At 32.1% G+C, this 50754-nt stretch overlaps 5 protein-coding genes and 1 long non-coding RNA gene across 8 annotated transcripts; 2 read left to right on the top strand and 4 right to left on the bottom strand.

The window, feature by feature from the left end:
* Nucleotides 1-8762: 8762 nt before the first annotated feature.
* Nucleotides 8763-10763, top strand: LOC101220357 (CBS domain-containing protein CBSX5). Its single transcript, XM_004141317.3, has 2 exons — nucleotides 8763-9279; nucleotides 9624-10763. The coding sequence occupies exons 1-2, from the start codon at nucleotides 8912-8914 to the stop codon at nucleotides 10459-10461; spliced, it is 1206 nt and encodes a 401-aa protein (XP_004141365.1). The 5' UTR covers nucleotides 8763-8911; the 3' UTR covers nucleotides 10462-10763.
* Nucleotides 10764-11931: 1168 nt separating this feature from the next.
* LOC101207584 (ultraviolet-B receptor UVR8) lies at nucleotides 11932-17197 on the bottom strand. The gene is made up of 7 exons (XM_004141181.3): nucleotides 16961-17197; nucleotides 15067-15756; nucleotides 14118-14327; nucleotides 13448-13558; nucleotides 12797-13165; nucleotides 12573-12680; nucleotides 11932-12440 (listed from the first exon to the last, which is right to left on the bottom strand). Exons 2-7 carry the CDS (start codon nucleotides 15403-15405, stop codon nucleotides 12102-12104), a joined length of 1476 nt encoding a protein of 491 aa, XP_004141229.1. The 5' UTR covers nucleotides 15406-15756; nucleotides 16961-17197; the 3' UTR covers nucleotides 11932-12101.
* Nucleotides 17198-20138: 2941 nt separating this feature from the next.
* Nucleotides 20139-25189, bottom strand: LOC101207414. 2 transcript variants are annotated; one of them, XR_969335.2, is made up of 5 exons: nucleotides 24557-25189; nucleotides 24350-24459; nucleotides 24189-24261; nucleotides 23691-23811; nucleotides 20139-20643 (listed from the first exon to the last, which is right to left on the bottom strand). It is a non-coding gene; the product is annotated as an uncharacterized LOC101207414 (long non-coding RNA). The 2 variants fall into 2 exon arrangements; XR_969334.2 differs by having other exon boundaries at nucleotides 20139-23811; nucleotides 24557-25168.
* A 345-nt stretch (nucleotides 25190-25534) lies between these two features.
* LOC101207170 (MLO-like protein 11) lies at nucleotides 25535-33599 on the top strand. Of its 2 annotated transcripts, XM_004141180.3 has the most exons (15): nucleotides 25535-26944; nucleotides 27198-27255; nucleotides 27367-27602; nucleotides 27715-27831; nucleotides 28466-28526; nucleotides 29199-29293; nucleotides 30134-30208; nucleotides 30520-30605; nucleotides 31023-31072; nucleotides 31299-31339; nucleotides 31430-31600; nucleotides 31750-31785; nucleotides 32045-32112; nucleotides 32220-32280; nucleotides 32909-33599. In XM_004141180.3, exons 1-15 carry the CDS (start codon nucleotides 26816-26818, stop codon nucleotides 33329-33331), a joined length of 1707 nt encoding a protein of 568 aa, XP_004141228.1. In that variant the 5' UTR covers nucleotides 25535-26815; the 3' UTR covers nucleotides 33332-33599. The 2 variants fall into 2 exon arrangements, with proteins under 2 accessions (XP_004141228.1, XP_031740322.1); XM_031884462.1 differs by lacking the exon at nucleotides 27715-27831.
* Nucleotides 33600-35071: 1472 nt separating this feature from the next.
* Nucleotides 35072-41551, bottom strand: LOC101206929 (choline transporter protein 1). The gene is made up of 10 exons (XM_004141179.3): nucleotides 41047-41551; nucleotides 39425-39783; nucleotides 38853-38998; nucleotides 38409-38592; nucleotides 38003-38076; nucleotides 37812-37925; nucleotides 37190-37546; nucleotides 36642-36902; nucleotides 36257-36484; nucleotides 35072-35585 (listed from the first exon to the last, which is right to left on the bottom strand). Exons 1-10 carry the CDS (start codon nucleotides 41229-41231, stop codon nucleotides 35385-35387), a joined length of 2109 nt encoding a protein of 702 aa, XP_004141227.1. The 5' UTR covers nucleotides 41232-41551; the 3' UTR covers nucleotides 35072-35384.
* Nucleotides 41552-44021: 2470 nt separating this feature from the next.
* On the bottom strand, nucleotides 44022-46829 carry LOC101206686 (E3 ubiquitin-protein ligase RMA3). Its single transcript, XM_004141178.3, has 2 exons — nucleotides 46676-46829; nucleotides 44022-45156 (listed from the first exon to the last, which is right to left on the bottom strand). The coding sequence occupies exon 2, from the start codon at nucleotides 45138-45140 to the stop codon at nucleotides 44355-44357; it is 786 nt and encodes a 261-aa protein (XP_004141226.1). The 5' UTR covers nucleotides 45141-45156; nucleotides 46676-46829; the 3' UTR covers nucleotides 44022-44354.
* Nucleotides 46830-50754: the final 3925 nt, after the last annotated feature.

Here is a 50754-nt window from a genome sequence, read left to right as displayed (position 1 = left end):
ACAATTTAATTCTTACTATTTCAAACTTGTAACAATTTAATCTCCAATATAAAAAAAAGTTTTTAATATTTAATGTTGATTTTTAGCATTTTCTAATATAGATATTCTATTTTATAGAATTACAAAATTATTTTATAACGTATAAGACGAAATTGCTATACGGTAAAATTCATAATTAAATTGCTATAAAATTGAAATTCCATGAACAAAACTATAACAAACTAAAGTTCATGTATTGAATGGTTATTTTCATGTGAAAATATAGAAACTAAAATTAATTTTAAACATATACATGTTTGATTAATAGATGATAGTATTTTTTATATTTTATGTATATTATTATTTTTATATAGAACATAAAGATATCAATTTGAATTCTTAAAATATATATATGGAAAGTATCAATTTACACAAGATTGTTGCACTTTAGACTTTAAACTAATAATTATATCAATTTAAAATTTAAATTTTAAAAGTTGTATCAATTTAAATCTCAAACTATCAAACCTCTCAATTATAATTTATTTAAATATATTTATCAAAATTGATAACTTAAATTAATAGCACTTTTAAATTTTAATATTGATATAAATTATTAATTGGCGATCTAGAATTAAAGTTGATATTTATAATATATATATGTAAAAGAAAAGGGTTGGTAGAAAGAGCCAAATTAGGGTTTATGAAAGGGAAGGGGAAGTTGTACTTATCTGTCAGCATGTGAAAGGTACGGACAATGCCTCACAGCTCAACACTCTTTTCCTCTTTTGTTTTTCTTTCTTCTTTCCTTTCGCCACCTTCCTTTTCCTTTTCATATTCATTCATTATAGTAACTAAATTTTTAAATTCAAATTATATACATTCTTTTAAGTTTAATTGAAATGATTTTATGTATCACGTAATATATATATATATATGTTCTTTTTAAATAAATGATAAAAAAAAATTAGATCTTAGTTGAATAAATAAATAAAAAGAAAATGGATTTGGATTCAAAATTGGTAAGTTTAGAATTGATTCTCTTCTCTGTCACACATACACATGCCCATAATGATCTCAATTGACTACAAAAGCAAAATTTGATTTTTTTTCTTCAAATTATTTATGGGCTCTCTTGTCTTCATTAGAAAAGAAAAAAAAACACAAAGGGATTCCAAAAGTCAGAGAACATGTGAGAATATTCCTTTTTCTTTTACCACAAACCAAATATGTTAGACTATGTATATATATTCAAATGAAGCCTTATTATATAACTTATAAGCAGCATTATCTTTTGGCATTGATAAGTAATAAGCACAACAAGCAGCACGGCTTTGATATCCTTAATACCATATATTTTTCTTATATATTATTTTTCATGAGAATATTATTATATATACCTATTTTTTTCTTTATTAAAGTTATCTCCATTGCTTTATTAAATCAAGTTTTTCCTTTTTAATATTGATATTTTAAATACTAACAAAGTTAAATAACTATGGCTAGTCTACTTTGGCCAAAATCTTACCTATTACTTCATTTAATACGATAATAAACAACCTAAGGTCATAGATCCAAGTAGATCAAAAGTTGACATATGTCAAGCGGATTACATTTATCAACACATTTCTCTCCAAATTATTTTACTAATATCAACATTTATTATATTATAAATTATTACAAAATATAAAATATAAAATCTACAATATTACGAACATCTAGTAAATCATTACGAAATAACTTTTATAAATAAAAATATATATATTATTTATCAATATATAATATGGTTTAGCTGGATAGTAACCAATAATAATTTTTCATCTTAGAGAGGAAAGGTTGAAAAAAATAAATATGTTTTTTTATAGAAATAATCAACATGAACGAAGTTAATTCATAATGATAACTTTATTAATACAAGAAGCTTTCCACCAACGTGAGTATCGATCTTTCACATTTTCCTTAAAAATATTTGTAAGATTTGTGCACATTTTGGACTTTGGAGATATGTTTTCACATTATGGATATTCCATCTTCTTTAGTCCTTTGGCATATTGCATGGTCCTTCCCTGTATTTATTTCAAACTTTATAGTTGATAATTAGCAGATGATTTTTCGCTTTGGATCATGATTCATAGCCTCGATCGTGTGTGTACATATATTATTTTTGTTGCAAGCATTATTTATATTACTCATTTTTGTCATATTTCTTGAAAGAAGAACAAATATACTAACTCTATTGCTACTTAACCTCGTCTTAAAGTTGCTTTTTGATTAGGAGAATATACATTTTTCTGGATTATGTTATTCTCATTTTTTCTCGAAGGGTGTTAAGGCGTAGTTTGATTATTGTTTTGTGCTGTTTGCTTGAAAGGAAAAGAAAATAATGAAAGAAAAAAAGAAGAAACTGAGTATTATACAAACGTTAATAACTTTTAATATTTAGAAAAAGACAATTGCAAATATAACAATCAGACATAAAATATTTGCAAATATAATAAAATTTAGATTCACTTTTAGAAATATGCAGTCGATAAACTATATCGTTAGTAGAAGTATATATCAACGATAAACTATATCACTAGTGGAAAAGTTATATGACCAGATAAAGCCTTTCAGTTGTGGGAAGTCTCGAATAAACTTAAAGAAAGAGGAAGAAAAAGATAAAGGTAAAGGAAGAAAAAGAAGACAAGACTCCATTTAATGTGGAAAACTATGATAGAAGAAAAGCAAACTAGAAAAAGCCCCACCCACTATGTGAAAAATTGTTACTATTACACAAAATAATTTTCTCTTCCAACCACAAATACAAGAGCATTCTTTCAAATTTTTTTGGACAATTCACACCGTGCTTTCACATTAACTAAAGAATACAAAAGAAATTTAACCACGGATAGAACACTAATTAAGCTTAAACTGTTTCTAATTGAAACAATTGAAAATAAAAGACATAAGCTCATTTTGTAGTTCATGACTAACTTTCCGCAACCTTCTTAATGTACGAAAAACTCATAACTTTCCTAGCTAAATTATCTTTCCAATGTAGTATAAACTCATGATTTCTCTTAAACTTTTTTTTTTTTTACGTTAGAGCAACCACCCTACACCTCACGAATTTACACTATAAATTTCTTCCATAACTAATAAGAAAGATACAAATAAATTTATATATACAACTTTGTTTCTAGTTTTACCTGGTTTAAACATCATGACATTAAAATTTCCTCATTTTAAACTTGAATTTATAAGTTTATTATGATTATTAATATCCTCACCTTTTGCAATTTTTTCTTGTTTATTTATTTTTCCATTTTCAACCTCCACTTTTGTTTCTTCCTCATTTGAGAGCTTCTACTTAGTTGTCCATTTTTCACTTCAACAATTCACCTAATCCTTTTTCTTTTTTAATTTCTTTTACTGTTATTATTATTATTGTTTAAATCTCACTTTAGTGCTGTTTCATGTGCATCTTAATAATAAATTAATAATTATTATAATGGTAGTAGACTAGCAGTAGAAAAGAAAAAAACAAACCACCTTTAACACATGGAAAAATAGTTTTATTTTAGTTATTTCTTTTATTGAAATTTAAAACTAGAAGCAATTAGGTATTATATAATAAGTCTATATTAACCTAAAAAAAATAAATTAAAATACAAATGAAATCTGAAAAGGAAAACATAAAATTTCACAGTCTAAACATAATTTGATTGCATTAAAAAGATATAATAGTTCTCAGTATTTCGTATATAATCAAGGCGATGAAAAGCCCAATTTTGTTAGTTTGAAGAGAGAAAAGGGTATAGAGAGGGGGATCGGTGGTGGATGATACGATAGGGGACTGAACGACGTGTGTCGGTCACTTTCCAACTCCCACGTGGTGGACCCACACGATCCGATTTATTTATTTGAACGAGTAAAGAAGTATGCTGACGTGTTCCTGAAAACAAGAAAAAACAAAAAAACAAACGTTTTTTTTTTATTATTATTATTAAATTTTGTTTTTTCCATAAAAACAAATTAAAATTCTGTTTTATTTTTTTCCAAATTTTAACTTTGTTTTTAAATAAATCGTAAATCTCTTTTATAAACATGGTTAACAAATACTCATTATTAAACAAAAACTTTTATAAAATATAACAAAATATTGAAACATTTACTATTAGTAATAAAATAAAAAAGTATTTCATATTTGTGTTTTTTTCCATTTTCTTTCTTCTCGAATTTTTTTTTAATTTAAGATCACCTATCAAATATAAAATATTTATTTTTATTTTATTTTTTTAAAACTTTTATTTAGTTGTTAGTGCATAAAAGATTTTAAAAAATGGTTGATATATATCAATTTTTTAAAAATTGTTTAAATTTGGTGTAAATCAAATCTAAATGATACCATCCTTGGTGTACAGATCTAAATATTTCATGGTTTTTTTTTTATATTTTTTTTAGAAAACTACATTATTTAATAAGTTTGTGTAGTAATTTTGTTTTGTGAAATTATTGTTATTATTATTATTCAATTGAATAAAAATTAGTTTGAATACCTAATATATAGATTAAAATGAAAGGAATTTTAAAGTATCAAAATTAAGATTATATTTTAATATTTATTTATTTATTTATAGAAAAAGAAAGGCAAAGATGTTTATTTGTTAGTTTGTGTAATTTGAAATTGATTGATTTGGGGTCCTTTTCTTCTGTTCAAAACAGATATTGAGGCTTCAATGCCCTTTCTAGAATGTTTATATGTACACCCTCCCTCTCTTCATTATTTGAATCTCAAAACCATCCTTTCTCACTACATACATGTGTTAAAATTGAACTAAATTATTGTTGACAGTAAAAGATAAAAATAATTCATATCTGTCAAATTTTAGGAGTTTATTAATTTAAAAAGTAAATAAATAAATTTAAATTATTGTTAACAGTAGAAGATAAAAATAATTCATATCTGTCAAATTTTAGGAGTTTATTAATTTAAAAAGTAAATAAATAAATTTAAATTATTGTTGACAGTAAAAGATAAAAATAATTCATATCTGTCAAATTTTAGGAGTTTATTAATTTAAAAAGTAAATAAATAATTATATCAATTTAAACTTAATTTTGTTGATGATTGATTTTCCCTTTTTACTCCTTTTGTTTGTATTTAACCTCTAAAAATTTATAATTAAATCTATTCAGACTCTCAATTAAATTTTTTTATTAATTAAATGGTGTATAAATTTTAATTGGACATCCTTAAAATAGAAAAATAAAATAAAATATTTACAAGCACAAAATTTTGAATTATATAGCATGTCAATAACGATTAATGATAGAATTTACTATAAGTTGTAAAATTTACTATTTTTAAAAAAAATTCAATTTTAATTGCCCATTTTATTAATTTGACATTTGAAAATGTTACACAAATGTAAATATTGAATGCTTGGATGGTTTTCAAATTTAATCCATATAAAAGGTTTATATCCACTACTTATAGTATTTTAGAAATTAATTCGAGTAATTACATGCTTTGCATAAAAATATTATGCGATAAGTACAAAGGATGATATAAATTGGTACACTCGTAAAAATTCAAAGTTTGAATTTATAACAACATTAGTTCAGTGTCTAAATTATAATTTTCTCAATATATATATAGTCAGTGTAAAATCAAATGTTTAACTAAGATATTAAATGAAAAATAGAGACGTAATCAATAATTTTTTTTTTGTAGTATGTTGTTTCATCTCAAAAGCAATTGATATCAGAAAGAAAGAGTTCGACTATCTTAAATGAGATGATGCCTCTTTGGGGTTTACTCCATTTGGACTTTACGAGGGTTTACTCCATTTGGACTTGATGAGTTTTGATGTTATGTTTGACAATACAGAGTATAAGAAATTCTCAATATGTCCCTTCCAGTTAGTAAGTCCATCAATCAAAATCGTATCTCAATTTGATTTTATTGATATTTGGTTTTATTTTTTATTTTAAAAAAATCAAGCTTATAAATACTATTCCCACTCATCAATTATTTTCTGTTTTTTTTCATATTTAATAAATATTTTCGAAAATTAAAAAAAGAAGTCTTATTAAAAAAAAAATCTAATTGAAGCTTAGATAATATAATTATGAACAGAAAAACGGTTTATTTCACAATCTACCAATATCTAAAGAGATTTGAAATTCATGATTTTTTTAGTTTGACATAGACTAAATTAATTCAAACTACAACTCTTGTTGTTATTAACACGAAAAGATATCATTTGTGTTACATTTATTAAAACAATAATATGTACGTTTGTTGGTAGATTGAATCTTTTGGTATCTTAATTGATTATAATTATTAAATGATGGATGGCTACTCCCAACTATCACAAGTACCTTACCCATCTTTCTTTCATTTAAGATTATTTAAAACCTACCCAACTTCTCTCTTATTGCCTTATATATATACACATAATACATAATTTATTTGTTGAGTAGGTGGTACTTTATTAACCACTACCTTTCTTTAAGAAAAAAAAACACCCAATTAAGTTACTTCTAAATTTCTCAGTATTAAAACCCATATATAATAGCTATTTTGTTTTTTCTTTACTGCTTTTAAAGAATATTAAAGTTTATAAATAATACTTTAGAAGAAATTAAAACAATTTTCGAGACTCTGTGTATGTTTTCTTTATTCATATTGGAGGGTGTGCTTTCTTTTGATATCTGCTTCCACATTTAAGGTGTGTTTTCTTTGTTATCGTTTTCTCATGTCTTTAATGGTTTTCTTTACTTGTAACTCCATGTTGCTATGTAGGCTCTTTTAGAGTTTTGGATCTTAACAAAGCAAACTTTAGTAATAGTGGATTTGATTGGTTTGATCCTATTCCTATAAATCTGACATTTATAGTCTTTCAAAAAAATTGAAGAAAAAAAAACGTGCAAATCATAATTTTTTTCACCAAAAGGTTCCAACCTTCTAACAACAGCATGCCAGACTAAAAATATTGATAGGGATTATGTTAGTTTAAAAACAAAATTCTTTAAAGAGAAAAAAAAAAGGGAGCAAGTAAATTTGGATCCAATTTTCGTACATTTTTACTGTTGAGTTTTGTTTTTCTTTTTTTGTTTTAATTTGGTTGTAAGGCCTTAAGTTTACTATTCTAACCCTAAAGAATCCAGTTTCAATTATGTGTATTAATTGTCTATTAATTAATTTAAAAGAATTAAATTAACTTTTAATATTTTCAAAATCAAATTTAATATATTTTGCATAATTTGTACTTTCATTATTATTTATATCCTGTAAGAACAATTTGTACCTGACTATCTCTCTTTTGGACTAGAGTACTGAAAAAAAGAAAAAACAAACAACATTTTAGGTTATTATAACTTACTTACGTAATAGATTGTATTTCAAATATACGCCATTTTAGTTTGGATAATAATAATATGTGTTTTTGTAAACCGTCGTAGTGGGTGGTAAAAAAAAAGATAAACGAGTTTAATTGACTTAATAGTCTTAATAACTAACCAATAAGTCATGAGTTCAATCCATGATGACTATCTAAGCTACCCAAAAACTCATAGATAGAAGAAACATAATATGTGTAGCAATGAATTAAAAAATAGTAAAATTTGTAGTAAATAGTAAATAATGTAGCAAATTGAGGTTTTGAAATAATGTTTAGTATTTGAAGATTTTTAAATAATATTTACATTTTTATAGTTTTGTATAATTTTCATCCAAATGGCCCCAAAGTGTTTAAATATATAAAATCTCAAGTACGATAGATCTAAATAGACTTTTATCACTTTAGTGATAGACATTAATTTCTATTTGAGTTTATTGCCATCTATAATAAACAAAAGGTAAACTTTGGGTATATTTACAAATATTTAATTTGAAGAGACATTTTTTTTAAAAATAGCAAATAAATTTAAATATTTACAAGCTACCAATAATAGAAACTGATAAGCTTTGTATCGTTGTTTATTAACGTCTATTATTGATAGCTTGTAACGTTTTATATTATAAAATTTGTTTATTAACGTCTATTATTTATAAAATTTAAAATTTTTGTTTTATATTATAAATATTTTATCAAAATTATTATTTTTGACAAATTTTCTTATTTAAAACTATATATTCAAAACAAATAAATAGATGTGGTTTAAAGATAATTAGCATCACAACTTTCTTGAATTTAGTAAGTCAAACCATTGTACTAGAAAAAAACTCACAAAAACACTTTTGAAATTTATTTTTTTTATCCATATATTGATATAAATTGAATGGTTCAACACCTATAGGTTCATAAATGATATAATTGGATGTTGGTATTGAATATACAAAAATACATAGAAAACATTTTTAAAAAAAACAATAAATAAGTCTATAACATAAATATAAAATTTAAACATAAATGCTCTTTTTAAAATTTCTTTGTTTTGAAAGAATTTAGGAAAATAATGATGTTTTATTTTTTTTAAATAGTGTATTAATATAGGTATTCTACTTTACATTTAATTAATGATTTTATAATTGAAGATATAATGACCATATGTTAAAGATTGTTTTTCGAAATTTGTCAAAACTAAGAACACGTTTCAAAATCTTATTGTAAATTATAATTTGAATATTAATAATTAGGAAAATAAAATAATGGGACAAAAAATATTTAATTAAAAATATAAAAAGAAAAAGAAAAAAAAGAGGGGGGGAGTAGGGCCCAGTTTGGGTACCCTTTTAGAGTACCGTACATCTCATAATGCCATTTTCAGTTTCTTTTTAAGTCTCTTATTATAAGTATTCCATAACTTCTCCCCTTTCCTTCTCCATCTTCTCCGATCTTCGCACCGTCGCCGGTCTCCGCCCACCTCTTTTTCTCCGCCCTTCTCCGTTTATTCCATTTCTCTTGGGGGTTTTTTCAAACTCTTCTCTCTTAGATTTTGTATGGCAGTGAGCTTGTTTTCGCATGACGTTTCTGATCTCTGTCTCGGCAAGCCTCCGCTGAGGCCGCTGTCCTTGTCCGCGACCCTCGCCGACGCCTTGCTTGCTCTTCAATTCTCCCACGATTACTTCGTCAGTGTCTGGGATTGTCGTTTACCCAAGAGAGGTTGCACCGGCGCTGTCGATGGTGGTGCTGCCGGTGGCGATTTTGAGTGCTGCCGGTGTGTTGGGAAGCTGTGTATGGTGGATGTCATTTGCTATCTATGTAAGGAGGAGAATTTGTTGTCTCCTTCGTCTGCATTGCAAGCTTCTGTCTCTGAGATTTTGCCTCAAATTCCGGGAATCGTGATGCATTTGGAGCCCTCTGCTAGGTATAACCGTCAATTTGATGAAAATTTTCTTCTTATTTTGTTATGTTTTAGGGATTGTTTCAACAGTAACTTTAATTGATTGGTTTTCTTGAGAAAATTGTTAGCTGCTGAGGTTCTGTTGATGTTTTAGTTCGATATTGAGATTCTTCAGTTGGGTGTCTAAAGATTTGTCAATTGCTTGCTATTCATGAGAAAAGTGTTTTCCCCCAATTGGTTTAGCTTGTACTTTTCGTCTGAAACTTTATATGATACTGAATTCAGAAAGAGAATAAAAGAGTTCTGTGATGTTCTTGAATTGAAGAACGAAGTTGATTGAAGTTAGTGTGTTCATATTCTTATTCCAGCTTGCTAGAAGCCATTGATTTGGTTCTCCAAGGTGCTCAAAATCTAGTTGTCCCGATCAAGACTAGACTAGGAAGTAATTCAAGAAGAAAACAGCTCAAGAACTCCACAAATGGCATCCATGGTGGCCATGAATTTTGCTGGTTGACTCAGGAAGATATAATCAGATATCTTCTTGGCTCAATTGGCCTTTTTTCCCCCATTGCTGCCCTCTCCCTTGACAGTCTTGGCATCATTTGCACCAATGCCTTATCAGTAAACTACCACTCCCCTGCCTCTTCTGCCATTGGAGCCATTTCCCACAGCATCACCAACCAAACCTCGGTCGCAGTCATCGATGGCGATGGAATTCTGATCGGTGAGATCTCGCCTTTTGCCCTTGCTGGTTGCGACAAGGCCGTTGCAGCTGCGATAATGACCTTGTCATCCGGAGACCTGATGGCCTACATTGACTGTGGGGGTCCTCCTGAAGATCTTGTTAAGGTTGTGAAAGCGAGGTTGAAAGATAGCAAGTTGGAAGGAATGTTGGAGGAATTCACTAACTCACCATCCTCAATTGGGTCTCCATCTTTCACTTCCTCATCATCGGATGAGGAGTTCTCGCCATCTCCAAGCTCGAGAAGGTATAGGAGATCATCAAGTTACTCGGCACGAATTACTCGTCGTGCTGAGGCCATAGTTTGTCATCCAAGAAGCTCCTTGGTAGCTGTTATGATCCAGGCAATCACGCATAGAGTGAACTATGTTTGGGTTATTGAAGATGACTGCAGTTTGATTGGAATGGTCACATTCCTTGATATGTTAAAAGTTTTTAGAGAACATCTAGAAACTAGTGAGTAGACTTTCAAGCCATTTGGCTTAGAAATTTTGCACCCCTCCCCCTTATCCCTTGTCTAAAGAATAAAAACAGTCAATAGTTGGAACCTGTGTTGCCAAATTGATACATATTTGGGGCACTAAAATCCATTAGTTACGTGTTGTTTGTGATGTTTTCTTTTTGTTTGTCTATAAACTTTTGGGATCTACATGTTTCAGCCCTTGTATTCTAAAAGCTTAAGAACAGAGAATGCAGATATGTAGAGCTTTCTGTGAAAGCACCTTTTGCCTTTTATAATATAATGCTTCTCTTTTTAAAGGTGTAACTAATGATGAAACTACCATGATTAATTAATTCAAACAAATCCTTGAGTATTGTGAAAGTGGATCATAGGAGATAAAAAGGTAACCATTTTCATGAGATGAGATGACAGCTCATGAATGATAAACAATTATAGAATGTGCTGCATGTCATTTGGCTATTGGTCAATTTTTGTCATTTGGACAATAAAGTACCAAGAGGCAAGATTAAGTTCTTTTGTTCGTATGTCATTCTCCCTCTCTACTCAACCTCTGCTGAAGCATATCAGATTTGGATCTTCCTTCAGATCACAAAATGATTTCCCAATGTGTAATGCAATATCAAAATCTTCTTTATTTTTATTTTTTACATATTTGATTGTATTTCTTGTTTGAATAATACGTGGGGTGAGAGCTAACTACTACGTATTAAACTATTTTTATCTTGTCTGAAGTTGAGTCTACGTGGGAACTACCTACTTATCTTGTTAAGCTTTGTATAAATGTCATGTACACTCCACTCCGAACTTTTCTTAGTTCTTTCACTTGTATTTATAACACTTTCGAATATTTTTCACATTTGCAGTGATTTTGAAAAGTGAAATCATTATACTTTTGAATATTTTTTAGACTCATGTGTTTGATTTTGAAATAGTTAAAATTTAACTATTTTATATTTAAAACCACTCAAAGGTACGAGTTACTATAAATCATTTTAAGATTTAGTTTTATACTTTTAAATTTTTTGTATGATTGATATTGATTTTTGTTAGACTATATAGTGTTATTGTATTTTATATTAGGTATGTTACCAGTATTTAATATTATGTAATAGCTTTTGATAATTAGTCTAGGTTTTTATCCTCACGTACAATGGAGCATTGGACCTAGGTCTTGTATTTAAGATATTCTTCCCTTGTTCTTCCCTTGCCTAAGTGCGCAGTTGGGCGGTTGAAACCCTAATGTATCCAATTCTATGTTACCTCTTTACGATTCTCTTTTATCTTTTAGATTCTAAAATCAATCAATTTTAAAAGATAACTATTTGAAAACTTTTAAACATCCTAATGTTTCATGCAAAATAAATAAAATTTAAAAATCTCAGTCACTACTAATTTCGTTCGCTTTTAACTTCACCTTATTGATTAGGAATTAACCTATTTTAACATTTTATTTCTTATCAGAACAAATAACTTTGGTTAAAAATAACCATAAAACTGAGATAGATTAGAATATTTTTAGTCTTTCACAGAGAAAATACTACAAATCAACTCGATGATGAATAAGTTGACAATAGTGATTGTAAATGTTAATATCAAACATAAAATTACAAATATCTAAAGTGAAGATAACTTCTAGGCTAACTACCCAGATTCTGAAACAATACTCTCATCATCCAAATCATGGATAAAGATTTCAGTGGGTTCGAGGCATCCTCTCAGAGATTCATGTCCCAGTTGTGCACGTTCATTGTCTCCAAAGCCGAATATTTTTCCTTTCTCGGTAACCACAACAGTGTGATATAGCCCGGTGCTGATTTGAGAAACACGGTGAACTCTTAAGCTGTCGAGGCTTCGAGGTCTCAAGACTTTGTCAGATACTCCTCTGTCTGGAAATCCAAGGCTACCAAACCCCATCCACCCAAAACCATAAACAATACCGGTGTCCACCAGCACAAAAGTTTTTCTCTTTCTTGCACATACCTGAAACAAAAACATTATCAGACGAGCCGTTAATAACACGATCCTATATATGTATGACATGCAACATCCAATATTTAATGCTTGTGCTATGAGCTACTTCATCAACGGTTTTAGTTTGGTGATGATCCAGACCTGCACTGCAAGGTGGTTCTTAAGGCTGTTCAGAGGTTGAGGAATAGTCTTATCAATCTCATCTCCATGGCCCAGAGCACCACAGTAGCCTTTTCCCCAAGTGTATACCTGTAATGAGAAATCAACAAAATCGATGTCATAACAGTTCTTACAATGATTCGCCTAGACTAAAACATAGGATGCTAATTTGGTTAATATGTTCGTCTTAAGTTGCAGGAACTAACAAGTCCATTGGAATCTAATGCAACGGCATGCTCGTCACCAGCAGATACAGAAACAACATGAATATTCTTCAATCGAAATGTCTGTAGGACACGAGGTTGGAACTCGTTGTGCTGCTCTCCGTGGCCAAGGCAAAAGTTAGATCCTGACCCAAAAGAGTATACTCTTCCATCATTAACTACGGCCAATACGTAGCTCGGACCAGCTGCAATCTGAATTACAGATCCAATTTCTACAAGCCGTTGAACAATCTTTGGAGTAGGTCCCTCTAGAGTATTGCCGTGGCCAAGCTGACCATAAGTGTTTGTTCCACATGTATAGACGTGGCCTTGTCTTGTTAAAAACACTGAAAAGTTATGCCCCACAGAGACCTGAAGAAAATAGACATACCATAGTTACCAAGTAATTTATCGTTTCAACCAAACATGAATGCATGTTTATGGAGGTATCCACGGCTTTAGTTCCCTTCTTTTGTAATGCTTCATTGCATCAATGAAATATGTGAATCCACTCAAAAAAAGAGTACATGTACATTAAGGCACGCTGTTGTCAAGTGGTTAACTACATCCAGTTCTATCTTCAGCCTGAATTCAAACAACTCACGGAAGGAAAATATATTTGACAAATTAAACAAAGATTAAAAGCATATTTACCTGCTTGCAAGGGATTCCGTTTAATGCTTCAACAAGTCTGGGTCTAAAGATTCGACAACTTGTATCTCTATGGCCACAACAAAATGATGAATTATCCCCGCAGGTGAAAACCTATTGGTGAAGAGAAGACAAGCCATAGGATTACCAAAAATTCAAAGACTGTAATTGAGAGTGACATCCATGAAAGCATGTACTACAGTGTCAACGAGAGACATGAAATAACTACTGCAAAAATAATCTAGTTAACAACGACCTGCCAACACCTGTTCCTTTGAATCCTTTCATGCACTAGTAAGGCATCAATATAAACACGATGACGTTCAAAAATTCCTTACAGCTATTTAAGGTGTGAGAATGGAAGATAATTGTCTTCAATTTCCAACATGGTACTTCTAATAATTCAAATTAGCAATAAGGCTATCAAAATTCTATAATACAGGAACTCATAGACATCAACTTTTCTTATACTCACCGATCAAATCAGTAGAGCAATACCAACAGTTAAAAGTGTACACTTTATTTGGGATTAGAAAGATACTAAAAAAACATCCATATACGGAGAGGGGAAGCACAAAATCTGTATCAAGCAGACATGCAAACAGTATATAGCAGATCAAACAGGTAACGGTTATAACATAGATCCAATCCAACATAAGATTGAACTGCTGACCTGTCCTGACTGTGTGACAAATGCAGCATGATTGTGAGAAGCAGAAACTTGCTCAACATATATAGAAGGTGGAAAATTAATTCTGGTAAATGTTACACATTGCGTAGTCTCAGAGCCATGTCCAAGAACACCACATAAGCTGGAACCACAAGAGTATACTGATCCATTGCTGATAAGAAGCGTATGATATCTTCCAGTTGCAATCTGCATCTGGTATAAAATAAATAGGAAAAAACTTCAAATTATCTTTCGCAAATCATAGGTTTAAAACAGAACCTCAGCAAACGTAATCTTAGAACTCAATGACACAAATGTACAACCTATAGAATAGATCCTATTCCAAGTAAAATCGTCTACAACATGACAGATCAATTTTTACACATCTTAAAAGTTGAAAAGACAATCATTGCCTCTGACTATAAAAGATATTTTTGGTTACTATACTCATTCAATACAACAATCTGAACTCTAATTGTACTACTTAGTAAGGTCTCATCAATAAAATTCTCCATTTTGTAAAATAAAAATGGACAAATAGGACAATTTGAAAATTTTAATTTAGCAGGAAAAGCCTTTGCGATATTTATTGTTTTATGATCTTGATTGAAAGGCATCAATGTAGCTACAGTGAATAATCAGTATAAGTGAAAATATTGGTGACAGAAGGAATGACTGCAAACAATAAACTAGTCACGTCATCTTTTTGTGAAACTGCAGAAGCTAGCCTAAACTATATTTCTCAAATATGTACTAATTTAATTTCTAAGTCCAATTTTCATCCAAATAAATTTCAAAGCCCAATAAATATCTGGATATTGAGAACGGAATTGTCCAGAATAATGTATTTTGATGCAGAAGATAGTAAATGATTCCTTCATGCAAATATGCAAAATGCAAGCACACTCGCTCAACTAAAAGAAAAGCAATATAATTCTAGAAGAAATAATACATTGCCTTCTGAGGTCTCAACGATGTTGGAAGATTTCTCCACCAATTGCAAGAACCGAAAAACCCGTTTCCACTTCCCTTGACAGCGATCAAAGAGTTGTCTTTGGGAATCCTCTCCCATTCCAGAATAAGTGCTGTGTGATATACATAATTGAAATGCTGCAAAATCAACTAACGATCGAAACTTGAGAGGGTACAGCTCATGGCTCCCTCCAAACAACTTGCAAGTCAACTCCAAGCAAACAAGATCATGAGCATTCAACCGACCAGACGTTAGAACTTCTAAGATCAAATGTGAAGGCAAATCCACAAATGTAGTTGAATGAAGCCATTTTGCCATGTTTTCAGCCAAATCTATGGGTTTCCAAGCTTGAATGAAATCTCAACTAAAAATCCCCCTGAAGTACAGGTAAAACTGATTCCCAGCTAATTACACAGATGCTGACAGATGTAACCAATTCCGGCCAACACGCAAAGGGTGGTCAAATTTTTAGGCGAAATCTCAAGCAGTTAAAGCAACATATAAAGAACACATCAGAAGGGAGGAAAATATGGGAAATAGAGTACAGAAAAGGCGTTCTTGAAAAGAATTTCAGCCTTAATGAGTACAATGATTGGAAACAAATCATCAGTTGGGACAAAGGACACCCGCACAAGTTATCCCAAATTTGAAGAAATACAAATTTCTTTCCTGCAAAAATCAATAAAGCCAGTAGAAAAAAATCAGAATGCTGTAAATTACCTCAAAGATAATGACAAAACAGCAGTAGCAAATTTCAAGTTGACCCAATAGCCAAAGATGGTTCATGCTTAAAAGTAGTTGAGATAACCATAATTAATTACATCTGGTAACCAATGTTACTAACGAAAAGAAAAGCAATGAATTTGAAAATGAACGATGATGTTGATGAAAGAAGAAAGAGACTTCATGATTGAAATGTCTAGAACAGGACCAAGCATGCAATAAATTGAGATTAATACTGGAAATCAGAGACAGGAGAGATTATTTCAAGGCTTTTTATAGTGCCGGTCACTTACTTTTCTGCAGAAAACTTAAAATTAAACACGTCAATGACAAACAAAAAGGGGGAAGAGTGGGAATGTTAATAAGCACAACTTTGGTTTCTCAACAACAGAAAGAGACAGAGAGAGCAGGCCAAAGTGATGATTGCAAAGCTTATAAGTGCCGGTCACTCACTTTTCTTCAGAAAAGTTAAGATTCAATTACCTTCACTGACAAATGGAACAGGAATGAGAAGGGAAGTGTATTGGGGACGAAATTGGACTTTAACCAAGCGAAAGAGAGAGACAGATGAACACAGAACTTTCCTTAAAGTTCTTTCTCTCTCCAAATAACATACTCTGTTTTTTCCATTTCAAGGAAGATCATTTCAAAACACAAATCTAAGGATTTAGACGATGTATCTGATAAAATAAAGAGTAATTCGCAGAAAACTGTTGTTTTAGGTCAAAGTTCTTCGTTCCATAAAAGAAGCTCGTGCGTTCAGAAAAATTGCTAAAAATGCATCAAATTCAGATTTCAGCAAAAAACCCAAATGTCAAATTGAATACCCAGTAAGAGTTGAATCATAATTCCTGAAAAAAAAAAAAAAAAAAAAAAACCCAAAATTCCTACTTCCATACACAGAATTTGGGCCTTCTCTCCGACAAATAAACTACCAGAGTCCATCCCAGATAATCAGTCAATAATTAATATACAGCATTTCAAACAAGATCTTCCGATTTTCAGCTAGACATTATGGATTTATAATCGATTTCATAACAATTCAGATCTTGCTTTAGGCTAATCACTACAAACAACAATTAAAATGAAGAAAACTATCTGCTGACTGAGTGTATACAGAATGAATTGGAAGAAAGGAAAGGAATGAAACCTGCGGATTGAGAATTGAGATGGTTGAGCTCTAACTTTCAGAAGAAAGTGCAAAATCCTCCTCGATTTCTGGAGAGAGTATGAAATGTATTGCCCCTTCAATATGCACACAAACACAAAAAGCTTCAGTTTTAAGAGAATATGCTTCCAAGTTTCTCCCTTTCCTCTCTCGTTAATAGTTTATATATATATATTGCTTTTCCAAAGTTCAAAGTTTTAATTTTTTTTTTTTTAGTACTTCAATTTCGCATCAAATATATTTTGTTTTTTTCTTCAAATCTTTGACATTCATTTTATAAAATCATTTATATATAAAAAGATTCTAATGATGCAACATTTTTTTTCCCCATTATTTAAGAACTAAGATTAGGAGAAGTGTTGGGAAAGGAATGAGATGGGAGACCAAATGAAAACGTTTTTCTTTTTTGTCTTTTGGTTATTTCATTTCTTCTTCTTCACTTGTTTTTTCGTCGTTTCTTCTTGTTTGTTTTCTTTCTTCTTTCACTAAGATATTCACCATACCAACCTCCTCCACTTATATATTTCTTTAGTTACTTCATTCATGTTCTTGATTTCCAATTTTGTTTGAAATAATCAATTTACATATGTGTTCTTCTTCTACGTTCTTCTCTATGATCAAGAAAATAGAACAAAACCAAAGAAGTAAGAGAGAATCTAAAGGGAGCGTGAAACATAATCGATAAGGGAAAAAAATCAACATGAGAAGTGAGAAGCAAGAGGAAGAAACGAGATCAACGTTCTCTCCTTAGTCTATCAAGCATTTTCATATTAAGTTGGACCAATCTTTCCATGATGAAAAGGGCAAGAGATTTAAGAAAAATGAGTTCATGAGAAGAAAATGGATCGTGGACAATTCATTAGATGGATCCTTCTACTTAAAATCGAGAAAATTGTATAAGAAAACTGAAAAAATAGTTTTGCGTTAGTTTTGTAAGAAAAGTTTTTTGCGTTAAAACAACAATTTTTCTTCCTAATATTTAGGAGTGATTCTAAAAATCACCTATTCTCGATTATAAATTCTATACTTTTAATGAATAATAATTTTGAATTATTAAAATATTATATATTTAATGCATTAATTTCAAATGGGTTCTCTCTTTCATAATGATTTGACTTTTGAATCAATAAATACTTTTAGCATCATTATTCATTTTCAAGTCTTTGAAATTATGTGTCATTATTCATTTTCATGAGTTTTTCAAACCAAAGTATTTGTCATATTCCTTAGTGGCTAAGCATTGTTTGAAGAGTTCAACGTCACTTTAGCTTAAGATACAAGAAAAATAAGAATTTCCTAAAAGTCCAACAATGGAATTTGGGCATTGATTTTCTTAACTAAATCTTGACGTTATGTTAGGTAAGGAATTTTGAATCAACATAGTGATTGGCACATCAAAATTTGCCAACAATTCAAAGAGGAAAAAACAAAAAGCTAATTTTACTTAATTATTTGTTTATGTCATTGTGAAGAACTGTTACATAAACTAACTATATACATATTAACCAATTGTCGTGCTTATAAACTAATTATAATATGTTGAAGTTAAAAGTCTTCTTTTAATTAATTATTTAATATAAATACAATTCAATTAATTAAGATATTCGATTCTCTCTAGAAAAAAAATTATAAAATTTGAATCTTCATCCTTATTTGAATAATGCAAATTATTACTTTACTAGTTTAAATATTATTTATTTTACAAAATAATAAACGGCAATAAAATGAATTGTGAGGTTGAAGCGCAATCAAAACACAAATGTAGTTGCATGGACAATACACCAAGTGACTCTCCATACCATTATGCTTCAAACGAATACCCGTATTAAAGTGATAAATTCAATTGAACTCTACATTCCAATGACCGATTTTGCGCAAGAGTACGTCCCTTAGATAACCACCAATTAAAGAAGAGATGATCCATTGTCATTAAATATATAAATTATATCAGAATTACTGAGTGAAACAGTCACATGTTTATACAGAGTTCCGAACAAGTTAAAAAATAAAAATATCTAGAAATATTATTACCCTCAAACCAAACATGGTTAGTCCAAGTTACACATGATGCTTAGAGTTGGGTCACACTATCATCCCTACCAAACCTAAGCCACGGTCTCTTGAGTTAGAATATCAATTTCAAGTCTCATTAATGTGCATGGAAGTCATGAAAAAAAAACTATTCGACATAAATAAAGATAACAAGGATCAAACACGCAAGGGACAATGACAACCATCTCTATGGGAGAAAGGAACCAAAGAATGTAACCCGTTTCGAACACGAAGAATAGTCTACCAACACTAAGACGAATGTAAATGTAAATACTATTCTAAATTTTTTTGTTGCTATTACATTTCGATATTGATGGACATCCACATTTCTACCCCCGTTAACATTTTAAACGTCGTTTAGAGGGGAAACGCGGAACGCGGAGTGAGGCATGGGGATGAAGCACAGTGGCAACATCAAATTTATGATTGCAGCAACGGGGAAGCAACAATTGTTGGCCCTCAAATCCATCACATCCACATCCACATCGCATTCATTTTCCCCTTAATTATTGGAAACACAATCATGTTGAACAGTTTCCTCTTCTCTTCCCTATTTAATCTTTTTCACATGCCCAAATCACAAAAAAGGTTTCTTTTATATTTTACTGGTTCCCAATCTGCGGAGTCGTGAGAAAATGGAAACCAAGAAGAAAGGAAAGTCATTTGTCAAAGCAATCATAATCACATTCATGGCATCTCCTGTGCCTTTTCTTGCATTTATGACCCATTTCTTGCATTTATGACATCTGGGTCTTTCCTATTTAGTTTATTTAGTTCCTTTTCTTTATATACTTCACTACTTATTCTTGATTATGGCGCCTTAAGTTGAGTCATTTTTCGTTCCGGCGTTACTTCTCTAAAATTTATTTATGCTTTTTCGAAGAACATATCGCTTTGATACCAAATTGTCACACCTCAAACCGCAATACGATCAAAACGTCAAAGTAAAGGAAATAGAATGCAATTTAGTTACAATCTTGAAATTCTCTGACTGTAATTCAAACTCAAAGCCTGTTAAAGACTAAGAAAAACATAACACCACAGAAGTCGTACCAAACACCAAACACATTCAAAGACAATCTTAATGCAAAAAACTTAACGCAATAAATTCAGCAAAAACTTACACTTTATTAATAATAGGTGTTAAGTAAAACAAGGTAAAGAAACGATTCTTAACCAAAAGTTGCATTAAGTAAACTCTTAAACAGACGTAGCTTTCTCATCTCGCCACAAAACCTTCCACTTCCTTCTCTACTTGGCCTAAACTTATGATCTTAAAAGATTAATTTTGAAAACGTCAGTCAAATGACTCAGGTATTATGAAAACCTTTTGTAATATCTTTTCATAACCATTTCGCAAAAATATCAAATTATTTTATTTCACATAAAGCTTTTTTTATGCTTAACAAATCATTTTCTTTCGCCAAGGATCTCGAATCGTTCTCTACGTTTAGTCTCATTAACTCGTGTTTAAATTGTTGTATCAACAACATCCAAAAACATATAGATTCGTCCATGTTGCCCAGGCTGCTAAACCTTATATGCTCATTTCAACGCATAAGCCAGCTTCTTGTCACCATGTAGCTCATACACCCATGGTGGCCTTAACAACTCTTTATGTACACATAAAAGTTAGTATCATCTCAAATAAACAACTAATAGTTTGAAAACCATTTTATAGTATTAAAATCATAATCATTAAATCAAGCTTTAACATTATAAATCATGCTTGAAAACATAACTTTTTCATAGAAACATCTTTGAATCATTCTTATTTGAATTTTTCTTTCAAATCAATAAAGAGAAATCATAATAAAATTTTAAACATAAATTTATTTGAGAGAAAATCACTCACAAAACTTTACTAAAGAAGTCATTTTTCTCGCAAGCCTTTTCTCGCGTAGCTAAACCAGCAGCACTTCAACATTTCAACAAAACTTTCATCATCCTCTCCTTAGTAACCAAAATTCTCTTATTTCTAGAGTTCTTAAACTAAGTTAGTCATGCATAAACTATTCTCAATTCGTTACTCCTGCTTAAAACTTTACACGTGCAAATTTAATATTCAATCTAGCCATGTTTAAATTCTTAATTTAATATTCAATCTAGCCATTTTCATCTTTAGAATGTCTAGGTTTCTTCAATAAAAAAACGTTGTAGTCCAACCTTAGACTATAAACAAAAATTTTCCAATTTTATGTTTCTCTTAACTTAACCATTTTATGAGCTCTTCAACCAAAATTTTTACTTTATAATCCAAAGAATGACTAGGCCTCTTGGATACAAATGTTGAAGTTCAATCTCAAACCTTCAGCCAAAACTCTCCTTATTTGTCCATTTTCTTCACTTCCAATTATCTACACCTTGCCAACATGAGCTTAGCTCAACTGGTACCTATATGTCCATGTGGACAAGAGATCCCATGTTCAACTTCTCACCCTGCATTTATTACAATACCTTTACAAAAAAAAAATTATCTACACTTTCGTCCACATAAATCCTATAGATGTAATCAATCAAATAGTGTAGTCGAATCTCACACTCAAAACAAGCATCTCGTATCTTATATATGTATCTCTTAATTTGTCGATTTTATGAAATTTTCAACCATGTTTTTACAAGCTAGGTCTCTTCAATGCAAATGTTGAAATCAAATCTCCATCGTTAAACCAAAATTCTCCTTATTTGTCAATTTCTTAACTTTGTTTCCAATTATCTGCACTTTCACCCAAAAAATTCCCAAGTGTCTTCAATAAAAAAGTAGTAGTCCAATCTCAAACTTCGAACCAAAATTCTCTTATCTTATGTATTTCTTCAACCAAGTTTTTATTAAATAATTCAAAGAATGACTAGGCCTCTTCAATACAAATGTTGAAGTTCAATCTCCAACCTTCCACCTTCAACCAAAACTCCTTATTTGTCCATTTTCTTTGCTTCCAAATATCAAACTAAACTTTCATCCAAAGAAATCCTAGGTGTCCTCAATCAAATAGAATAGTCCAATTTCACACACTTCAAACCAAAATTCTCTTATTATATGTATCTCTTAATTTCAATTAAGTTTTTACATTGTAGTCCAACCAATGGCCAGGTCTCTTCAATCCGAATGTGGATGTCCAATCTCCAACCTTAAACAAAAAAATCTCTTGACTTTACTTTTTTCATCCAAAAAATGTCTAGTAGTTTTCAATATTAAAGTTGAAGTCTAATTAATCTCAAACTTTAAACCAAAATTCTCTAATCTTATGTATCTTTTAACTTGACACCATGTTATGAACTCTTCAACCAAATTTTTGCTTTATAATCAGAGAATGGCTAGGCCTCTTCAATACAAATGTTGAAATGTTGAAGTCCAATCTCTAACCTTCAACAAAAGCTCTATTTATTTGTCCATTTTCTTAACTTCCAATGATCTTCAACCTCACACTTAATTAAACCAACATTTATGATCTAATTATGTATTCTTAATTTTTAATTTTATGAAATCTTCAACCAAGTTTTTACATAATCAAAGTGTTGCTAGGTCTCTTCGATCCTAATATTTTGTAGTTTTTGTGGAAAGGAGACAAACTTCTTTATTAGAATAAAAATCAAAGTATACAAGAGAGTTATACAATGAGAACAATAATAAAGAAGCTAAATGTTGGATCAAGAGGATCACCCGTATGTCTCAACTAAACCAAAATTTCCAACCTCATACCAAAATTCTCCTTATTTGTCAATTTTCTTAACTTTGCTTCCAATTTCTACACATTCGTCAAAAGAATTCCTAGGTATCCTCAATAAAAAAGGTTGTAATCCAAGCTCAAACTTCAAACCAAAGTTCTCTTATCTTATGCATCTCTTAATTTATCCATTTATGAACTCTTCAACCATTTAATTTCTACATTGTAATCCAAACAATGCCTAGGACTCTTCAATCCAAATATTGATGTCCAATCTCCAACCTTAAACTTTGCATCCAAATATCTACACTTTCATCCAAGGAAAGGTTTGATAGTCCAATCTTAGATATTAAACCAAAGTTCTCTTATCCTATGAATCTCTTAATTTGTCCATTTTCTGAATTTTTCAACCAAACTTTACTTGATTGTCAAAAAAATAGCTAGGACTTTTCAATAAAAAAAAGTTAATGGGGTTTGTGGTGAAAAAAATAGCAATAAGATTTTAGAGGGATATATAGAGATTTTGTTTTAGGTGTGAATATGATAGATTTCACATTTTTTAATGGGAAATGTGCAAAGCTTTAAAGTCTTGTTTTGCTTTATTATAGACCCTTTTAAAGTTAATAATACCATAACTTTGTATGAGAAACCTTTATGTCTTCTGTTGCTGTATTAGAGCCTCTTTTAAGGTTAATAATTGACCACCTTTTGGAGTGTTTTCTCTTGTATTCTTTCATTAAGATGATCTATTAGCTTGGGTTTTCTTAATAAGGATAATAAATAGAAATCAATGCTCCATTTTTAACGACCTACAACAATTAAGCCTTAAGGAAAGAACTTCATTCCCTGCTCAACCTCTCTCTCATGTTTATTTACCCTTAAAATAAAAACATGATTTCACAAAGAACGTAAAAACAAATCATATATCAAAGATATAATAAAAAGAAAGCATTTACTGAAAGTCTTGAAAAAATTTGGGGAGTAGGAAACCTAACCTTATTGGCACTACCAACAGTAATGCAATTCCATTGGGAACTAGTTTGCACACAATCGAGGTGGTGAATTTTCTAACATAGCCTTGTTGGATGACCCCAAACTTCATATCTCCATTTCCGTCTACAATTTTCACAACACAGTCTCAGATCAAAATCTTCTCCATTTGCAAAGAGAACATCAACAGTCTCTAAGTATGAAAATAGAAATGGTTTTAGCTTGTTTCTTCTTAGCAATCATCTTGTTGTTTAGAACAATATGAAATAATATTTTCATGACTGCAAAGTTTGAACACTAAAAATCAACTTTGAAATTTTTTCATCAATTTATTTTATATTTGCATAGTATAATCCTACGTAGTTTATCCTAATAATTTTCCATGAAGCAAAGCTATTAAGACACCGAAACTTCTTATGCAGCCACCAAAAACGTTCATAAAATTTCATCATTTTAAAATCAGTTACATCAGAATGACAAGATATGAGAAACCAGTGGTTTACCCTTGTGTATTGTTGCTCCATGTCATGCTCCCCTGACTTGTTCACCCTAAACTTCGCATGAATGGGATTCATCCTACATCATGTATTACCAAAGAGAAAAGAATTACGCTTCATTCCGAAAGAGTCGTCAAGTCAGACCAAAGAAATTAATGGTTACTTACCTTCAGTTTCAACTAGTTGATTGCTATTACTCTGTCTTGTGCTCAAATCAGTCGCAGAAATTGATTCAGACGCTCGTATATATCTCTCTCTTATCGTTCGCTGTCAAAACCTAGAGAAAAGTTAGGAAGAGCAAGTTCAAAACAAGAGACCTCATTCTTAGAAACCCCAATTGCCGAGAATGAATGTTCAAGATTTTGAGATCTCACCGCTCCGTGAGCTTATCGAAAACAGGGTTCATGCCGCATTCCACTCTTTCTCTTATTTGAGGACCGGACGCAAACCCCTTTTCATCCAAAAAGCCTTGAAACCACGTAGTGCATTCAATAATCAGACTCGCTCGGGCAGGGGGATCTGAATCCGTACCTTGAGGAAGTTGCTGCCATTGAAGGAGGTCTTGTTCTTCCTGTAGTGTCGTCGCTAGAGAAGAAAATGGAATAGGACAGAAGACGAGGAAAGTAAACTTCCGCGGACTTCTTTATAGGGTTGATTGAATTCAGTTAGTTAGGACTTCTAATTGTATTGATAGAAATATTATTTTGCAAAATAAAAAATTAGGACTTCACAAGTAGCAATTATCTGGAAGAGAGTTGGGTCACACAATCATCCCTACCAAACCTCAACCATCCACTGCTCTCTAGATTTAGAATATCAATTTCAAGTCTCAACAAATGACCTTTCTTAAAAAAATTAACACAGTACTAAACTATCGCAGAATGAGACCCCTTAAACAAGGATCAAAATCACACAACACATAACCAATCATGACAACCATCTCTACCTGAGAAATGAACCAAAGAATGTAATAAAATTGTATAATATTAATCTTGCATTCTTCTTTCTTGTTTTTTTTTATTATTTTTTTTTTCTGATCAGAAACTAGAGAGCTAGAATGAGAACGAGAAAATATCAAAGAAAAATTATCTGATGAGAAACTTGAAGCGAGAATTCGTCAGTTGCAAGCTGTCGAGCATGGTTTGAGAATACGATGATATGCAAAATGGGGTCATTCGTACAAAAATTTCGAATGCAACCTGTCTCAAACAGGAAGAATGATCTACTGAGTCGAATGTAATATAAATACTATTTTAAATTTCCTGTTTCTATTATTTTTTTCAAAAATATTGATAGATATCAATATGGTATCTATGTTTTCATTTACATTTCATGGTGAGGCGTGGGGATGGGGATGAAGCACTGTGGCAACATCAAATTTATGATTGCAGCATCGGGGAAGCAAGAATTATTGGCCCTCAAAGCCATCACATCCACATCGCATTCGTATCCTCTTAATTATTGGAAACATATTCATGTTGAACAGTTTCCTCTTCTCTTCTCTATTTAATCTTTTTCACATACCCAAATCACAAAAAGGGTTCTTTTATATTTTACAGGCTCCTCAATCTGCGGAATCGTGAGAAAATGAAAGCCAAGAAAAAATAACACTGTCATTTGTCAAAGCCAATCATAATCACATTCATGGCATCTCTCCTGGCTTCTGTGTGCCTTTTCTTGCATTTATGGCATCTGGGTCTTTCCTATTTGGTTCCTTTTCTTCATATATTGCACTGCTTTATTCTTGAGTCATTTTCCGTGGGGGGTTAATAATACTAAAGAAGTTGCGTCATTGTCAGCCCCAAGAAGTTTGTGCACATGGGGTTGTCATTTATCTATTAATAATAAACCTTAGTCCGAGGCTTTTTTCCAAACCCTTTTGGCCGTTGATTTATATATGTCGTTTTCTTTTTGGAATCGGCTGTCACTTTGAGTTGGATTTGTCTCTTTTGCATCTGCTTTTGAAGGTGAAGTAGCAAGTAGCTGAATGGGGCTTTTCAGAGTCAGCTTCTGGATTTTTATTGGGAATGTCAGTGAGATTTCAAGGGGATCTTAGGAAATTTGAGTACATTAGATTCAGTCTCATTAAGTAAAAGCATTCACCGATGGGTTCTTCTTGCTTCCTCAGAACATGATGATTTGTTCTTTCAGAATTTGTTTTCTGTTGGAACGATTTCAGGTTCAAAGAAGCTGTTTCATTTGTGGGGTATTCCAATCTCACTTTATCAAACTGGAATGCCTGGAAGTCTGCCTTTTTTCTTTTAAAGGAAAAAAGCAAAAGATTTGTTAGAGTTCCTTCTGGGTCCAGTTGGTTATATTACGTTTGTTTCAGAGGGAAAATTTGACCTGTTCTGATATTGTTTGGAGAAGGCTGGAAAATTAAATTGGTGATCGTCTCTTCCACGAGGCCTTATTAAATCTTAAATGTCAACTGATACTCTTTTTTGCTATATCAATACGTGATATATAAACTCATAGGAATATGTCCCTTTTAATCTTGGGTACTAAGTATTTTCTTCTCTCTTCTATTTTCTTTCTTTCACTGTAAATCTGGCAACGTCTACTCAAACTGGTGTAGGACTGGAAACTTGAGAGTTTATCTTTTAGGTTGTAATCTTTGAGATTTGTCGGAAATGGCTGAAAATGCCTCCCAGGAGGGAAGATCTCTGGCTCTGACGCCTACTTGGTCTGTTGCTTCCGTGTTGACCATTTTCGTCGCAGTTTCATTGCTTGTAGAACGCTCCATTCATAGGCTAAGCTCTGTAAGTATATTTCTCACTGCTTCTTATGCTTTACACAAAGTATCTGGCATGTCAATTGGTCAAAAGTAGTATACTTCAGAAATTTTTTAGTCTCAAGTTTGTACTCATGAGATTCTAGTCTTTGAAAGATACATATTCTGGCTAAGAAGTACTTTAGAGACTCAGACATTATTTCCCTGAAACATTGTGTTGTGCTACAGCTACTGCAGATTTTGTTCTAATAATTACGTGTGTTTGTTACTTTTTCTCTCAGTGGCTGGGAAAAACTCATAGAAAACCCTTATTTGAGGCAGTGGAGAAAATGAAAGAAGGTAACTAGCCTATGTTATATGCTCAATTACCTTAGACAAGCATAGCTTCTTATTTAATTTTAGTCATATATTTATTCTGCTCATTATAACTGCCATTGTTTGCCTTTGCAGAGTTAATGCTGCTTGGTTTTATTTCTTTGCTTCTGACGGCAACATCAAGTCTAATATCAAATATCTGCATTCCATCCAAGTTTTATGATACATCTTTTATTCCGTGCTCTCAGTCGGAGATTGATGAACAAAATGCGGATAATTCTTCATCTGAGAAGCGAAAGCTATTTATGGTTTCTGTTTTCCCACATTTGAATAGGAGGATGCTAACTGTGAACAAAAATACATGCAAAGAGGCACGTTATGATTGTTATTATTCTTTTTTTTTAAAAAAAAAATATAGTTATGAAAACTGTCTTCTTCCATCCCAATAGTCAATTAAAATTTGAAACTTTCGTCATTGTGCAGGGTCATGAGCCCTTTGTTTCCTATGAGGGACTTGAGCAATTGCATCGCTTTATCTTTGTGATGGCAGTTACTCATATTTCTTATAGTTGCTTAACCATGTTGTTGGCAATTGTGAAGGTTTGATATTTTTTTCATAGTCATTTTGTATTAAACCTTGCTGAAAAATTAATCAGTTTCAGGAAAGTTATACAGCGGGATTTTGGGGATAGTTTAATTTACTTTTGTTTTTTTCAATAGTTTAAATCATCGGTTTTCTTCATTCAAACCATCAACTCTACTCTCTACAATCATAGAGACTAAATTGATTTTTGTCTTATTATTACTTTGTGTTCTCTGTTTGATTTGAGATAGCAACAATTTCTTTTAACCTTGATTATGTCACTGAATAGAATTTTAACTGTTAGCATAATGTGTGATGTTTAAACATAATAGAAAAAAAAATAATAGGAATCATTCTGATATCTATATTTGTAAAGAGAGGTGTATCTTAGTACCGTTTGTTTGCATGCACTGAACACTCATAAGTTTGCTTCATACCAAGTGAAAGTTGAATAGACCTATCCGATATTAAATTCGATATCTATTTGTGTATCTCTAGAGTTGTGTGTGTGTGTTAACAATTTGAGTCCTTGACTAGTACACCATTATGATATAAAATATTTACATTTTTCTTTAAAAGTTTATAGAAGATGTATACAAATTATTACTATTAGTATTTATTCTAACGGTTGACATTTTATCATTTGACCAGATCCACAGTTGGAGAGAATGGGAAAATGAAGCTCACATGGACCACCATGATTTATTCAACGGTGAGCTCTATGGTAATTTTATGTGTGGTTCTTTAGCATGTAACTTTAGCTTTCTTAGAGTTGTCAAGCAATCTGGGAGTTCAAACCCAAAACTTTGGATGATATCTCCAACCATATGCCAAGTCCATAGCACCAGCCATAATGTCAGGTTCCAGTTCAAATATTTTAAAGATTTCTGTCCATTGACCACAATACTTCCTATTCTTGTCTTCTAGCTTTCACATCTTAGTCCTGTACTGTATGATATCTTGCATCTGAACTTCTGAAGGATTTTTATTTTATAGAAATTCTCAAGGACTTCAATTTTTTCTCCCCAATAAACCATCTTGCTGTGCTCATAAACTAGATTGTAGTTCTTAGTGCTAATGGGTGCTCAGATTTAATTGTTAGTATCTTTCTTAGATTGTCCTTACCACATTGACGTCCTTATATTATTTAAGTAATTATTCGGCATTCGCAATTCTCTCATATCTTTACCGAAGTCTAAGTAACACCAGGAGTCCACAAGGAACCTCCTTGAACAGAAACTCTCTTTTCCAAGAGACCATTTTTGTGTAGTGGTTATTTGTAATTGATAATTTGGTATTTAGCATGACCACTCTTCACTTTCTCTTGTCGGTACAGATTATTATTTTTGGTGAACTGACAATTATTTCTCTACTATTATTATAGATACAACGAAAAAAAAGATAATGCAGAGACAATCTACCTTTGTACAATATCACACCTCCAATCCTTTAACCAGGAATAGCTTTCTTATCTGGATGGTAAGCATTTGAACTTGTTTTCATTTAGACAATGCCGCATGACTGCATCTATTCATAGACCCACCACTATTTTGGTTATATCTACTCTTATTTCAGCCGTGTATATCTGCAAGGGCTACTTAGTAAAAATACTGGGTGTTTTCAGACCAAGTATACGCTTTAATGAGCGTACAAAATCGATGGAGAATAGGGAACGGGCAAACAGCAACCCCTCTTTTAATGATCTTATGTTTTTGTATATATAATAGAGAACAATGAGAAGTTATTGACATACTTTAAATTTTGATGCTAAAAACTACATATCAACTGAATTTGGTATACATATGATCTGTTCTTACTGAACCCCAATATACCCTTTTTACCCTATTCTGAACCTCTGATTCAAATGATGTGTTTTATATTCCTGGTTAATTAGTTTGGAGTTACCAACAAATTGTTGACTATCCAGTGAGAGCAATTGAAATTGTGAATTAGATTTCTTGAAGTGATGGTCAATGACTATGGTCAATTGTCAGTCCAGTGATCAAAGAACAAGTTGTGACGTCGAACGCTTTTTGAAGTTATGATTTCATGTTTTCTTTAAAAATTAAATATTAATGTCTAATGTGATTTCTAATCTTAAATGTCTTAGAATCTGTTGGTAGTTCCTTAAGATTATGTATGCCTCCTAATCTGGTGGAAACCCTCTGTCATTTGAAAAAGAAGGTGTTTTCCTTTGAACTTGGCCTTCATATACACCTGATGTATTTTAGTCCTTTTCTTCCTGTTTAATTGAAGTTATACTGCTATTCACATAAATACCGACATTAACACTTCTTTGACATGATTATATGAGTGTAGACCTGTTTCTTTAGGCAATTTGGGCGTTCTGTTGTTCGTTCTGACTACCTTACACTTCGCAAAGGCTTCATCACGGTACACTTATATGTTTAAGTGCTCTATGATATTTTAGGCTTTTATTCCTTGCCATCCAGTTATAATTTTCTTCTGTTTTCTTCTTTCATCTCTTTCTTTCTGTTGTCAGCTCTTAATTTAGATTTTCAAATAGCAAAAGCAAATTATTTTGTTTCGATTGCTAATTTTATTTCATGTGTTTACCATTTACATTGCAATTTAGAACTGTAACATTCTCAAATTTTCAGCTAAGCACTAATAATTAAACAATTAATGATAAAAATAATGATCTTTTAGTCATCATTTGATTTCCTACATCTTATTAATTGCAGAATCACAACCTCTCGTCAAAATATGATTTCCATAGCTACATGGTTCGTTCTATGGAAGAAGAATTCCAGAGAATAGTTGGTGTGAGGTAATTGAAGTGTCTGTTACTTTTAATTTAGGATCTTTATGCATGTGGTAGTCCTGCCCTTTTTCCTTAATCATTGCTATCAAGACAAAGAAGTTCAGGTTCAGTTATTACTCTTTGTTACCATATTGTCACAAGAAGGAAAATTTCTCCTCTGTTATTTGTTGGGATTGTCATTTTATAGGGATCCTCAAACAAAGTAATTTTTCTTGTGTTAGTTTCAATTGTTTCCCCTTTGGGTGAAATAGGAGAACTTTTGAAGGCATCCAGAAAGTAGTTTCTGTGCTCTTCTTTTCGATTCTCGATGTTTATTCAGGAAATTAAATTTTAGAATATATTGAAAGAAATGTGATTTCTGCCACAATATTTCTGAAGGTCCGTTCACTAACATAGCTAATTTCTCATTCACTTTTTTTGCAGTGGTCCGTTATGGGGATTTGTCGTAGCTTTTTTGCTGTTTAATGTGAAAGGTATGATGAATCTCTTTTAGGAATATCATAAATTCATAATTTCTTTCTCATCAAAGCTTTTTTCATTTTCACTAATTCTCCATTATCCTGTTTTATTTATTTACCCGAGCTGATTGATTGTCCTTCACCTTGTTTTTTTAAATCCTACACTAAACTGCAACTATCTGTTTTTTCCCTATAAATTGAGCTGACATTTCTTTTTTTTATCTCTTTTGCCACCTTTCAGGCTCCAACCTTTACTTTTGGATAGCAACTATTCCTGTTACTGTGAGCCATCTCTCTATCTCCCTCAAAAGTGGCAGCTTATATCTGGTTGATGACCAGTTGATCTATTACTACTTTTCATTTTTTATACAGCTTGTTCTTTTAGTGGGCACAAAGTTACAGCATGTTATTGCAACTTTGACGTTGGAGAATGCTGGTATAACCGGATTCTTTTCTGGAGCAAAGCTGAGGCCCCGTGATGATCTTTTCTGGTTTAAGAAGCCTGAACTTCTGTTGTCCTTGATCCATTTTGTTCTTTTCCAGGCAAGTCTTCATTAGTGACAATATCTCCTACACGTTGACATCTTACATCAGAAAGAAAAATAATTTATCTGTTCATAGTTTTTAGTTTTTTTTAATAAAAGAAACCAATATTCATGGGTTTATCCCTTTTTCTCTCAATTCTCTTGCAGAATGCTTTCGAATTGGCTTCGTTCTTCTGGTTCTGGGTACTTCCTTTTCTCTAGTCATGGTTATCTTTGATCTCAGAAAAGAACAGTCCCCCTAATGAAATAGGAAGCATGTGGCATTAACAACACATTTTGAAGTGTATGGGCTAAAAACCAAAAAGAGAACAAGAGCTCACGTTATATAGTTTCCGTCAAAACTTCATGACTTTTTCTCACCCTTTCTTGGTAGAGTCCAGAGCATTCTTTCTTCTTGTTTTCTCCCCCCATAATGCCATTATCTTGTTTAATTTGGTTACAGTGGCAATTTGGATATAGTTCTTGCTTCATTAGCAATCATCTGCTTGTCTATGTAAGACTAATCTTGGGGTATGAATTTTTAATTTGCAACAATCACAAACTTCAAAACTAACCATGTTAATTGTGTGGCGTGAAATTAAGTATTCTGAAAATATTACTTTTATTTTTTTTCGTAGTTTTGCTGGACAATTTCTTTGCAGCTATAGCACCTTGCCCCTATACGCACTGGTTACTCAGGTAATCTAAGGCGTGATATTTTACATTCTGATAGTTTGATTAATATTTTATGGATGTCCTTGGTTTAAGTCATTAGACTAAGACAAATATAGTTTCTTTTTGGCTGGGTTCTCATCAATTTCTCTGAGTTTCATCTGCCTAGTAGGTCTTTGTATCGAAGCGTGTGGCCATTGGGTAGTAAAGAAAAATAGGATTTTTTACTAGAGTGGCATCCACTACTTTTGGGGAATATGGATGAGCAATAACATGAATATATATGGGGAAATGGCAATGCAAGATGCCCAAGAGGTCTGGACTGCCCCTGTCAATAGGCTGTTGGTTAGTCAAGAGAACTGTTAGGTGCGAGAACACCACAGGAGGTGGAGCAAGCGGAGAGTTTTTCTCATATATTTTTTCTCTTTTTTCTAGTACCTTGTTCCCACATTCTTGGATTATTGCCATCTATCTTGACTTGTGCAAAGAGAGTTTTCAAGGTTGGGAAATTTTATCTGGTTAGTAGTATATGGAAGGATTGACCTTAATGACAACATCCAAATCCTATCATTTGCAGTTTACCATTACCTATTGACTGGGATTCATCTTTTTTTTTTGCTTTGTTTTATTTCCTTCTCCCATATTTGTTTTGCAGATGGGAACAAACTACAAGGCTGCCTTAATTCCTCAAAGAATAAGGGAAACAATCCATGGGTGGGGTAAGTCAGCTAGAAGGAAGAGAAGGCTCCGGATATTTACTGATGATGCCACAATCCACACGGAAACAAGCACCGTGATGTCACTTGAGGACGATGACAACCAACATGTTGATACACCTAAAGCTGCAACTGGCTATGCCATAATTGAGATGCAGCCACCTACTGCAGCAAATGTGTCCGCCTCTGTTACTAATGATGCATCACGTGCGGTTAGAACTCCCCTTCTTCAGCCCTCTCTGTCTCTTTCATTGCCTGTGGCTCAAAACTTCATTGACGGAGCCCCTTTAAGAAGCTCATCAATGCCGGCTCAAAACTTCGATGCCGAAAACTCTTTAAGAAGCTCATCTATGCCGAGATAAAAAAAAACGTAGCTAGTAAACAAATCTGTAGAAGTACCATATAATTAGGATCAAACTTTAGTGAAAGAAACTATAAAAGTGCCGTGTAAGTTAGTACAAACAAAATTGAAATCCGAAGAAGTGTTCAGAGTGAGATCCTAGAGATTTGTTTATAGGATACTGAGTTTGTATTTGTAGAAAACAGTACATGAAACTGCCTGTAATGTAATATATTGTCCGAACAATGTAAGGAAGTATAGACTCCAATTATAGAAGTGTTTCCTGACTTTCTATATTTCATCGGTTTATTAGAAAATGAACTCCATGAATGGAGCTTTTATTGAGAGCTACAGGAAGACATTTCTTTGAGATGAGGTATAAACTCTAAACCAGACCGCCATTGGATTTTATGTCCTGATTTGATCCCCCACTGGATTTTATGTCATTATCTGTTGGCTTGGCTGGTGGCACAATTGTCACCACGGGTGCAGGTTCACCCGTTTGAACTGAATCCTGTTCGACCTTAGAATCGTCCATGCTGGCTTGGCACCCACAACTCTGGCATCCCTGGCACCCTTGACATTCCTGGCAACCATGACATCCCTGCCATTGGCATGAAGAACAAGTATTGCAAGATTGGCAACTAGAGCTTCCACCGCCACCGCCGCCACCACTGCATCCACTGCATCCACCGCCTCCGCCACCACTGCATCCACTGCATCCACCGCATCCACCGCATCCACAGGTCGGTGGTGGATATATTCCACAATTGGTGCCATAACTGCAACAATCGCCATTTATTGGATTAATGGAACTGATTTTTGCCATGCTGTCTGTTGGTATACTTTTCAACTCATCATGGTTGGAATTTTGTGGGTGGTTTTCTTTTCCTGAAGGCACATCGTCACCTATTAGTTGGTTTTCAGCATCGTTGTTCTTGAGAATTCGATTGGCAGAGCCGAGGCTTAAGCAAAGAAACGCCAGGAGACCAACCAGTAAACTAGTTCTTGTAACAGCCATTTTCTTGAAACTTTGGTCTATCTTTTGAGGAGAAAGTTGACTACTTTTGTGTGCTTCTCAAAGTCGAAGGGCCTTTTGCAATTTATAGGGTGGGGAGTTTGTTGAGTTTGGAGAAGAGATTGCTAAAGCAACAATAGCATTTGCATCGGTTTGGCCTAAGAGTCCGGAGGCCATCATTGTGTGAGGTTATTGCTTGTAGTTCTTGAGTCTTTGTTGCATGAAATACCAAGCAACAAGATTCTTTCCAAAATGGAAGGGATTTTTAATGTAAATTTGATTATTTATAAGAGTTTTTAGTTAGAAAAATACATAAACAAAATTCACCATCTTTTTAAGTTGAGATTCTAAGTTTTAAGTTAGGAATTTCTTAATCTGGACCCCAAGAACTTGGAAGTTATCTTCAAATGTTTCAAATTCTTTTTCACTAAGATACCCAAAGAGAATAGTTTTCTAAGTTTCTTTTATTAAAGTTAGACGCCAATTGACAGAAAAGTGTAACTGATGGATGAAGATAATTTTAGTTATATATCATCTCAGAAATAAAAATAACATTTCATGTTGTGAGAAAACTTGTTTCATATCTCAAGTAATAATCTATTGGACCAAACCGATTGTGCTTGTTTAGTTAACCGAATCAAAATAGAGTACAGCACCCAAAAAGAACCGACACTTCTATCAAACTACTCTCCAATTACCGAGAAAAAAGAAGAAAAATTGCAACAAAACTTGAGGCAGAGAACATGAGACAAAAAGAACCTCACATAATATTAACTAACGTCATTGCAAATAATTATGTAGTACCATATCCAAAGTTTCTCACTAACAAGTAACAAAAATAGTAACCTACCCAAAAGAAAAGAAAAAAGGCCTAAAGGTATTCCCTTTCTGTCTCTTCTCTATCACTTTTCCCCCAACTTCCACACTGCCAAGAAATTGATTATTTACAGTGGGGAAAACTGTAACAATGAAGGGTTGGAGATGATAGCAACAGGTGAAGGTGAAGACTATTTTGGTAATATTATCAAGGGCATAAAAAAAAAGTAAAAGATGAAGGTTATGAACTTGGAGGTCCTTGTGTAAGTCTCTGCATCTCATTTTGATCGTTGAGAGTCTCCATAAGAAGAGGAGGAGCATACTGGGCTGTGCCTTGATGTTCTTCAGAATCTTGACAGAAGGAAAGAATTATTGTATCAATGGACATCTCCACCACTCCAAAGAAAAGTGTGGCAACCACATAGCCTAGGCCCCAGCAAACCTGTTTCGAAACAAAAAAAAACGATTTGAATGAGGAATTTTGCAGTTTTAGCCATGAGATTATACGTATGAAACTAAATCTTTTGTGCTTTAAGATCTTCAAATTAAGGATCCATTGTTAGGTAATGACAACGAGAGTGCACGTCTAATGGGTTCTCAATTGAAACAACCTACTTTGGATTGGGTATGGTATCACAAGTAAATATGAAATAGGTAAACCTTCGATCATGTTGATACTATATTGATATAATTAAATTTACAAAACCCATTAGGTTAATTAACTTAAGTAGTGATTTAACTAGATATGCAATTAATAAAAAATCATGTATTCAAGCTCTTGTGATGTCATTTTCTCTCACATAATGTTAATCCAAGTGAGAAGTAGTGTTAAAGAATTAATATAATTAAATTTATTGTAATCCATTAGTTTAAGGTTTTGGGTTTAGTGGTGACTTAAAACTTATGAATGGATGTATTTATTAAATAATTCATCATATCGTCATTTAGTTAATAAATTCTTAACTATCTACGTTAGACTATTTTTCTCTTTTTATCCCACAAAAAGTGAAAAATAAAATATATAAGATTATAAGTTTGATTGCTCTAGCCTCTTTATCAGCTCTTCTCTATACGAAATGAGTATGAACTAAGCAAATGAACAAAGGAACTTACCAGGACAGGAAACAATGGGGAAGAAATTTTGTTATGAGCAGATCTGTATTTGTGGGTATCCAACATGAGGAATGCAAAAAGAGCACTTGAGAGGCTGACACACAGTTTCCCAAGGAACAGAATGACATCTCCAATCACATTCACTCTTCCGATCCGAAGGATGTTGTTAATGATTAACTCTGTCGCAATAGCAGACGCCTTGCAAAAGCTCTTGCCTGTTATCGCAATCTACATGAACAAGGATAGCATGGAAAACAGTTATTCAACACAAGTAAACATGGTAGAGAGATTGCTGAACTCTTATTCTGGAAACTAACACCATTGTGATCTTTGCTGGCTACTATATTGGAATCAATGATGACCAAGTAAATGAGTATCAATTTACCATTATATATGCATTACGGTTAACAGATTTGATGATCCACTCTATGCATCTCAGGCAAAACCGAGACGTATTATGTACTGCTCTGCCAATTCGACTGTCTGGCGTAGTACTTGCAACTTTCAATTTGCGACGAATAGACTCAAGTATGAAACGAATTGATTCCATAAACGACACAGTCAAGGAACCAAGAGCCATGGATCCAAGGTTATATCTTGCTAGCCGTTTCATTGAGGAGAAAACTGGAAGAAACGGAATTTCAGGCTGCAATAACCAAAAACAATGACCATTAAAGAGGGAATAATCTTCAAAGAATTGCAAGCACAAGAACGATAAATTTATAGAGTAGACATGAGACTATTCTGTGAAAATGATAATTATAATGTGGACATTGTCATACTTGAAATAAATCCAAAGTAGTTAAATGGAATACTTCTAGGGTGAAACTAACAAATAGAACAAGATAGTTGGCATGGATCGACAGCAAGAACCTATAGCCCTAAAATAAGTTAAGAATCGTTGGATATGTCAACCCATCCTTAGTAACTTACCGAAGTTTCACCACGAGCCCAATAGTAGGAGGCAACGGAACCTGCAATTACTGTTGAAGAGCATGCCACAAAAAATTGAGTGGCCCAATAACAACCAAATAGATGGAAAAAGATGGCAATGTCGATATGACGAGTATAACGGATGCTATAACCACAACAGTGATTGCAGTTCACCAGTTTTGAAGCAAGATCATAGGCACAGCAGTTTGAGTTGCAATTATTCTGGACAACCTGACCAGAGCTGAAGAGATGAAGAGCAGCTGACAGCCATAACATATAAAAAATTGCAAGGATGGCATAAGGTATGATGGGAAAGATTATGAGTGCTTGAACTTCTCCAATCACCTTTGCAGCAACCTGCACACAAGGTGTATAAAACTCAAATGAAATAATGGTATTATACTATATTAATCTGTTCAGAAACTAAAAGAGCATTGACAAAATGGGTGGAAATAAGTGATAAATAGACATTGAAACTGAAAGCCAAAAACTTGAATGCTGAAGTTGAAGACCAACTGAACTATATAATCCTTAAAGTGAGAACTCTTAAGTTTATGATATTACTGCAAATAATCAACATCAATTCTTTTTCCCACTTATACATGTACAGTATAGTACTTGCCTTGAGGACAGATGTAGCCATTATGATTCGGCGGATGATGGCAATTGATGTAAGTACAGAGACCACCATAACAAACGTCATTAGAACAGCAGCAGCGCGCATATGATTGAGCTCCTGAACAATAGTCAATTGAGTAATTGGAATCAGATGAGATTTTTTATCAAAAAGGCTCACGAGATTTGGTCGCATACCCTTCCAAATATGTGGACATAAGGATCATGATCACCGATGATGGGAGTTATAGCATCATTTCCTATCCATCCAGCTACAGCAATAAAGAAAATTGCAATCAGTAATGCTAATACAAGATGACACAACTTTGACCTAAATAGTATAACTTCACAACATTTGAGGTTTTGGAAATTCCATCAGATATTACAAGTTTGATTCCAACTAGATGAATCTCCCAAGGATAAGCAAAGAAGAATCATTTAAAAATGGCTTTGCATTCCTTTTAGAAGTCTGACAAAAACATTAGTTCTTATATGAAAGAGTTCCACTATAATACAGGATTTTCAATATTTTTAAGGTTTGACGGAATCAAAACTTGAAATCATTGAGCATCAAGTAGAAGGGTGGAGAAAACATGTTCCTCACCTTTGAGGTAGTAAAACATTGTGACTGATACGATGAGAATGTTAAATAGGACAACTGTTACCCACGGCATTGCAGCAACAAAATGCCGAATCATTAGCAACCAAATCACAGCCAAAAATAGAGGCAAAATTCCTCCACAAACGATCAATACTGGCCATGATTTCCCAATATCCGCCATGTATCTCTGTGAGTAGAGCAGAGCACAGAACAAGTAAAAACTTCAGAAACGGTATGACACAACAAACAAAGTTCAGATGCTAAGGATATTCTTCGAAAGAACCTTGCAATTTCAAAATGAAGCTCTTGAGCTTATATGACACTTTACATTTACTAAATAAGTAGACTTGTGATTTAATAGTGAATTTTTTGTAAGATAAATGCATGCATGCATATATTATAGAAACAGGGTTAAGAATAATTTACAGAAAAGAAAATCTAGTATACCTTTAACACAGATGACCGAGAGTTGGTTGACTTATGAATAGATTTATCAATGATCAAATCTGCATCTATGTTCATTCCACCCATCATTTTCCAATGTGTTAATGACACATTTGAGGGGCGAGCAAGGAACTGGCAGCTCCAATAAACTGAGAAAGACATCATTCTAAGGGTGAGTTCGGTGAACCTTCTAATTTATACAATTTTTATGGAGAAAAAATTAGTAAAATACTTTCATAAAAAATGTTTTTGGTTGCAAAATCACAAGTAGTTTGGTTGCACTTCTTATTCTACAAAGTGATTACCAGTCAATCACTTTTTGAATAAATCAATTTTAAAGTGAATCTTTTTTTGTTAATATTTGTGGAACTATTCTCATGAAAAAACTCATCTGCCCTACAATCAAAAAGAGCCCTTGATTGAGACTGTCTCCCTTTAACCACTAGATGCTGTAACCCAAGAAGAAAAGCTTGAAAGATTTGTTGTATCCAAAAGAATCTAGAAGTGAAGCATTCAATACCAGATTAAAAGGTTTGAAAATAACAATACCATGAAGATAGATCAATTTTACTTACCATTTACACTAGGAAAAATGACAGGGTAACAAGGACCCTGAAGGTTAACAGAGCTGTTTCTCATCTCAGGTGTTAGGAACTCGAAGTAATCGTAGTTCCTGTCTATCCAATCATCCATTGAGAGGCGTATTTCACCTTCTGGATAATCACAAACCCAGTTTAGAGAATCTTCTGAAGGAGTCGGGCAATCCATCAAGCATATACTCCGAGCATCTGCCAACTTAAATTGACTGTCTTTCAAACCACTTTGATAAACCTGATTAGGATTCAACCAATATTTAAGCTCCAATTCACGAAGGCCAGGATTAGCATGCTTATCACCACAGACATTTCCTTTGTAGTCTAGTCCATATGTTAGCCTGATAAATAAACGGTAGCACAAAGGTCAACTCAAATGAGGCTAATTAACAAAGAAAAGGAGAATGTAAACATTAAGTAGAAAAGGGAACAACCAAGCAACTGTTGTTACAATTTCAAGAATTTAATGGCAGAAAGAAAGCAAAAGGGTAAGTTACATGACTTTTGATATTCTTCAAAGAACTTTACTACATATCTAAGCATACTTCAGGATTTCCAGAAATACTAAAAATTCATTTTAAATGCCTAGTGTTTTGTCAAATGAGCTAGTCCAAAAAGTTTTTTATTTCAAAATACTACACTTGGAAGCACTCATGAATACACTCCAACTCGTTGTGACTTATGACTTAAAACTTAAAAGGACTAACTTTAGTTCCTCCACAATTAATACGGATTGGGATCATCAAATTGTTACTATTGAAAGAAATTAAATAAGAATTATTCAACAATATCACAGTGTGGATGAATGGAACAACCGTGGCGGATGGAAGTTATTGGGACGATGCAAGACAAAGGGCAAGGAAGTACTTGGTTCTTCAGTTCAGTGGGTTTCGAATGAAGCTTGCAGGGTAAATTTCATCGTTATCAGTTTTCACACAAGCTTATAAAGAAAGGAGAGCATGAAAAACTAGAAAATGGAAATGTCCCATCCTACCCACATGCAAAATCTCCTTCAAATTGGAAAAGGGAAAAAACAAAGAAGGCCCAATGAAACCATCGGCAGCTATCTAGCTAAACATTGAGTGATAGTTTATACAATATACTACACAGGAAAATGCCAGGTGGGTAGTGATGATATAGTAGAACTCCACGTTGAAAGGACGAAGTAGTACATAAAGTGTGAAAAACATAGGAAAATTGACTTGATATTTCCAACCGTTAAAAAATATCAGCCATATGTCAATCCAAAGTTGCACCCACCAGTTCTAATCACAGTAGGAAAGGTTGCGAAACTGGCAAACAGGGAGATAAGTAAAAGAAAATTGAAGACCATACATTGACATAGCCAGATATATTAACAAAAGAGTACACAAGACAGGCTAGAACTCATCCTAACAAGCAGAAGTTAATAGAGCAAGAAGTTTGAAATTAGTTGAAATGAAGATGATAGAGAAAATGAGAAGGGAGAAGGGAAATCTGCAAAATGGGAAAGCAGTTCAGAGATTTTTCTGGGACCTCCATGAATGGAAAAGAAAATGTGCAAGAATTAACAGTACTCATTTAAGATGTGAAGTAAAAGAGGAGAGTATCATCAGATTCCATACCTTAATGGGTTTCCTTGGTTAAATCCAAAGCTTGAGTTAACAATCATCCCCACCCAGAAAGCAATAAAGATCACAAGAAACACAATATCTCTGCACTTTCTATTATGCCTGATAATTCCACCCATTTGGGCATTTCCATCACTTGAAGGGTACCTCCCAATCACTGCCCCTAAAGGACCCCTCATCTTCACACACACTGGTTTCCCCTTCCAAGCAGAAACAGAGAGAGAATCAAATGCAGGAAAGAAAGTAAAGCTTCAGGAAGGCAGTAGAATGAGGGTAAAGTATAGCTTCAATGGGGGTTACAGTCTGAATAGAAAAGCAACAAAGAAAAGGGTTTCAGATTTGGAATCTTTCTGCTAAGTTTTTCTTCCCCCCCTTTTTTTTTTTTTTTGCTTTGGGACTTCTGGACAAAGATACTGTAGTGTCTTAGAGAAGCGTTTCAACTTCAAGAAAAGGCTCAGCTAGATAACAAACTAAAGAAAGACACAAAATTGAATGAATTAAAGACATCTGTGAGAGTAAAAGAGAGTGGAATAATTGGAATAAAGATGTTTAATTTGTGATGGGCGTGAGTTTTTTCCCCTCTAGAACAGGGAAATGTGAGTGGAGCCTCAGCCGAGTGCGAAGCCAGAAAGCCGGTATGGGAGTAATTGATATTAAAACTCAAATATTACAATTAGTCTTTATAAGATTGATTTAAACTCTGATTATTCCGCCACAAAGCTGACAAGGACATTTGTGTCTGAAGATCTACGGTCTTTGTCGGTTTTTCGCTGTTGTTTCTCTATCACCGTCGATGTTGTGGAAATCTTTTATTGACTTCCACCATAGAGATCATCCAACGGTGGGTGGTAAAGCTGTGTACTTTATGGATTCATTTCCCCACTATATGCTCTATTACATAAAAATAAACAAAGAAGAGAAAAGGGTTAAAGAGAAGGAAGTTTGGCTTCAAATTTTTACAACATTGGGTCGAGTGAAAAAGTTTGATCCCATTTTTAAATTCTTTACAAGAATACACTCCTTTCTGAATTTTCAAATGCTATCGTTTCTGTTTCCGAATTTTTAAGAATAAAGTTGTTCAAATTATTAATAATTTTATTTTTATAAAAATTGTCAAAAATAAAATATTTATAATTCATACAAAAAAAATTGATGTAATTAATTTTGTATGATTTTGTCACATATATGGTGTAAATATTCTGTGAAAAAAATTCTTTATTCTAAATCATTATATAAGCTTTGAAATTATCAAAATCATATCATCACTCAAATAGTTTTTTTTTCTTCTTATTTTACATATCATATAAATTATTTTAAAAATTGAAACTTTAAAAGTAGCAAAGTATTGAAATTATTTACAAAATATAGCAAAATTCATCAAAACTTTTATAGTCTATATATTGTAAATAGTTTTAATGTTGTTGTCATCCATAACAATTTTTCCTTTAAAAAATTAAATTAAAAACTCTTCTAAAACCTATTTTTAAAAACTCATATACAAAAATATGACATTTTTAAAAAGTTATAAAAAATGTTTATTTTTTTTATACACCCAAGAACTAAAAACATATTTTTAAAACTCAACAATCAAACAAGCTTATTCATTAAAATTTGAAGACTAAGATGATAAAATTGTCTACATTTTTTTAAGATTTTGTTGAATAATTATGGTGTGAAACTTATAATTCAATTTAGAAATTTGGTTCTGCACATTATATATATATAAAAATTATACATCAATCTCAAATGTGTAATAAAAGTCAAAAAAAATTTATTAAAATTGATTAGTAGGTGGTTCTCAAGAAATTTCAAATTAAGCATCTATGTTAATTTAGTTATAAAAATTTAGGGGTTTAGTTGATACAAATACAGTTATAATCCCAAACAAAATATAATGAAGTGCATAAATAGATACATTTACCAAAGAACATAGTTCAAATTGACATATTTATTTTAGTTATTAGACTGCAATGTTTTGATGAGTCTAGTGTTTTAATTGTCAAATTTAGTTATTGTAATTTTAATAAATATATAATTTAGTCTCTTGAACTTACTTTTTTTTAATCATAATTGTCTAGATGATAATAATATTTTAATTCAAGAAAATATAGGGTTGAAATATTTTTCAAAATCTATATAAAAAAAAAAAAGTGATAACATCTAAGAAAATATATAATGATTTTAAAAAATGAACAAACAACGACCCAATTAATTAAACTTTCAAAATATTAATGTACAACGTTATTTCAAATTCAGTATACTTTCCATTTCTAAAAGATTTAAAACAAAATTTGATTTTGTTTCTTAAATAAACATCTGTTAGAAGCCATTGATAATATTAATTTTTTTAAAAAAACTTTTTTCATGCCATTTTGTGATTTTAAATATAAATTTATATGAAAATATATAACTGAGATAGAAAAGGAAATTTGTCGATTAAAATATAATATTCTAAAATGGAAGAAATTAAAAATTGACACGTTTATTACAGATATATTAACTATATAGAAAACGAGAGTACATGAATGTGGTAGTGAAGAGCATAATCATTGTTTAGTCATCATAATCAATAATTATGAAAATAATCATTACAATCACTGTTTTTAAATAGTGGGATTAACCAAATTCTGTGGATTTAAAATTTGTTTAATTCTGAGAAGGCTTTTTGTAGACCAATATTGTCTGTTGGTCAAAAAAAGGAAAAATCAAACTTCATAAAAACCAAAAATCAAGGATACACGAAGACACACAAAGGGGTCACCAGAAAATACCATTGCACACCCAACTGGAAAATTTAAAGATCCTTTAATCTTGAAATGCATCTCCTCTTTACGTATACGAAATGTTTAAAGATTTCATATACTATACAGCTAAAACTTTAATGACTTAGACACATTTTAAAATGTCTTCAAACTATAACGCTGAAGGTTAAAGTTAAATGTATTCAAACACTGAACTGAGTACACAACTTGAACCCAACTCAATTATTTTCAGCTTTAAATTGTACAACCACATAATAAGATGATATTTATATCAATGTCTAGGGGAAAAACAGATTAGACTTGATATTGTTTGGAGATGATGAATCATTAGACTTTCTAGGGGTGGGAAAACGTAGAGAAGTATTATAAACATGCAATACGCACAGAGCACCAAAAGGAATTACAAAACAATATGTGGTATTAGCTTTAACCTTCTGTACATATTAGACGACTTCTCACAGTAAAGTCATCTACCAAAATTCTAGCTGGCTTACCTGTATGTATATCATCATATGCTTCTCCACACATCTATTCCCAACTTCAAAATAACAGAAGACATATAATAAAGCAGCAAAATAGAAAGATGGAAACTCTATTAAGAGACTTATCAAGCTGCATTTCCTGTCTTCTCATTCTCGTACTGGCATTTCCTGAGATTGAGTTGTTGTATGGCGAGTATGGCAATAAGTTCCCATCCACGCTACCAAATATTCTAGTGAAAACTGTTTCTCCAAACATCCCAATCGTTGGGTTTAGTAGACTCGTTATCACGGCATTACCAAGATAAGATGGTGAGTACGAGGCAAAGTTGCCATAGGTGGCCTGGGGGAAATATTGTTGGTGATAGATAGGGTGTGAGGGCGACCGGATATAGTTTGAATGAAGCTCCTGGCTAGGATACAATGTCGAGGATGAATTGGAATGGGATGGTGTGTTCATTGACGGTGGTGGTCTTCGGGGTACAGCCATACCCAAATGAGATTTCTTGGATTCAGAATCTGAGTTCGACGTGCCACGCCCATAGAGCGGAACCAACGAGGAGGGTGTAATGCTAGCCTTACAAACAGGGCAGTTCTGGGTGTTTTCGGGTTCGTTGCTGGAGATTTGAACATGAAGCCATTTGTAAATGCACGGCCAGCAGTAGAGGTGACCACAGAGGGTGACAACAGGGTCAGCTGCTGAGTCTAAGCAAATGTTGCAATCAAAGCAACCGTTTGCGTCTTCTGATATTGTTGACTGAGTTGAGATAGATTTCCAGTTTTGCTTGAGAGAGACATCTTGTTCAGACTCTAGGTATGCCTCAGGTACAGAGTAGTTTTGTTCCATGGAAAGAGTATGCGTTCTGTTTAAAAAGAAAGAAAAACAAAAAAAAAGACAATGAAATTCTTGGAAAATAAGTAACTTGAAGAATAAAATCAGCTGCTATAAACGATTGAAAAACATTATAGACAAATACCAATTTGGACATACAAATAACCCCATTTGCAATAATGCAAATACAATGAAATTACCTCTTATACCAGTTGTTTTCTAAAAAGAAAAAAGAAAAAGGGATTACAAAAATGCAAAACAAATTTCAAGGAAGAATAGAAGCTTCCACACAAAGGAAGAATAATCAAACAACGGACTTTCACCAGGGAGGCTAATCGAGAGGCTAAATAGCACTTTAATTAGATAAAGTCAATAAAAATCAAATATTCAACCACCAACAGCTGGTAGTCAATATTGAAACATTTAGAAACGGCCCCATTTGATAATCATTTAGTTTTTTAAAATTAAGATAAAAAAACATTAGTTACACTAGTGAGATTCTTTGTTTTGTTATCTATTGTTATAGATTTTGTAGGAATGTTTTCAAAATCCAAGTAAAGTATTGAAAACTTAAAAGATTAATTTTTAAAATTTTGTTTCTGATGTTGGAATTTGGCAGTGTTTCCTTGGAGGGCTCTCGTTTTAGAAAAGAAAACAAGAACTAAGGAACAGGATTTCACAACTGTATACAAAACTAAAGCTCTGTTCTGTCCACTACCAACTTAACCCAATTTATATAGCAAAGAGACCAAAAGGATTGAAAACTTAAAAGAAAACACAGATATCAAAGATTCAAGGGTCGATCAATAGACACAAGACCTGGGAGGATCAATGCTGAATGTAAGATACCAATGACTTGCATCGAGAAACTTCTACACAAACTCATACAATGAATGCAAAATACAAAATACTCAGACCATAAAAAAACCAGGTGTCTCAAACCACAATCGTGGCTCACAACACCCTCTATAAAGAAAGAGACAAAGAAAAACATTTCTTTTTGGGCAAAAGATGGTAACCAATTGCAGAGCAACAGTGCAAGAATCCCAAATAAATAACAATCAAAACGGCAAATCGACATTTAAAATATCGACCCCTTCAGTTTGTAGTTTACGATACTTATCCTCCAAATTGCGAACAGAGAGAAACGTGTATGATCGGAAGCAAGTCTTTAGAAGAAATCTCGAAACTTTCAAAGTTGAAAAACTAGAGGCGAAAAGACAAAAAAGGGAAACAAACCAAACGCCATAAAAATAAAAATTCTCCGAAAAATCAACCCAGATCGAATCACAACGAAATAAGAAAAGGGCAGCAGTTCAAATTGAAGTCAGAACAAAATCACCAAAAGCCCAATAACCATAGATCAAAACCCAGGGCTCGTTTTCTTAAACAAAGAAATACCCATTCATTCAAACAAAAACCCCAATTCCCCCGACACATTTCCATCAAAATCATAACAAAAACTCAAACAAAGAATCAAACGAAACGTAACTTAAGAAATCATCAACATTAAAAATAAAAAAATAAAAAAATAAAAAATAAACACTCACCGTTAAATAAGAAACTGAAAGGTATGGTACGACAATCTCGGACGTAAATCAAATCAAGAAAATGTTGAGGGAGAGAATTAGAGGAAGAACAAATGTAAAGAGATAGAAAAAGAAACGAAGGGGAAAATGGGAATTATATAGAAAGGAGAGAATTGGCGCGTGTATATAACGAAACATGTAAAGTGCGTGGTTGTATAGAAGTTTTTAGGACCGTGTCGGCGCGTCCGGTTTAACTTTATCCAGCTTTTAATTTTCGTTTTCTCCTTTTTCTAAAAGGCTCGGACCGGCCTCGGTTTAAAACTATTAACCCGAATTAAGCGGTTTTCTTACACGAACCCCCCCAGGCCCCAACAGACTTAATTATAATTTACCCTCCTATTTTAGTTAATTTGACAATTAAACCATTTGCTTTTTCTAAAACCCACTATAATTAGTTTGTTGTTTTCATTGTTAATCTCTTTCATCATAAACCTCTCTTTTATTCCTTAATTAACTCACTCAACAACTCTTTGTGTCAAAAAAAAATTTTGTGGCCAAAGAAAGATGGGTCTACAAAACGGATTGATCATTTTGTATATATAAATACAATCAAATTTAAAGTTATAAGCTTCCAAGTCTATACTATATTCATCACTATGCTCACATACATGCACATTACTTTAATTCAGCACATGGTATTAAATTAGTTTCATTATATTTATGAAATATAATTCACCAAAAAAAAAGTCCCATCATCTTGTATTTTAGTGTACTGCAAATTTATTCTATGGATCAATGAGTTTTTTCATTTGGTTTTCTAAGAGAGATGGTATATATATATATATATATATATATATATATATATATATATATATATATATATATATTTTGTCCCTTTTCAAACTAAACATTTTTGTTGGGATAAAATTAATATACAATTTATGGGTTTAGGAGCATTCCTAAGTAATCTTATTTTTAGAAAATACAATTTAGTGCTAATATTATATTTGTATTGCCTATTTTTCAACGAAGCAATATTCTAATTATCGTGATGAACAACAAACAAAAATGATTTGTAAATAAAAAAAATTGTTGAAAATATAGGTAAAATATGACAAAAGTTTTAATTCTATTTGTTATATTTTATAAATATTTTAATTTATTATGCTATATTTAAAAAGGTAAAATAAATAAAGCCAAATTTTATCAAATAAGGTCGTAGTTGAAATTATTAAGCTTTTGATTTCATCTTATTTTTAGCTTAAATGAGACGCTTAGCTTTAACCCTAAAAATTATACAGGATTATAATTTTAAGTTTATAGTAGATGTTTATTAAAAAGGTCATTAAAAGAGAATTGTCTTCGTTCATACTCAGTGAACTATAAAGTGTACATATTATACAAAGTTTACAAGAAAACAATCCACACTTTTATTTTTCAAAAAAGAAATTTGTAACTGTAAGAAAGTTATTTGATCATTTGATGTACCCAAACTTGACTTCATGCATGAATGAAATAAGGTAAGATAATATAGTAAAAAATTAAAACCAATTTTTAAAAGAGATACGACTATTTAAATGTCGAAATCTCTTTTTTTTCTGTTGATTTTAGGGTAGCTTTTTCTATAATAATTTTTCATCATTTATTCTTCTAGTAAACTTTGTACAAATTTTTTCGATATTGTTTTACGACAATTACTCATAAACTTCCATTTCATATAGTAAGTTATTGATGATATTGTTCCTATAACAAATCTCTACATGTGATTGTACTTTTAGAGAAACGAAAAAAAAAATTCAATTATGATTAACAAATGCAGAAGAATAAAATATAATTAATGAAGACTTTTTAAATAGGGTTCATAGAAGAAATAATACACCGACCTATGGCGGCGAAAGGGTGGCCGTGGGCGGCGGCGGTGGAAGGGGGAAGCGGCGTTGAAATGAAAATAATAATAAAAAAAGAAGTGAAGGTGGTTGTGAGAGACTTTGAGTTGAGCAATGGGCCCCCAGTAACTTAAGTGGGCTTAACGTAGGAGGATGACGGTGACTTGACGGGATGAAAAGGTTATTTTATTTTAATTTGGGTTTATTTTAGTGATAAGGCGACACGTCATTATACGAAACTTAATCCACATTTGATATTATCCATGGGAGGAGCGTGAGACCTACGTGTTTCGATTTCCGATGTCGTGTCAGCTTTTGAGTTAAAAATAATATATGATTGACGTTTCCATCATTCTCAAAGAATAAAATGGTCACAAATAAAATTTGGTTTTCCTTTTTCTTTTCTTTTTATTTATTGATTGTTTTAGACTTCTCCACATCTAATCTCATACTAATTCGCTATCTTTATCAAGTATTTTATCAAAATCTTATTCAATCTAAAAATTAGATATAGTGCGTGGTAAAATAACTAAATTTCATCGAACTATTTTGCTAACATAAACTTAGCTCAACTGATACCCGTATGTTTCTATGGACTAGAGGTCTCGTGTTCAAATTCTCACATCAACATTTAATACAATATTTTTGTAAAATTTAAAAATATTTGAAAAAATCTATAGAATCTCGATGTAATCGTCCAAAACAACCTACATATAGAATTTTAATTTTTCAAAAACTATTACAATAAACAATGAGGGAAGATAGCAGACAAATTCTACCAAAGTTCTAGATGAGTTATAAGTATAGCAATAAGGCTAATAATAATTATAAATATAACATAATACAAATTACGATAAATATAGCAAAATTAATATTAAACTATCAATATTTGTTATTGATAGATTATATTGTCAATAAAAGTTTTGTCAATTGCAGTAAATGATAACTTTATCAATATTTTTTAAATACGGTGCACACTTGAGTATTAATGTTAAAAGTATTTTTCTCTCTAGAGATTTGAAAAATAATTCATAGTTAATTATATATAAGTTGTCAAATCAAGAACAAACTAATTATTGTAGGGACTTTATGGACCATTTAACACCTTCCTTTTCCCAAACCCCCCAAACTAAAAAGACCAATAATGCATTTTGATATTTAAAATTATTATTATTGTTATGGTCTCTTCATAATAATGTATATATATATATATGAGAGCAGTGTAAATATAATTTAGATCTCACCTGTTATTTATTGTTGTTGTTTTTAAAAATCAAACTACCTCCATTTCTTGTTTACTGTATATCAAAATAATATATATGAATACTAACTTGTAAGGAGTGTGGCACATGTTAAATTGATAGTTTATAAAAAAGTTTACAACTAAAAGTTATTTTTCACCGTCATTCAAAAAAATAATATTTATGAATACTAACTTGCAACAAGCGTGACACGTTAAATTCAGTTTATGGAAATTTTTACAACTAAAGATTATTTTTCACGGTCATTCATAAAATGAAAATAAAAACCGTTAGATAAATACCTACACTCTTTGTTTTTTTTTTTTTTTGATTTTTCTTTTGAGCAATGATTGAGACATCGCTTGAGGTTTAGTTTCTTGGAAGTTTCCTAAATTCATTAGCTTGGAGTCCCACATGTTCATGATTGGAGTTCATGAGCATAAATTTCAAGGACCAATTGAACAAGAAGAAGCTTCCTACCAATTGCTCTCCCAATCCTTAACAAAAATATCATATTCCTCACAACACCAAAACTATATATCTCTTTATGCAATGAAAATTTGCATTCGTTTGTTTGCAAAGTAAGTGTATTTACCTTTATGCAATGAAAATTTGCATTCATTTGTTTGCAAATTAAGTGTATTTACCTTGATTGCATGGTGTTTTCACTAGGTTTACTAGAAATTGTGTATTATAATATATAGAACTAAAGACCATGGCTATCATAATATCAAGAATGAATCATCGTCACACTTCATGCAATATATCACCTGTTATCCTTGAAGCAATGAATTTCTAACTTAATATCCATTCAGTAAAATATAATTAATATTTAATCAATTTTCTTGCAAGTAAATTAATAAACTTATAAGGTGTCAAATTTATTTTTAAGCTATAGGGATCCTCAGCACGTGTTCCAAGAGTTGCTATCAATTTAAACGTTCGAAACGTGGGTAAAAGCTGGTGATGTCCA

This window comes from Cucumis sativus, chromosome 4 (assembly GCF_000004075.3).
Source record: "Cucumis sativus cultivar 9930 chromosome 4, Cucumber_9930_V3, whole genome shotgun sequence".
Classification (NCBI taxonomy): Eukaryota; Viridiplantae; Streptophyta; class Magnoliopsida; order Cucurbitales; family Cucurbitaceae; genus Cucumis; species Cucumis sativus.
Note: the sequence above shows the minus strand (reverse complement) of the source record. Positions and strands in the feature narration are given on the sequence as shown.

Coding starts and splice junctions, on each gene's coding strand:
- LOC101220357 (XM_004141317.3), top strand. CDS start 8,912: ATGGCAGTGAGCTTGTTTTCGCATGACGTTTCTGATCTCTGTCTCGGC. Junction 9,280..9,623: donor CATTTGGAGCCCTCTGCTAG/GTATAACCGTCA, acceptor TTCTTATTCCAG/CTTGCTAGAAGCCATTGATT.
- LOC101207584 (XM_004141181.3), bottom strand. CDS start 15,405: ATGGCAAAATGGCTTCATTCAACTACATTTGTGGATTTGCCTTCACAT. Junction 14,328..15,066: donor TTGAGACCTCAGAAGGCAAT/GTATTATTTCTT, acceptor ATTTTATACCAG/ATGCAGATTGCAACTGGAAG. Junction 12,441..12,572: donor AGAACCACCTTGCAGTGCAG/GTCTGGATCATC, acceptor TTTTTGTTTCAG/GTATGTGCAAGAAAGAGAAA.
- LOC101207170 (XM_004141180.3), top strand. CDS start 26,816: ATGGCTGAAAATGCCTCCCAGGAGGGAAGATCTCTGGCTCTGACGCCT. Junction 27,603..27,714: donor ACAAAAATACATGCAAAGAG/GCACGTTATGAT, acceptor GTCATTGTGCAG/GGTCATGAGCCCTTTGTTTC. Junction 30,606..31,022: donor CAGAGAATAGTTGGTGTGAG/GTAATTGAAGTG, acceptor CTTTTTTTGCAG/TGGTCCGTTATGGGGATTTG.
- LOC101206929 (XM_004141179.3), bottom strand. CDS start 41,231: ATGAGGGGTCCTTTAGGGGCAGTGATTGGGAGGTACCCTTCAAGTGAT. Junction 39,784..41,046: donor AACCAAGGAAACCCATTAAG/GTATGGAATCTG, acceptor TTTATTTATCAG/GCTAACATATGGACTAGACT. Junction 38,593..38,852: donor CTCGGTCATCTGTGTTAAAG/GTATACTAGATT, acceptor CTCTACTCACAG/AGATACATGGCGGATATTGG.
- LOC101206686 (XM_004141178.3), bottom strand. CDS start 45,140: ATGGAACAAAACTACTCTGTACCTGAGGCATACCTAGAGTCTGAACAA.